Here is a 63,658-nt window from a genome sequence, read left to right as displayed (position 1 = left end):
ACCTGGGGTTACAGACTCTGACGTGGATTTAAATACACCGGACAAATCAAACTCACAGAAAACAGCTGGTCACAATCGGGGTTGCACACGTGGTCAAAAAGGAGGCGTGGCACACAAGAGGATCGTACAGGCAGGTCATGACAATTACAGTCGTATTACCAAATATATTAGACAAAATAAGAGAAAATAAGACATATTAGACATTACAAATATCATATTATTATTATTGTACATTTAATTACGAAGAGCAAAGATGCTTCCGATGCGTAGCGATATATAATTTTCACTGTCTCGATCAACTTTTTAATGAACATACAAAAAGCCATGAAGCCGCAAAGTGGCGAGGGACGACTGTATTTAAGCATTTAAATATAGCTGCCTTTTCTATTTAAACATAATTTAATTTATTCTTTTCCCACACATTTACCACTAAATATTAAACCTCCCTTTGGGAATCAGAAATGGGGCTTGTTCCCAGACTAATTTTTGAAGAGGACATTATGAAGAAAAGTGTTTGCAAGTACATTCAAAGAGATGCTGGGAGATCATATTAAAATGAGAGCCTTCTTTTTGCATTAGGAGCAGGTCGGGCCTTCAGGCTGGGCCTCATCCTTCACTTCTCATCATCACCTACTGGTGATTGTCAGGCAGTTTTGTCTTGACCTCTTCTGAGAGCTGAAAATAGACAGTGTGTGGTGTCTTGTGACTCCAAGTTCGAGCTTCCTCTTTCACCAGAGATAATGGTTCATGTCTTGTGTTTGGCTTGGAAATAAGACTGTAGAAACACTGAATTCTTGGTTTCATGTTAAAAAAAAACAAATGGGGAGGAAACGGCCTCCCAATTTATGATAGGTGGGGGGGGGGGGCAAGGAAATGGATGGAGTTGAACTCTGTAGTCAGGTAATTCTGTCTGATCTTCATTGCCAAACATGGAAGGGTCTTCTAGATAAGATGAGATAAGATAATAACAGCAATAGAGAATACAAATGAAACCTATAACTAGAATACAAGATAAGGTAAATAAAGAACAACAGTGCCTTGTAAACAGGTATTGCACTCATTACAAAAATTGTATTTATGCAGTGTAAAACATGTAAACAGTGTAAGAGGCATGTATGCAGTGCAAGCGGGTATTGCAAACCTTATAATATTATGATAATTGTATTTACAGTCCTTGGTGCAAAGTGATCAATTGCATTAGCAGCAGTTTGGGGGAGGTGAGGAGGTGGGTAAGATAGTTGATTTGTTTGCTGTCATCAGCAGCTATGGGTGTACATATACAGTGTGTGTATGTGTGCGTGTGAGCTTGTGTGGGGTAGAGTAACCTGGGTGTATTAAGTCCTGATCATGGTGCTGGTCCTGTTGTGGAAGCAGCTAGCATAAACTGTATCCATGTTTGGGATACAGTCTACTCAACACTCAACAAGACATTCTGAATGTGTCCTTCTCATGTGTTCCGAATGCAAACTAAGACAGTCATTCTGTGACTGTAAGGTGACATGGTGTTGAATGAGGGCTCTTTCACATCCTAATATGTTACAAAGAGTATGCCGACAATGACATACCAAGTACAACACAGGTGAATCCTTCATCAGGTTATCCAGATGTATAAAAACATATAATGATGACTTATAACAATGAGTTGTGCTTTTTATCATGTCTCTGTCATAGAAACCACCCATCCATTCATCTTGCTTATCTTGGATATGGTGGGTGGAGGGGGGGCGTATCCTAGGCAGCACTGGAGAATGGTTAAGAAATGCCAGTTCACCTAACTGCCCGTCTTTGGATACAAAACGTGAAAAACATGACAATTCCACACCTGCACAGAGTGCAAACGAATTCGAACCCCAGCGCTGGAAGTGTAACGCGAGAATCACTTACTGATCCACCCTCTTAAACCTACTCATGTTGAAATATATGAATGGCATAAAATTCAGCTGCCAATCTTCTGTTCGTGGCAGTGGTTACAGGAGACCTGAAGCCTGTCCCCAGCGGCACAGGACACAAGGCTGAGGTACCCCCAGGAAATGTTACCAGTCCGTCACAGGGCTCATACACGTACGCACTCACACTCAGGAAATTCAGCAATGCCTTTTAGCCTAACTGCATGTCTTTGGTCTGTGGGAAGAAACCCACAGGAAGCGTACAGAACATGCAAATACCACGCAAAATGACCAAAGGCAAGATACAATCTTCCAACCCTGGAGGTGTGAGACAATAGTACCACCCACTATGCCACTATTTATCTGTTTGTTTATTTGTCAGTTCTCTGCTAATTGTTGTGTACTGTATAAATAAAAGGAAAACACCAGCACAACCCTCAGGAGAGTAGGGCGATCTACAGTATTCTGGGACATGTTTTGCTTCTTTGACCACCACTTTAGATCAACACATGACACCTCCTTGAAAACCCAAGGATGTTTCCTCCCCGTATAAAAAGAAAGAATGTGGATTTCACTCCCCTAGATATCATGCCACAAATGTCCCCAAGATATAATAAAAACCTGTTATTTTTATGTTGTGGGGACCATTTTCTTCAGTCCCCTCAAGGACAAATTCAGTTTTATAAAAATCTATGACTGGAATCAAAAAGCTAAAAATGCCAAAATCCCAAGTACAAGTGACATATTTTCACAATCCTAATTCATATTTCAATGCATAAATCCATCAAAAACATTACCTGATAAACCATGTAGAAATTCTTTCTTAATAATATATTTATGAGTCCATCACAATCCTTATGCTATTAATCTGTGGATGCTCTTCTTCCAAAGTCCTAAGAGTTTCTCCTTCAGCGGTATTACAGCTATTAAGTCATGTGATCTTATTCACATGACACCACAACAAATATGCAGCAGTGTTAGTGTTGACCTACTTTATAGTAAACAGGAAATATATATGTAAAAGCATAGATGTTCCAGATTACCCTAATTCACGCTACTGTTTCTAAATATGGGATACATAATGGATATTTTTTTATTCGAAATATGTACATACATGTTGTTATACTGATGACTTTTTTAATGTCTAGGACGAGAAGAGTTGGGGAGGCTATTGAATGTAGATTAATTAGATGCGCCTAATATCAATTTTGCAGCATAAACGTGATGTCGAAGCGAATTCGGCGCTGGCCCTTTAAGGCCAGCTGAGTGCAAACTTGTGGCTGCAGAAGTTTCACAATTTCAGCGAGGGACACCGCCCTTGTACCTTCGGACGAGGTACCTGACAGCAAACTCCGAAAACGAGGTAAAGTATATAGTAGGACACTACTGAGATATGCAGCACGTGCTGGGCTTTTGGTGACTTTAGAAAGTAAGTACAGTACCTACATCCGCATACAATTCACGTACGTTACGAAAGGTATTTGTCGTTGAGATTTCTTGGTATTAGATGGTGGGAGTGTTAAGATATACTTCTGAATGATACTTTTGAGATCCGGAAATCTTTCAATGGTGGTGGGGTTTATTGTGAAGGTGCGCTTAGGACGTTATCAAACGTTTAAAGTATTATTAATATAATGATAAGTAGGGTTGCCAGCTCTCACGTTCACGCAAGAAATCTTATGGCAAATGTATATTATTCAATCATAAACCCACAATTATCTACATCAAAAGCGCTGGGGCAGTTTGCAAGCCCTGTAAACTAATTATATGTAATAAAACTGTAACATATATGTAAATGCGTGTGCAGACTTGCCTCTAATTGAAATCTCGAGCCAGCTGACCAAAGTTAGAACCCTGGATAAGTGTGTCTTCGTGGCGGAGCCCCCGAGCTGATCTGGCAACCCGAGTCGTTTGGCCCTGGATACACCTCAGCGTCATGTGACGGCCCGAGAAGTTTTAGGAAGTGAACCGCCGTCCTTGTGGTCCAACAGCAGCAGCTTTCTCTTTTCCGCAGGCAGCAGCCCAGCCAGCGTCCATGGCGGCCTTCATCTCGGTGCCCCTGAAGAAGTCGTCCGAGGTTGATCTAGTGAAGCCCTTGTCCAAGTACATCGCACACACGTACGCGCCGGGCGAGGAGCGGACGCAGCACCTCCGAGCCGTGGAGGAGTTGGACGGGCTCCGGAGCAGCGCAGTCTGCCGGCAGCTGGACAAGCGGGAGGGCTCGCTGGAAGTGCTCCACAGGTGAGTCCTGCGGTGGGGGCCGGCGGCCGGTGCCCCCTCTCCCACGACGGGGCTGTGATTTTGAGGTGTCTGTAAAGTCCCGTGTGATCCTAACAAGCTTTGGGATGCTATTGATCCCAACCGCAAAAAAAGACGGGAAAAGGGAAGGAACAGCCAATACCGAAATAAGCAAATCAGATAATTATCTTGGTGTTCTTTAGATTATAATCATACAAACTCAAAGCAATTTCTTCTGTTGCAAGCTGCTAAAAACTTCCTGCTTTACTTTAACCGCTTATGGTTTATAAGTATATACACTTGTCAGCCAAATTGTGGAAACGCTTCCAGTCTTTAGAGATCTCAGAACTTTCTTCAGCTGTTGCTCCGGTAACTATTTAATCGTCCATTATAATGTGCAATGCCAAAAATGCTAGGTGTTTCCACAATTTTGGCCACTATTGTATGTGCATTTATATGAAGGACCGAGAAAAAAAAATGAGGTGAAAGACTCTTTATTATGATTTTGAAATAGTTTCGTTGTGTGAGGTAAGTATGCTCAGCTGGGCCAAAAGGTGTTAAAATGGGATTCAAGCCACTCTGATAGCAAAGGAGCTTGTCCACCCAGGGAATCCCAAACATAAATAGTATATGAAAGGTGGAAATAATGCAGAGCTGAAATACCGGAAATTTGACAGCCAAGAATTAATGGGATGGGCATGGATGAGCACAGTAGTGTATTTAGCTTAGCTACACGTAGTCGCTGCCTGGAATCCTGCTTTGTTAACAGGTTTTTCACTTCTAAAAACATACAGAACATGCAGTTTGCTGACAGTAAACATAGGAGATATGAACTCCAGAGAGTCACTGCTTGCTGAGGCGTGGTGTGGGGCTCAGCACGTCATAAGGTCTCCAGTTCAAATCCCTGCGCCGGCAGAGTGATTTCACCGTTGGGCCCGTGAGCAAAATCCTTGATCCCTAATTGCTTAAAAAAAAAAAAAACCTATGTCACTTTGGATAAAAGTGGCCGCATGAAATAAATCAAATGTAATGCTTGTTCCCCCACCTGTAGCAAGGATGCTAAATCTACAATAAAGCATGGATCTGAGAAGAGTCCAAACTGGCGACCAGGATAATTCCGGCCAAGATTGTGCCGCTGCCAGACTGAGGGGTATCTGTGGGTTGGGGCACCCATAGCTGTGAGTTTGGGAAGAACAGGAAGACTTTCCACCTTAAGTTGCAGTCGAATCCATAGTGAAACAGGAAGCTATTTCCTTTATCATTACACTTTAACTCTAACACGTTCTCCAGGCAGGAACAAAGCAAAAGGAAAAAAAGAGGGTGTTTTCCAACTCGTAGTTGAAAGATATGATTTATTGTTTTACTGAATTGATGTCATCACTCTACTGTGACTCACTGTCTTATGTTTTGATGTTGACTTTTTTGTCTCTCTGCTGTCAGCACTCATTTGACTGTTTGTTTGTTTATGTATTTGTTTGTTGGGGGGGGGGGGGTGGAGGAAATGTAGTAGCAGCGAAAATCACATCATACTGTCAATGTAGCCTTTCTCCCGCTCTGATATTATACCCAGCCAGGTATAAAATTAGATTAAATGGTTACACACATTCTCTCACACACACCTCACTTTCAATAAACATGGGAGGTGTAGGAATTAAAAGGGAAGGAATCTGGTAGGACTCTACCAATAGTCAGATGGGAGGGAAGACTTTGCAAAATGGAGGGAGAGGGTGACAGACGGGCTGTTGTACTGCCCCTCAGCACGCCATCCACATTAATCAGCAGATTGGTGTTGCCCCAAAGGGCTGCATTGTGCAGTCTTGGCTGGCTGGGTCCCTGCCCAACCAAAAAAAAAAAGAAAAACTGACAATACAGAACTGCTTTATGGAGTTTTAGAAATGGACTTGTTATTGCCTGTCCCCTACTGCTATAGCATGTCAATGCTAAATCCTTTTTGCGGTGTGATCTGGGCCTGCAAAACTCTGCTCTTGTTTACCCGAAGCGTGTCACTAATGGAGTGGTGCACACCCCAGTGTGCCACTCACCCTGCACACTGCTGGCTTTGTCATTCTGCTCTTGGTGTGTCTTAAGTTGATTCAGCTGAGGGAAAAAAAAAATCTGGATCTCTTTCTTTTTTGTTCAGTAGTAAATCTTCTTGCTAGTTTTGAGTGGGCAGGTTTAAAGAGCCATTATTGTCGTCTCTGCTATGTTTTATTATGATTTTTGCTTTTCTGTGGCATGGATAGATGGGTTGTAGTCGCTTTATTTGCTGATTTGATGTGTGAAAGGAAACTGTATGTTTAATTTGAATAGGCTTATCACACAAGATAATGTTTTTTCTTTTGTACTCCTGCTGTTTCCATGAGCATGCTCTGTGGCTGGTATGGGGGGGGGGGGGGGAATGATTATTGTCACTGGAATTAATGACTTGATTTCAGGGAACCACTAAAAGTGTCTTGTCTTTTATTCTGACGATATTGTGGGTTTGGCCCAGGGCAGTTTGCCGTTTTCATCGAAGGGAGCTGCACCTTTCGAGTTTGCGTTTGCCTGTAATGCTCTGATGCTCAGCTTGTCTATTTTCTTGCACCCCGTCTACTTGCCGTTCACTTCAGGTTCTCGTGCAACATTTGGGAAACTGGTTTGTGCAAAGATAAAGTTTTGTGTACGGCGTGAAAGCTATAGGCGAGTGGAGCACGAAAGGCGCAGCTGAGAATTGCTGCTGGCTGGATACTGATCAGTTTTTAGAGTGTATTCTGTTCCTGGTTCAGAGCCTAGAGCCGCTTCGAATCAGAAGCCAACCCCGCCCCCTGCTCCTCAGCACATAGACAGGTCCTCTGCCGGGATTGGCTGTGCCATAGCAATGCAGCGATCCTTACCGCGACTGCCAAGATCCCGACAAGTTCCCACAGATTCAAATAGAAGGTTTATTGTAGCCAAAATGATATTAAAATAAACAAATAAAACAAATTAAAATGATATATTTTATTTTTCTTGATTTTGTGATTGGCTTGTGCTTCTTTGCATATCAGACCTGCATTACCCCTGGCTGATTCAAATCCATTAAAGAGGGTGTGGATGTTTTGGCAGAGACCGGAAGAGAAACCCTGCTACTCGACTCATGCTGATTTCGTTAAGAGCATTAAGCAAGTTTGCAGTATGTGTGTTAGAGGAGAGAGACCAGCAGCAATTGTCTGCTTGTTGTTGTTGTTGTTTTGTTTTTGTTTTTTTCAACAGTTGACTTGTTTAAGCAGAAACAGTTTGTTGGATGTCGCTCCGTTTGACTTCCTTGATTACCCCGAGCGTGCCAATAAAATCACAGCGGTTTATCCTATATACACCACGTCTCCCGCACCTCTTTACGATAAAGCTTTTTTCACTGCGCGGAAGTGTCCCGGTTTTGTCACTTTTCTTTATAGAATTATTAATGAGTACAGACACTAGTGTTACCAATAAGAATACATTTTAATATAAGGTGGTGAGGATAACCTTGCCACTCTAAATGCAACTCATAAAAAGCAGAAAGTGCAACAGCTCATGAATATTTTATATTAGGTGAACACATGTCTGAAAGGTGTAGTACTCATTTTTTCCCCCTTCCTCTTTGCTTACATGTTGTATTATCAGGTAAACTCTTACAGCATTGAAGGAGTCAATAGTTTTCACTGGAGGGGAAAGGATTACATGTATTTGCTCTTGAGCTGCATTTATACATTAAATATGTTCTGTATCAGGGCAAAACACCACAATTATCCCTTGGTTGGGGGATGATATGACTGCTACAAATGCAAAATTGTACAAATCGGCATGACCATGTAGGGGTTGGTATTGTAGCAGTTTTACTCATATTGTGTCCTGGTCTTGACTGTATGGATTGAATTAGACAATTGCAGTGATGGGCAGAGAACTTGCGCCATGACCTTATGCTCTAGAAATGTATGACTTTTTTTTTGATTGGCACACGATAAAACGTGTGTCAAGAAAAGGTGTTGAGGGAACAAAATGTTCCTGAGCTATGAACGTCCTTTTTAAGCCTGCAGATTTACCAAGTTTCACTTTATGCAATCTGCCATTAGCAAGCCAAGGATTTAGCACCTGCCTCTTGTAAACCCTTGAACCCTTAATCTTATACATTTGAAACAAATCTCTAAGTGCTACATGTGAGTGCTTTGGATGTAGGCTTCAGAGTTGTTCAAACTGAACATCTGTTTTCTATTCCCATAGGTACTACGATCAGCTGTGCGCCATTGAGCCAAAGTTTCCTTTCTCTGAAAACCAGGTATGGGATATTGCCGAATGTTCAAACCGAAAGTGTAATTTGTAGGCCTGATGTGATTGACGTTTTAGATATTTAGTATCTACATATGTGAGATAACAGCACATGCCAGCATAACCGATCATGTGATGGTGGGCAACTTCCTTTTAAAGCAGTAGCCTCACTTCCTGTTTTTCAGCTCTGCCTGACATTTGCTTGGAAAGATGCCTTTGATAAAGGGTCGTTATTTAGCAGCTCTGCTAAGCTGGGTAAGTGTACAGTGGCTTTGAGTATTACTGCACCATGCTGTGGGGTTCCACAGACCCCGGGCCCCTCTTTCTACACTTAACCACACGCCACATAAGAGGCTTAACCACATTATATTTTCCACATAGTGAAAAGGCCTTCAAGTGAAACCATAGCTTAATTCCACCCTGATACTCGGGTAGAAAGTTCTGCATTAGTTTCATCATCTGCCATTAGATGCCTGACTCGTGGGTCACGGTGCATGTGTTGCAGTGTTTCGTTTTTAGATGGAATCCAAACTTCTGAACCAGTGATACGTGCTCAGTCCTGAAAGTATGCTAAAGCAGTCTAGGCTCCTGTCTTATTATAACTCACACTGTTAATGGGCTATTTGAGAGAGAGCTACCTGCATATGACTACTAACCTGTACTGTCAAGCATCTGCTTAACTATTCACTACTGCATCAATAACTTTTGTAGAGCCTTGTCAAGTCTGGGTAATGACCATAGTCAAAGGAACAGTATTAAAGAATATGTTTCTAGTTAGTTTTTTTCTGCTTATTCATTAGTTTGTCTCATTTATGGCCATATTTCAGCATTACTGTTTTTTGCTTGTTTTTCATCCTACATGTTTAATGATTCAAGATTATGTGCTTACCCTTGGTCATGTGATCCATCAGAGGTTAACAGTAGTGATGGACAAATGAAGCTTCATGAACCATTTGCTGTATTTTTTTGACCCCACTAGATGGTGCTCTTGGCTTGCTTTGGGGCATGCTTTGAGCCCTTTTTTGAACAGACAGCACCATCTAGTGGAGTTAAAAAATGCATCAAATGGCTCTTAAGTATCATTTTGCCCATCACTAGGTAACAGCTCAAGAGTGAATGACACCAACCAAGCTTGTTTAGTTTTCAGCAGTCAAGGTTTTGATTTGTGACTTGAGAACCACGTCACATGCTAACTCGCCCTGTGCCCTCCCCAGCCTTGCCCAGCCTGGGCTATGAGAAGACTTGTGTGATGTTCAACATTGGGGCGCTGGCTAGTCAGATCGCCACCGAGCAGCGCCTGGACTCTGACGAAGGCCTGAAGACTGCCGCCAAGTTCTACCAGGTTACTTTTTAATGCCTTACCCTGTGTGGTCCAGTTGAGATTATTACACCTTAAATGCCAAGTGAAGAGCTTGTTTCAGGTGTAAATGAACTGTTAAAGTTAAGGTTAGGACATTTGTTGTAAAATGCCAAATGAAGCTTCATGAATCACTTGCTGTATTTTCTGACTAAACTAGATGGTGCTCTCTGTTTTAAAAAAAAAAAAAAAAAAAAAGGGCTCAAAGCAAGCCGAGAGCACCATCTAGTGGAGTCAAAAAATACAGCAAATGGTTCATGAAGCCTCATTTGGTCATCACTAGTAAATTTTTGTGGTTAAAGTTATTTTGCAGCCTCATTACAGTACATTTATCATTTGTATATAGTGTGGATGACTGTAAAGTTTCAATTAGACACCCTTTTGATGGAGTTGCATCTCCTCCTAAGTGCCCTTTGCTGCTCAATCTCTCACTCACTCTATGGACGTATGAGTCCTTTGCTCAGACAGCACCATCAGCTATGCAGCTGAAGTTTAACTGAGTTCCCTGGAGACCCAGTTGATGTTAATGAAGTGCTTTAACATTCAGCGGAAATGATCCTCATGTGTTCAGACCGTGACGGAGATCCCGTATTGAAAATGTGCTTGGCGCGCTCTCATCTTGTTTGACCTCCTCCTCCTCCTCTCTCCCACAGCTGGCCGCCGGTGCTTTCGCCCACATCAAGGACACTGTTCTGTCCTCGCTGAACTGCGAGCCCACAGTGGACATTTCCCCGGACAGTGCCAGTGCGCTCAGCCAGATCATGTTGGCCCAGGCACAGGAGGTCTTCGTCCTCAAGGCCACCTTAGGTATTGCTGGCATCCTTTATTTAGCTGTCATTATTTCCCCACCATGCTGCTTCTGTGTGTCTGCTCAATTGCATAGTCTGCTCCTGAAGAAGACTCTAAACAGATTTGAACTGCACCACAATAATTATAAGACCACAAAAGTTGCACATGGAATCCCCATGTGTTTTGCTGTACCTTTACTCAGATTTGAAGCTCATGTGGTACGAATAGAAAATAATTCAGTTAGGTGTAATATTGTTTGGAAAAAGTAATATGTATTGCTCCCTTAAAATGTCTGCTAAACAGCTAAACTGTTGTTTTTTTATTTTTTTGGTTGTGGTGGGTGGGTGGGGGGCAATACTTCAAAAACCAGGGTGGGTGGAAGTGTCAGCTTTTGTCATCAGATTTGATTATCCCACATGACTTTGGTTACTTTATTGGTCTTTCATGGATTAATCCATGCAGAGGTTGACAGGACGGACTGACCCCAGGCCACCAGAGGACTGAGACCCTCACATCTATAGAGCCTCGGTGTGATAATAAATTCAGCGTTAACGATAGCGCACAAAAGGCATGCTGGCTGTAAATGAATGGGGTGTTTGGGGATGTCTCCTGGGTCACCCGTGCCCCTTGGGGCTGTAAGTCTGTCCTCTGCTCTCATTCACCCTTTTTGTTCTCCTAATTGGCTCATTTACATATTATGGCCGCTAGAGAGTGCCAGCGCTGTTTCTAACAGACGTGTCTGCGTCTTTGATTTACAGCAGAAAAAAAGAGTTATATAATATACTGAGGAACTGGCGTTCAGGCTTCTATGGCGACCGGTTCATAATAATGTATGGGCCTTGTGATGTTTCTCCAGCTTGTTTGTCTGTTCTGCATAAACCTTTTGTTCTTCAAAGAATGCTCTGCAGATATAGCTGGTTTTAATAAGATACGGCAGCAATGGATGGATTAAGCATATGCTATGGTCTGAGAGTCATCCAAATTGGGCTGGGGGTGGGGGGGGGGACGCCATTTGTAGTGAATAACCAGCGTTTGTGGGGATCTCGGAGGAGTATGTGAGAGAATCTCTGGGGAATACCCAGGCTGTGATTAATCATGCCACCGGTGGATGGTCATGGCCAACTGCAGCATAGTAGGTTTAAGCCGTTCCAAAGGCTTGGCGCTGTTTTCCTAAGCGCACCCTTCTGGACCACCCTTGGTTATAACTACTTGGATGGATGCTGCAGATGCACTGTATATATTCCTGATTAATTAATAACGGATGACTTAACATGTATGTTTGGGCCACAGTTGGACAGTCATGCTGTTGGCTTTTCCTTGGATGTCAGTTTGGCCTCTCTTATCTGGAGAGGGATTCCCAGACTGTGCCAGCAGTGAAATTTTGTCAGACCTTTCGTTTGGTCACGTTTGTGGTGTTTGAGTTAAAGATTCAGTGTGAAATGCCTCATTTGACTGAGTGAGAATTTTTTGTTCCGGTTCCAGATAAGATGAAAGACGCCATCATTGCCAAGCTGGCCACTCAGGCTGCGGACTTCTATGCAGATGCCTCCAAGCATTCCCAGTACAAAGACGGTCTGATGAAGGTAAGTCTGCTTGCACTGGAGCCTTCGACCCTTCAGCTTCCCATGTGCTTACCCATAATCCCCCACTGCCAGCCTGCTACAGTAAAATCTTCAAATTTTATGGCTTTGCCAGCCTGTCAGTAGTGAATATAACGAGTTTCAGTTAAGGTGTAAAGTGCATGTACATGGTTTCATTGTCCCAGTTGGTCATTTTTACTGTACATGTTTGCACTTCTCCGCATTACAATAAAATGTAATCTTTGTAAGCTGTGTGTGTCACTACATGCTGTTTTCTTTTGTCCTGCCATTTCCTGTCATTCTCCTTTTGCTTTTGAAAGGTAATGGAATGCTTTGTGTTCGAGTTTTTCTTGATTTGAACTGCACCTGGTTTAACTGGAATGAAAGTTTCACTGTCTGCTTCTCCCTTTCCTCTTCCCCGCTCCTGTCCTTCCTGTTCGGCACATGTGATTGGCTGGCTCCACCCCCCCCCCCCCCCCCCCTCCTGTCCCCTCAGTATTTCTACTTCCAGGAAGTTCTACCGGTGCTAGCGGCCAAACAGTACGTAATGCAGGCCACGGCTCAGTACCGGCAGGCCTCGGTAGCCAAACAGCAAAAGAAGTTTGGGGAGGAGATTGCCAGGCTGCAAGTAAGTGGTCCCAGGAACCCCCCTCCTCCTCGCCCTCTGTCCCCTTTTATCACATGGCACACTTTTCATAAGGTAACTATCCCAGAGCCCACCATTGAGTAACCCATACTGCTGGCTGAGCCTTACCTTCAGTGTGAAGCTTGATCCTGCTTAGAAGAAGAGAGAGCCGGTGTCCTGGCTGGAATTGATGACAAGCAAACGTAAAACTCTTGCTCTGCTGATCTCCGTCTCTCTCTGCTCTTGTTTATTCGTAAGTCAGACTTGAAAAGCTCAGCTCGCATAGGTACCTTGTAGAAAATGGTAGTAACACTGACAGCACTGTCTGCATTGTCTGGGTAAGCTTCAGATCTTCAGCTGCAGTCAGCCAAAAGCTGTCCAGAGGGACATTACTGAATTTCATTTTTATACCACCATCTTATTTCAACAATCTACCCTTGCATCTTCAAACGCAAATGCTTTGTGTTTCTAATGCCGTTCTGCTAAAAGACTCTCAAATCAAATCGAAGTCGTCTTTAGAAGCTGCGGGAAAATATCATGCAATGTTTTTCTTCAGGAGTCCATGATCTTTTCTTTTTACGAGAGGGTAGGTTGAAAATTGTTGAACATATAGGTGATCGGATGTCAGTTGTTGCTCTACTGCTTTTGATCACGTAACAGGTGTAATTAAAGCCTATTGGACAATTAAATGAACAAAGAGTCGCTTATGCAGAAAGCTTTTTCTCTGTCAGTTAAAATGCATTCATAATTTTAATTTTTAATACATAAATTTGCCTAAATGCCTATTATCTTAATTAGGATGGCCTCGTATGATTGGGTGACTGCATGTTTGTGAATTGCCCTTTTTGTGGAGGCATCCTGTCCAGGGGGCACTCTCTTGCACCTTGGTTGGACTCCTGGCTTCCTGTAGCCCTGCTAGTTGATGTCTGCATTGATATCGGAGTTCCTGCTCTGGTTTCCTTTGTGTCCATTTGTAAGAATCATATATTTTGTGACGTGTGTCATTTCTAAAATAACCAACACTTTTTTTTTTCATCCCCTTCAGCATGCAACAGAGCTGCTGAAAACAGTCGCGTCTCGCTATGACGAGTATGTCAACGTGCGGGAGCTGTCAGACAAGACTGCCCGTGCCCTCACTCCAGCCAAGAAGGACAACGACTTCATCTATCACGAACGAGTGCCTGAGGTTCGGGACCTGGAACGTATCGGAAAGGCCGCCATGGTGAAGCCCTCCGCCGTCCAGGTGCCTCTTAGTCAGAAGTTCAGTGGTAAGTGCTGCTGCTTCTCCTCAGTTTGGCTCTGGTTCCAAAGTCAGAAAGACTCTGATGGAACCTATGGTCCCTTTAATTACAAGTTTAATGAGATCTCCGTCCCTTTGAAGCTAGTTACAATTAAATACTATATTCTACATAATGCAGATAAATTTTTCTTATAGTTTGCTGAGTCGTCGTTTCAACATCTCCACACTTTGTAGTTGAGACAATGGGCCTCGTTCAAGAGTAAAATTCCAACTTGCAGTGATCAAATTCTAGACCCAAGTCCAGGTTCTTGTCTGCCGGTCAGTGGTGGAGGTGGTCATGTTGTGTGTGTATCTCCGCAGACCTGTTTGAGAAGATGGTGCCAATGGAGGTGCAGCAGGCCCTGGCGGCTTCTAACCAGAGGAGGGCTGCTCTGGTCAACCAGGTGGTGGGCACCATGCGGGAGTCTACGGGCCTGCTCAACGGGTCAGCACCGGGCCGCGCCGGGTCCTGCCGTGTGTTAGCCATCTGTGGAGCAGTGCCACTCATTCATTAGTCAGTTGTGTCTTCTGTAGGATTTTATACGTTTGTGAACAGGAAGCTTAGATGGCAAAGGAAACCAAAAAATAGGAAAATCCCTAATTTCCGTTATGGGGAAACTTGAAAATTTCTAATTTCTAGAAAGGAAATGGGCAAGGAACCATTTAAAAGAAAATGGTATAGGTACGTTTTCTTTAGTTACCAGTTAATGGCTGGTCTGAGGTAGATATTAGTACATTTATTTACTTTCTTATTTGGGAGTTTTTTGGTTGAGGTCATCTGGTATTGCCACAATGAGTTGCTTATCCAAGTTGTCTACCTTGCTATGTATCTGCCCCCCGCCCCCCCCCCCCCTTCTACACTCTCTTCCCATGGTTCATAGCATCGGGCCTGGCAGCCATCTTTATAGATGGGGGTGCTGTAAAGCCCTCAGCTGGGGGAGCCACATTTGCATTCTGGAGCTGGAGGTTGTCTGGAAATCCAGAAATGTATAAATAAACAAACAAATCACAGCAGAGAGTTTCAGGCTAATTAAGTCTAGCTGATGTGTAATTAAATCAAGCACAATGCAGGGCTCCCAAGGTCCTCTTGTGATCTCTCCCCCCTGGGGGGAGGTGCTTTTGTATATTTGTTAAGGAGATGCTTTATCAAAAGGGACAAGCGCACCTTTAGTGCGTTATGGGAGCTGTGTTTTGGAATTAATTTGGGATTAGGGTCTGAACTGACACAGGGGTACAACAGCCATTATTCACCTGGGGTATGAACCAACAGCCATTATGCACCTGGGGTATGAACCAACAGCCATTATTCACCTGGGGTATGAACCAACAGCCATTATGCACCTGGGGTATGAACCAACAGCCATTATGCACCTGGGGTATGAACCAACAGCCATTATTCACCTGGGGTATGAACCAACAGCCATTATTCACCTGGGGTATGAACCAACAGCCATTATTCACCTGGGATATGAACCAACAGCCATTATTCACCTGGGGTATGAACCAACAGCCATTATTCACCTGGGATATGCCATTATGCCATTATGCAAGTGAGACAAAAGGGGTGTTGAGGGTTATTTCCCAGTGGGCTGCTGGTGTGGAAGTGCCCAGGAAAATACCTGTGCTGGATTTCTTCTGTTACTATCCAGACTTGTTAAAAAAGGTTCAGCGCCACGTCACTGGTGGTCAGCACTGGGGCTTAAATCACTTTATCTTGCACACAGAATCCTGGCCTCCCTCAACCTCCCCGCTGCCCTGGAGGACTTGTCAGGGAATTCCGTGCCCCAGTCCATCCTGGAGAAGTCCGGTGCCGTCATCCAGCGGGGGGGGATACAGAGCATCGAGAAGCTCATCAAGGACGTGCCCGAGCTGGTGCAGAGGAACCGAGAAATTTTGGACGAGGTTTGTAGCATCTTTGCTCCTTTCCAGCTGCTGTGCCATAAGCGGCACGGTGTTACAAAACCCGCATCACGCCAACGTGTGAAATGTGCGCGACATAGAAACAAATTAGCTACGCCACTGTGCATCCCAGCCATTATTGGCTTTTACTGTCAGCACAACTATTATAATCGGCTGTTTGACTGACACTTTAATCCAAAGTAACCTACAATTCTGATGGCCCACCTTAGGCATATCGATTTCAGAGAGGTGGATGAGAGTGACCCGGAGCTGGGGCAGCGATGGTAAAAGTTGATGATTTGATGGGGGGGGGGGAGGGGTGGCGTTTCTGTGACATTGTGTATCATTTGCTGCTGTCCTTTTGCAGGAGAGGGGGGTCGTCTGCAGTTTCTGTCCATTTTGAGGACTGGATATTTAACTGAATCAATATGGTTTACGTGTGTTTCATCAGTGGGATTACTTCAAGGTGCCTTGGGACTTGAACTGGCTACCTTCTGGTTATGATGTCCGTGTCTCTAACCACTTCACTACCAGCTGTTTAGTAGGGCAGCACAGTCTTAGCTATTGTGTTGAGCTCTAGCCTCAATGTAGCCTTAGCTGTTAGCCAATGTGTTGGCCTTGTTATAGCCTTTATCACTGGAGTAGCCATTGCTGATAGCCGTTGTTAACGGTTAGATATTTTGTTAGCCACATAATGTAGCATGTATTTAATCCAATTTGTACCTACGTCTTGTGAAACTTTACCCATGTCCACAATAATCAGCTACTCCCAGGCGGGTGCAGTAACAATAAACCACACGTAAAGCCAGGTGGTTGAGGCCAAAGCATTTGATTTTTGTCATTGCCAGTAAAGCGGATTTGTTGCCTTGCAGTCACTGAAAATGCTGGATAACGAAGAAACGACGGACAATGAGCTCAGAGCCAAGTTTGGCCAGAGATGGCAACGGTTGCCCTCAAGTGACCTTTACAAGTCTCTTAGAACAGGTATTGAGATGCTCTCCCTCAACAGTGACTCCTCAGATTAGCTTATTTCATTTCGCCGTTTGCTAATGGCTCCCCCCTCCTTGCTGCAGAGGGGGCAAATTTCCGTGGTGCCCTGGACAAGGCGGTGGATGCGGACCGGGTCGTACGAGATCGATATAATGCCCACTGCGAGGCTATCGCCCTGCTCTGCAAGCCAGAGGCAGAGCTCACTGCTTCCATACCCTCTGCCAACCCGGTTCATAGCCTGCAGGGAAGTGAGGTGAGTGCCTGGCATAGGTATGCTCGAAGTTGCCCATCTTCCCATCGTCTTAGCATCCAGTTGGTTCCCTTGACTGGTTACCATGGCAACACATGAAATTACTTATTTCAAGGGCAGTCATATATAAAAGTGTCTAATTAACGGACCTAATCCTGAGAAAGGTGGTGTTGAGGCGCCTTCTTTAACTGCAGTGAGGTGTTATATTAGTTATGGCTTAAGTTTACTCTGGGGGTTAGAGGTCAGAGGTCGCAAATCAGCAGCCTTGTTACTACAGCATCGTCTTGGCACCTCCAGGTTGTTGGAGTCCTTCGGACACAGCTGGCCCAGTTAGATCAGGTGAAGACGGAACGTCAGCAGCTGGAGAATGATATCAAGTCTGTGCACTTCGACATGACCAGCAAGTTCCTCGGCGCCCTGGCCCGAGATGGCACCATCGACGAGGAGCCCCTGTCCGTCACCGAGCTGGACAATGCTTATGGCAGCTACACCCATAAAATGCAGCAGGGCCTGAAGACCCAGGAGGAGGTGCTGGCCAAAGTGCAGGTGGGTGGAAGAGGCTATGTGTACCACGGAACATTCTAGATTATGCCTACTACTGACCTACTGTTCCTTCAAGCTGCAGTTTATTCTGATTGCAGTACAACGTGAAATCTGTTATGCCAGTGCTTCCCATAACGGTCCACATTTTTGCTTCCCCCCCAGCTCCTGATAGGGTCCCTGGGGACAGGGTTGGAAAACACTGCGCTATTCAGCATAGAGTTAATCCTACTTTTACTTGAATTGTTGACTTACCACTAGACAAGCCTTATCTGAGGGAGCTGTTAAGAACAGGTTTGTCTACTTCTGATGTTACTGTGTTGCCTTTGCAGGTGTCCCACCAGGAGTTCTCTGCCTTGAAGCAGTCCAACCAGCAGGCCCAGCAGAGGGAAGAGGTCCTGAAGAAGCTGGCCTCAGCCCATGACACCTACATGGAGATCTCCAACAATCTTCAGGAGGGTACCAAGGTGGGCTCTCTGAGTTGCAATTTAATCAACATGGCAGGAATTAAATCACTACGGTGACTATTCAGCTTGTTACTGATGTGAGCTTGCAGGTTTGAAAGTCTCTCCAGATTGAACCATTTTGTGAACTTATTGAGAAACTGATATTGGGTGAGAGAGTGCTTTTGTGACTGTCATGGTGTTCTTAACCTGTATTACCCAACATCTTCCAGCTGAAGTCGGGTCCTCGTGATGCACCATTGAGCTATTTGATGGTTTTCACTTCAGAAGTCTCTTGACAAACCATTTCTGTGATCCCACAGTTCTACAACGGTTTAACCGAGATGCTGGTGAAGTTCCAGAACAAGTGCAGCGACATTGTGTTTGCACGCAAAACAGAGCGCGACGAGCACCTTAAGTAAGAGGACTCCGGGTGTTTCGTGGGGTGAGGGGGGCCTGAATCTCATCGCTGTTGTGCCGCATTAGCTGTCTTTCGTGAGGAGCCTCAGAGAACACCTTCTGTTCTCATGACCTTGGTTGGGTTAAGTCATTAGCTGGGCCTTACTTTTTCGGTATAGCAGGGCTATTCAAATGAAAGTCCTCAAAGGCCGAGCCCTGCTGATTTTCCAGCCTTCCTTTACCTGTGAGCCGGGTATGAAGCCCCTGCGGCCAATCAGTGTCAAGAATTATTAAACTAACTACCTGGGAGGACTGAAAATAAGGCCTGGATTTGGAATCGAGGGCCAGATTTGAAGAGGCCTGGTGTATAGCATCATCTTCTGTCAGCTGTACCCCTGCAGGGTAGCAGATGATCAAGTAGTGCTATTTTAAAAGGTGACTGATGAGACCTGGAGTCTGTGTACTAGTCTTCACCCCTGCTTAGTTTTCACTGGGGAGGAGACCTATGGATTAAAACAATTTTCAGACCCCGCCCCCCCTCAGCCAGGCAATCCACATTTATATTCTATTTTCTGTTCCATCATCTACAAAACTGATTTCCATATGAGCTTAATTTATAGGCTTTGATTACCTGCCCCAAGCATCCAGTTGGTAGACTAGAACAAAAATGTCGAGTTGAGGGTGGGGGGGGTGGTTGGGATTGGTTTAAGAACTTCTGGCGAAGTAACTTAAGCTGTTTTCACACATGAACTGCGGACATTGTCTACTTCAATCACACACTGGGGTCAGTCGTAAATTACCCAGGAGCTATTAGGGTAAAGTCCATTTAATGTCCTGCACGACTGATTTGGACATTTCCATTCTCGCGTACAACCCCTCCCGGATGTGTCTGTAAAAGTTCAGGGTGGCACTGCATGTCTGAAAGGTGCTGGATAGATCTCCTTCTGCACAGATAAGTAATTATTCTGCAGTCTGAGTATCGTACCTTTATTTATTTAAGGAGAACATGTGGACAGGGACCTCCACGGTCTTCATTTCAGCTCCAGCGCTGATGGCTTTGTTACGAGGATTGTTTGGTATGCGGGAGCTTACTGGCGCTCTGGCCAGTGAATCTGAGCTGCTGTTAATTCCCATATGAAGGAACAGATGCTGATTTCTCATTGGAGGAGCAGTTGTCACTCAGCGCTTTAGCTGAAAGGAAGTGTCTTTGTCCCATTACTCAGGGACCTCCAGCAGAGCATCGCCCACGAGTCCAGTGCTCCTGCCCTCTCTAGCATTTCAACACCTCAGTCCACCTCCAGCACAGCAGCATCCACCATGTCCGCTACCCCCACCCCAGCTCCCCGGACCATGTTCGTAAGTCCCTGCGCACTGAGCTGCCCAATTTCTGGAGGAAATTTAACTTGTCCTTAGATGACTTTCCCAAAGTAAACCAACGAATTATTTTCTGTGCTGATCCTTAATGGAAAATTTAATATGCGATGAGTGGTGCTACCTGTCATTTGGTCTGATATGAACTTCCTGGTCTCACAGGCCAAAGCACAACCTCCAGCACGTCCTCCACCTCCAAGTTTCTCCAAAGCACCCATCACTGTGACAACCACCTCTGCAGAGTCCACCTCCGTCCCTGCCGTCCCCACATTCCCTGCCGTCCCCACATTCCCTGCCGTCCCCACATTCCCTGCCGTCCCCACATTCCCTGCCGTCCCCACATTCCCTGCCGTCCCTGCTGTCCCTACCCCCACCGGTACCTCCAGTGCCACCCTACCAGCAGCGAGCACCACGCCAGCCCTGGCCCAGGCTCAGGGGCCTCCTTACCCCACATACCAGGGTTTCCCTGGGTAAGCTCTCCTGCCTGCTCTCCTGGGTCGCTCCCTTTTTACTGCATTCTGAGGTTTGTGCCACTCCTAATCCACCATGAGTCGGTTTTCTGAAGGCCGATATCTGTGTGTCTCTGCAGGTTCTACCCAATGCCCATGTCCTACAATCCCTACAGCTTTGGGCAGTTCACCATGCCCTACATGCCCTTCCAGGCGGTGGGTCAGCAGGGCTTCCCCGGCTCTGCTACCCCCTCACAGCAGCAGCAGCAACTGCAAGGCAACACCCAGCCGCAACAACCTCACTACCCTTAGGGGGCGCCATAATCTCAGCTTCAAGCGTTCTTAGATCACTCTTCACTTCTGGTCCTGGGAGGAGCTTAGTCCTGCAGATTCCCCAGCCCTGACTGAGACTGGAGAGCTGGAGCTTAAATGGTTTGTGATGAAAACGTGGATAGAATCAAGCAGTTCATTGCTGGCAGGAGTTAAAGATCTTCTCAGTTTATGCTTCCCAGGACCAGAACTGAATGTCCCTCCTCTAAGTGCCCCCCCCCCCCCCCACTCCTCTCCTGACGATTTTGAATGTTCTAGTTGACACTGCACGCCCCAAATAAAGGACTACATCTAGTACATATGGATTATCTACATGCCTGATGACAGGCTGTGCCTCAGCGGCCGCCCGATCCCTCTCGCTCTCTCTATATGTAACGATGGTTATAAACACTCATGCCTGCTGTTAAAAATACTGAAGATGTTCTGTGCATATAAACTTTAGGGCATCAGACCCTACACACAGCAATACTGCTGTCCTGCACTGAGCTACAGTACTATATAGACTGGATATATATTTACAGTAAATGTTTTGGGGATACAGCTGTGGAAATATAAGAAGTAAATTATATATATACATGTATGTAAAACAGGGAAACTGTTTAAATATATTATGTTTATTCCTCCATTTTCTGTTACACTCAATGACAACGCTTCGTGGAATGTTGCAAGAATGTTGTATCATTACTTTTACTTGTACTCAAGCAATCATAATGTGAGCTTTTTGCTTCTGGGTCAGTGTTAGTAGCTTAAGCCGGGTGTTCGTTATTAATTGAGGAGGAGAGTGTGAAATAGGTTCACATTTTGACCTGCATAATTAGGCTTAACTCGGGTCCTGGCGATTCACGGTGGGGAATTCGGCGTTCCTGAGGTGTGGCTTTGCCACGCGTGTCTCGATAGCACGGAATCGCGAATGTGACTTCAGAGTTCCGTGAGCTCCCAGCACTTCTCAACCGTGTTACAGCCACTCTTATAACATGCTAATTAAGCACATAGCCTGTGGTGGTGGCTGAGTAAGATATCATGTTTGCTGAAAGGTGCTGCGAGCATGTTGGTCCCTGAAGGAAGCGTGTCTTTCTGCACTGCTGCGTTCCTGTCTGAGGAATGGGCCTGTTCTGTATTCTGAAAGCAAGCAGCGGAACAGCACGACGGGCAAAAGCGGATCAGGTGTGCGCAGTCTTACAGCCTTAGATCCGGAAACAACTGGGGGGTGTTCCTCGCGTATGCCCACAGAGCCCGCAATGCCCACGCTTGTGCATGAAACCTGAAAGTGCGAAAACTAGAGGCTAAACAAGCTCCCCTCGCTGACAATGAGGCAGGTAGCGGTTTCGGGTCTTTGGCTCTCTGTCAGTGTAGATTTGCCCTGGTTTGATTCGCTCTGTCTGGTCTGTTAAGGAAGATGATCTATTGAATCCTCCGAGAATTATTAAAATGATTGCACAAAGGAACCAAAGGTTTCCGATGTGTATTATCTGCGGCGTTAAGATATCAGTGCCAAGATCTGCCCTGATAATTACAGACTATGGAAGAAAAAGACTTTTCTAGGAACAATCATTTCTACTATTTCAGAAACTAAAGCAGTGTTATAATTTCACGACGCACCAACTCACACCGGGAAAATATTTACTCAGGTTTTGAGGGTTTCACTGTTCTGTGTTTGGGTGATCTTTTTATTAAGTTTATATAATTTTATTCTGTCTGTTCCCATATTAAATGTCATTAAAGGTCGCCACCTCTCCATGTGCAGACAGGCAGAGAGTTTAAGGGTAAATATTTTCCGGCTGAAAGTGAAGCCAAAAATGTCAAGGATCTGTCACTTTTACAGAGTGATTCTGCACAGAGCTGTCTTGCGTTGTTAATCCCGCTGCCATTCGTATAAATAAATATGCTCTCCATGAGGAGGCGCGACTGTACTTTGGCAGTTTATTCGAAGTGAGGATGAACTGAGCGAAAGGAATAAAAGGAGCCGCAGTGATGATGGACGTCGAGGTCATTGTAGCCACACTGCGAAGTGGCACTACAGTCATATTGTTTCTTGCTCTGGCTGCAAAATCTTTGAAGAAATGCTTTCGGGTCCTCGTCGTGTGGGGAAAAAAAGACAATGGCTAAGCGTATCACGCCGCTGTGAGATCTTGTTTCGTCTCGGCCAAATGCAAAGCGAATGGTGGGGTTGGCGAACCACGTCACAGAGCCGGGGAAGCAGGCCGGAAGCACTTCGGACTTACTCGTGATAATGAGGAACCCGTGGGGAATTTTAACGGCAGTGAGAGTCGGGTTATTACAATATATTTGATTATGCTGATGTGCTGAGATACGATTACCAACCTAGATAACGGCAGTCTCCCAATGGGCACCCTGCCTCCTTCAGAATGTGGCAATGGGCAAGGTACTTCCTTGATTTAGCTGTGGCAGGGATGCATCTTTCAGATCAGGGGGCTAAAGGTGTCCTCCCTCACAGCTCCTGTATTAGGAAGTCAAAATTAATACATAAATTACATATGCTTTGTTTTTGAGTGTCTCTGTTAGCAAATAAGGCTTTATTTTCAGTCTCCATGGTAGCAACTATTATTATCTCCTGTTTTATTCATCCCCCCTGTTCTCCCCAACATCGTTAAGCAGTTCAGAATCTATGACCTGACTATGTATTGAGGAAAGGCTTGTACCCAGTTCTGTCACGATCTGTTCATTATGTTGTTAGTTTAGGCTGTGGTCAGTGCTGCTCATTGGCAGATGATGGGTTAACCCCGTCAGTTCGGGGTCCTCCTTTGGTTTGCTGTCTTCATGAATCAGTGCGTTTCTCACACTCTGCAGGGAATACGCATCTGGGTAAACCACAAAGACCTCCTACTTGCGCCTGGTCTTATTTGATCATCGTATTCTTTTCTCCCTCCCAAAAGATACGTCACCCCGAGGCAACATTTTTACCAAATTATACTGCTGGATATTAATTCTCTCCATTCAGTTGTCAGGTATTTTTCGGGAGTTCAATAGAAGACCTTATCTTGGAATTTCAACCCGCAGGCATCAGGAAAGGTCTTGCATTAACATAGATTGGGCAGCATAGTAGTTCTCACCTCCAGAGTTAGGGGCTTGAGTTTTGAGTCCCACCTCTGTTCTGTGTTTGGTGTTTCCATCTAAGGCACTTTGCATCTGTAAATTGCCTGTAGTCCGTAAATGTGTGCATGTGCCGCAATGGGCTGAAGGTCACAGCTTCAAGTCCGGCCTCAGCATGTCTGTGGGTCTGTGGGCCCTTGAGCGAGGCCTTTGATGTCCAGCTCCCTGAGCGCTGCAACAGGTGGCTGCCCTTCACAGCCAAGCTTGTTCTCATGGCAAGCAAAATGGGGGGGGGGAGTAAAAAGAGGATTTCCCTACAAGGATCGACAATAATTAATATTATTATTCTTAATGCATGAATTGATTGACATAGATCGCCAGATTCTTTTCTTTTCAATATTTGACACTGTTATTTATATATATATATATATATATATATAAAAAAAAATCATGTACATGTTATTATTGTCATTAGCATTGTTATCATTACTATAAACCCTTAGGCTAAGAGAGGATTGCATGTCAGAGGTAATTTTGATCCTATCAGTCAGGCCTAATGTGCACTGTCACCGAAGCCTGACTCCTGCTAATATTTCCGAAATTCTATTGGCAAAGATTGGGTTATGTTTTAGACATGGTAATTAGGCCATCTGTTTGTCTGCGAACACGAAAATAACAAATGAAATCCGCCAAAGCAAGAAGCAGCGATCCCACTGACGGAGGAGCAGGGACTGACGCCAGCGAGTCGGGAACACGGCAGTAAGGTGGCAGCTGAAAAAGCAGGGAGAGGCCCGGTGCAATGTATGGTGGTGGGGGCTAAAGGGCTGACACCCTCCAGCCCCCCAGCCCCCCAGCACCAACATAGAAAAAGTCGTCTGCACCACGCAGACCGGCAAGGGCGTGAGTGCTCGCGACCTCCCCGCACGCACCTCTCCAGGCTGTCCACTTAGCGCGCCGGACGAGCTCCTTCTCCGCCACTGAGTGAAGACATCAATCTGACTTCCTGCACTCAGCCTCGGCGTTAGAGAACTCGATTACCTCCCAGATGGCATCCTGGGAGATGCGGCAGCCCGGGCGGTCGCCGTGAGCGATGACAACAGTGCCGGTGATGATGGATTGGCACCAAACTGCTAATGTGATCAAAACAAATACTCCCTACTGCTTCCATTCATTTACCAGCCGTGTATTTGGTGAAAATAAAAAAAGGCAGGTTAATTAAATAGCCTTTAATTCAGCTGAAGCGTCCCGCACGTTTTTAAACCATTAATAGCTTCCCCTTCCTTCTAAATTGTAGTTACTGATTGTAGGCTCTCATATTTTGATAAGTCCCCGTGACCCTAAAGTAGATAAATGGTTAGTGATGGACAGTCGTATAAATGACTATTTTGATTATTACTGTAGCTGCATTAGAATCCCGTTGGAGAGCAGGTAGTCAAGGATTTTAATTCGCAAAATTAAAATGCCCTTAACCAAAGTGACATTTCATTGGTTGAAATATCCAAGACATATGTGCATTTTAGCTCTGCTAGGCAAATAAATAATACAACAATTATATTTGTAGTAACAAATTAGATTTGCCAAATATCACACTTTGCATTATAATTGATATAATTTATTGTGACTTTATGGCTGTAGTAGTTTTATATATGTATATGGATCTACTCTAAACTGGCATCCAAAAAAGAGACTTTGTGCATAATGGTATTTGTTCTGCTTATTCAATAGAGGTGGTTTATGCCTTCTAGTCAAAGACAGCAGAAATTAATGGTCATTTTTAACAGCGGCTGTAATGAGAATCCATTGGTCCGTGCCGTACCTCTCCCTAAGCCCCTGTATGTCATTAACGGAGGTCTCACCACCGCCTGAGGGCCAGGACAAGCCTAGAATTCGGGCAGGGAAGTGAGACAAGACTGCACCTGCAGCTGCCACCCATTTTCAGCAGGGGGCAGACTTGCAGCACTGCAGGGATGGCTGTGCACTCCGCGCCACTGCAGCCAGTAGGCACTGGAGTCAGTGTGCGAAGACTTCGTAAGTGCAGGTAACTCTATTATAAAGTTATTTTACCCTTCTGCTTGCAGGCTGTTTTTGATCTACGGGGTTTGGGTTCAAGTATAACTAGAAGCAGCTGAATTCAATCTAGCAAAGGGAGGCGAGTGTGCTCGGGGATTGGTGTATCTGTCAAAGCATTCCTCTTTGTCAGTAAGATGATATGGAGCTAAGTCCGTGCAACTGTCTTCAGCTTTAATATCACTCCCGCGGCATTCTGCTCTGCTACTGTTCCGTTAGCAGCATCATGCTGTTTTGTACGCGTGGGCCACTCATCCTGAATTCTGGGTCCATTCAGGGGACATCGATGCTTAGGGGACGTTCCGCCTGACGGGGGACTACGCTTAGGCTGGGGAAACGTACCCTGCATTGGTGCTTCCCAGTGCCTTCCTGTGGTGGGTGGGTAGGTGTGGGGGAAGGGGCACTGGTATTCATTCTGAAAAAGTAAAGGCACCGTTTTTGTGGGGGGAAAAAAGGAGAGAGGGACATAAGGATGTGTGGCGGGATCCAAATAAATCAAAACGGAAGCTTGTAGGCTGGTTCTCCAGTGAGGGCAAACTGAGGGCAAAACCAAACCAAATATTTCAGGTTTTATTTGCTATCAGGAGTCGGGACAGGAGAATTGCAACAATTCTTGTAGACACAGCCCACAAAACGTTGCTCATAAATTAGTGGAGAATGTAGGGGTATTGCCATCCATCCATCCATCCAGGATCAGGAAGGTCTGGAGCTTGAACCCAGGGTGAGTCTCTCACCTGGACAGTTACATGGACTCTTCAGGCTACATAGGCCCTGTGGACAAACCCCAGCCCTCTGTAGATGTGCCTCCCCAGGTTTTAGACTCACTTTCAGAGGTGGGTATTGTAGATCCAGAAAGTAAAAATCCAGAGTAAGATTTTGTTTCAACCAAAGAGTTGAGTATAAAGAGTCATAATCACAGAGTACTCAACTGGTTGGTTGAAACTAAATCTTGGTCTGAATTTTTACTTTCTGTTCCTGAACTCTCCACCTGTGCTCACATTTCAGTTAGTGGCAAGTTTACAGCAGAAGCCGTAGGTGAAGTGACGGGATACCCATACAAAGCAGACAAAGCCGTCCATTCGGAGGCCCTTGCGGTTTAGGGTGAACCTGACGACGCAGCATGTTCTGCCAAAAGGGCCTGGGGCCGTGAATGGGAGCCACTCTCCAATGTTCGCCTCTCATGATTGCATTAGCATGAAAGGGGCCAGAGTGAGCAGCCATATCTCCAAATTAACCAGAAGAGCAACTTGAGCCCAACAGGTTGCTGAAAACAAGTGCGATATCTTCAACTGGAAGGTTCTCTGCCATATGTACCAGAGACACAGAGACAGTGTAAGAGACCTGCAACTGGAACAGAGACAGTGTAACAGACCTGCAACTGGCAATGCAGTGTAACAGACCTGCAACTGGAACAGAGGCAAAGTAAAAGGTCTCAGACACACAGACAATTCAAGAGTTCTGTTCCCTGTACTTGAGACACAGAGACCATTTCAGAGAATTATTTCTTCTACCTGAGACACAGAGACGATGTTAAAGCATCGTTTCCTCTACTTGAGACACAAAGACAATACGAGAGTTCTGTTTCCTGTACCTGAGACACAAAGACGATGCAAGAGTTCTGTTCCCTGCACCTGAGACACAGACCATTTCAGAGCATTACTTCTTGTACCTGAGACACAGACCACGTCAAAGCACTGTTTCCTGTACCTGAGACACAAAGACAATGTAAGAGTTCAGTTTCCTGTTATTGAGACACAAAGATGATATAAGAGCTCTGCTCCCTGTTATTGCTTTAACAGCTTTGGTTTTTGTAATTAAGACACCTTCAGTTCAGTGCAAGCATTTTTCTATTATGGAGAAATATAAAATTTAGTTGCTTGGAATTTAGTTCCATGTAAATGGAAGAAACAGGAACAATAAAATTATGTGGTTGCTTTCAAAAGAGATTAATGCCGATTTGCTGATTTTGTCAAATTCATTTTTGAACAGAATGTCTCCTAACATGAACAAGCGTATATAATACAAAACAATAAAGATATAATAACATTCTATTTCATGGCATTCTAAATTCTAAATTTGGTCTTCTATTTCTCCCTGTGACCTGCTGCCTCTTCCCAGTGGTAATAAATTAGCCTGTAAGAGACTAAATTTATCCACGGCACACAATTAATGTTCCCTGCAGAGAGGCCGGTATCTGTGGTCAAACAGATTTCGCTCTCGTGACGTCCCGCTCAGTCCAGGCTGCTCCAAAGCCCCCCCCCCCCAAATAAGGAAGTCACGCTGGCCCTGTTCATAGCTGGGCTGGAGGAGATGAAACACAGTTTACAGTTTGGTGTAATACATCTCCTACAAAACGTCTAGCTGCTTTGTGAGCAGGTTCTGATAAAAGTTTGAACCAGGCCAACATAAAGAAAAAAATCTATTAATATAAATCTGTGTTGTGTTTTAATAGCAGCCATTTTTTGCAGAGGTGGATTGAAATCAATGCTTTTGTACTCCGTGAGAGTCTGGGCTTTTACTAAAGCACCCATTATGACAATCAAGAGTTGAATCTATTAATTTACTCTGCTTTTATTAGAAGACCTTCATAAACAGGCCATTTTACCTTAAGACAGACTGGGTGATATACGTAAGTTTAAGAATGATCACATCCAGACCTGGAATTACAGCTGACAGTGCCAGACTAAAACTGGAGGAATTTAAAGACAATCTGTCCTCACAAACGTAATATTCAGTGGTGACAATGCAATAGATTTCCTTCCAGTATTATGATGCTTTATGTTGTTCTGTCTTTCTGCATCTGAGAAGCATTTTAATACAAGTATGTTTTATACCACTGTACTATGAGAGCAATGAGGCTGTTTCACAAGTGATGCATATTATTAATCATAAATATTTTTAAAATGGCATGCCATTTCAGTTCATTAGCATGTGGGCATTTATATTTTGTTGCTCATTTACTGTTTTATTTAACATTTATTAAATTATGTAAATGTTTAATTTATAGAATTCACTAAGTGAGTTTGTTGAAATTATGCAAGTAATTAACATGACATCCTCTATACAGGAAAACAGCAAAAACCAAATCTGAGGGGGGAAAAAAACTGTGATTATCATTCATATTGTTCAATTAAATGTCATTTATGAGAAATATTGAATAAATTATTGCACAACTGTCAGCCGATTAGATCCTCTCGAGTTTTCTTTCATAGCTAACGGTGTTGAATATGCAGCTGAAAATGTTTTAAAACCAATGGTTTTAAATGCCTACCGAACAAAACGGCTCTGGATCATAGGTTTTCAACTTTTATTTCTCTCCTTTTCTTTTGTGGTAAATACGGGCCAGCCCCTTTGACCAAATCAATCAGCTTTAAATGCATCAGGGCTGATATTTTACAACTCAGGAGTCCAAGACATTGAACATAGTATTACAATTGGGTTACCGTAGTGAAAATGATTTAATCAAGCTGGCTTTGTGCAAAGTAACAGGTAACAGCTGGCGAAAACTGCCGATTTCTTTTTCGAGACTCCCAGAAGATCGCAAGTTCAGATCGATAGATGTGAACGGCTTTTGCTGTGAGACAAGACAATGCAGGATTGCCTTCCTCTCACCTTCTACCACACCTTGTCCAGTACCTGGTCCTTATGAACCTGACACCTGTTCCAGGTAGCACGAGGTACAAGACGTGTTGTTTGACTGTAGGAGGAAACGGACGCGAACACGGAGAGAACATGCGAATTCCTGCACGCTGCACACTGAATCTCTTGCCAATTTTTATAACAAGTCTAGAGAAGCTTCGGAAAATGGGTTTTCTTAAACAAGTAACATGATGTAATGACAATCAGGATCTTTGTTTGGAAAGAATACCTCTGTGATACATGTATGTGTGCTTCCTTCCTTCAAGATAAATTACCGGTTTTGCTTTTCAAGAATGACAGTAATTTTTAAGCTAGGAAGGCGGTGCAGATATCACAGCTGCAGTAATCTTTGGCTCCGCCATTTATTTTAGACTTTACTGTACCGCATGCACCGTACCTTAAGTCTTCTGTCCCTCTCACGTAGTAAGGTAGATAATGGCAGAATGCTGTTACACTACAGATATATATATATATATTTTTTTGGAAGGGGCAGTGGTAAAAACAAGTGACTCATTGATGGACTTCGGCCTTGATGTTGACCACAGTCTATACCTTGCTTTTAGAAACCTGTCGTGAAAGGCGCTATATAAAAATACATTGATTTGAATGGCAGAGCAGCCTATATGGAGGTTTAACGGCATCTGGTGGCGAATAGGCTCCTGACTTGGGATCAGCCAGATGTGCCCTTTCTATCCCAACCCTCACTGCTATTCAATCCATATAAAACAACGTGAACAAATCAGAAGACGGCAGGTCAGGCAGATAAGGGTGTGAAAGCACATGATTGTACCCCTGTATCCCGGAGTCGTGATAAATATGCAGAGGATAAAATACCTTTCAGCTGGTTATCTGGGGTTACTGAAATAAAGTGTGAATGGGCACAATCTGGCTATAAGTAATAACATACTAATAATTTATTCACCAAACCCTCACATGGACACACCCACCAAGTATGCTAACAAGGCACTTCTAAACGAGAGGAAGCCCATAACGGACCCGTCTGCCCGCGTTCAGGCCACCGATGCTCGCCACCGCTGTGTTTGCAATTTGCTTGCGCATTACCTGTGGAGTTCGCACAACAAGTTTAATTATCGCCTCAGCCGCACGCCAGGTGCCCTACAAGAGTCTGAGGAAGATGGGTTATTAGCCCGCGGTATGGCTTGGACCAGAGTCAGACATCTGTGTCTGAAAATAGTCAGGGAGAGACATTCAGAAAGAGGAAACGGGAGGGGAGAATCTTATGCCAGTACACAGAAAATGAGACATGGGAAATACTATTTTATTATTTGTTAAATATTAAGCTTTTATTTTACATTGAAATACCATGTTGCCAAACAAGTAAAATGGTAAGGGAAATATTGTTAATTGCTAAAGAAATATTAATGACACAAGTAAAAGGAAAATAGGCCAGCTAATTAGATATTCAGACACTTCTCACTCAATGACCGAGTTCCGTTCCTGGGACTACGCTGTTAAGCAGCTTGGTCGATAAGCGAAGTGTCGCCCCTTACCGATATTTCAGCCATTCTGTACTGGTAGTGGGATTGTTTTAGCTACCTTTAGATATAGTTTTAATGTCACCTTTGCACCATTTATAGTATTTACAAAATAGTTGAAATCGGCTGTTACTTACGTTTGCATACTGTAAATGTGATGCGATCAGAGATGCTTGAGACTGAGACGCCGCAGTGCCAGTTCCACAATCAACATTCTCAGGCAGCGACTGGTGGGGGAGCTGCTCGTAAGGCCGGGGAAACAGGTAGATCATTAAGTGAGGAGTGTTTGTGTTTGGTTGGAGTATTTAAAATGTTTAAAATGACATCTACTGGGGTGATGTGGCTTAGCAGTTAAGTAGTTATGTTAATTTGCTCTTTTAAAGGATATTCCTCAGCTGCGCAAGAGAAAGCCAAAGGTGACTCCAGTATAACCTTGGAGGTCGGAACTTGGAGCTGAGAATGACGTCACACACGAGTTTAACGTGTTCCAGTGCAGCAAGGCGGAAAGCCATTTAACATTTAACAATACTAGGGGCCCATTTCAAAAAGCAGGATTTCTTTCTTAGCCGGACAACTTGTCGGATTTAATGTACCTCAGTTTAAATGGGCTTTATCTTTGTGATATTACATTTAGTCCGGACTACCTTGAATCGGACAAATAATCCGATTAACCAAGCAGTTAACTGTTAGCCATTGTTAGCAATATCAGTTGATAGCAACACATCACGTGTTTTGCGAATAAAACTCCATAGTAAGCCATCCACAGTGTGTACGACTGATTTAATGACCCACAAACGAGATGTAAGTGCTAATAAACAGCATAAAACTACAACTTTCACTTCTGTTGATAAAGGCTGCAGCCATCTTGGATTCTGAGCTTGGGGTTGTGTCGATTCCTCGAAGTTCGTGAGTCGAAATTCCAACTTGAGGGGGATGTTCCAGTTGAAATTTCTGACTAGGGACTTGGAATTTCCAAGTCACGAGTCCAAATGGAACGCAGCGTTACTCTGATTTGTCAGTGGACGTGTTATTTTGATGCCATGTTTGATGTATAATGTCATCATTCACACTAAAAATGTTGTACATATTTTGTGACAGTGGACACATTTTACCCAGTCACACGCATCCAGTGTGCACGGTTAATGTTAAAGAATCAACTGTTTCCCCTCCCTGTCACACGTGATCAGTGTGAGGAAGCACCTGTTTCATACCAGCCTAATAAACAACATAAAAGCCCAAAATATCATCTTATTTAAACTATTACATGTAAGCCACCCACGCTGTCACATGCTGTTTAAGTAAGCACTTGGCGTGTTTTATGTGCGGCTTATGCTGGAACTGTGAACGTCAGCCATAGCCGAGCATATATCATATATCTGAGCTATCAGCCATGATTTCCTGCGAATCAATAGAAAGAATAAATAGCTGAATTGTACAGGTGTATGATGTATAGCCTGACAACTTAATTGCATCTTCGTTCTCCCAGAGTTCTCTGGTTTCCATGGCAACCTCTCCTGAGGCAAAATAGAGTATGAGAATGAACAGGAAACCACACATTGTTTTCAAGGAGGGGTGATTTCTTCTTTATCTTTTTCTTTTTTTAAGCGCAATAACTCTGGGTCTCAACTGAGTCATTCACGTCACTCAAAGTGTATTGGATCGCGCTCCCTCACTGCCCCCCCCCCAAAGTCAGACAGACGATCACAGAACAGGTCGGCGAGAAAACGGGATGCCTAAAGAGCAGGTCCGCATCGCTCCCTTCATCCACCCCTTCGCTTTTACTGCCCATCGCCACAGCTCATGGTCCGGAGACCATTGCAGTAGACAGATTGATGCCCTCCTTTTGCTGAAAACAAGGAGTGGGGGATGAAATGACCAAACTGGTTTGGGGGAGGGGGGGAGTAATTGAGATAGATGGTCGGTTAGAAGGTAGATGAAGATGGAGGGCTGGGTGGGGGAATTGGGAGCATTGAAGATACAGTGGATTGTTGGAAAGAATGGAAAGAAAACTAAGGAGGAGACGTGGAAGGAGGCAGGTTGAGGCTACGTGGGGGGGGGGGGGGGGGGAGACTGAGGAAGGAGACGTCAGCGGAACAATCCATCAGCAGAAGAGAGTGACCATCAGGCGACCATCAGAATGAAAATGTAACTGAGGAATCAAAGGAGCATGTAGAAGAGTGACCAAGGTAACATCCAACTTGGAAGGCTTTCGAGGGCAGGCCCAGGAAAGACGTGGGGAGGGAATGCGGAAGCTAAAGTTAGCCTTAGCTACCCGCTCGTTAATACCCAAGCGTTAGCTAAAAATGGCGGCAGATATGGAAGCCAATCCATGGCCTTTGGAGCTGTCATCGGGCCAAAGGACCTTCCGAGGGCGACAGCACCTACAGCAGCGATGACAGATTCTTAACACGCAGAGTGAACGCGGCGCCCCGGCACATCTGGCGTCGGCCGCCACTGCTGTGTGTAATAACACGATTCTCCGACTTGTCAGATACAATCTGGCTGCCAAGTTTGCGGACGGCCACCGTGGCTTTAACAAGGCCTGCTGCTCCTCCCGGAGCCTCTCAGGGTTATTAAATTAAAGTCAGATAGAAGACTTCATAACTGAATCGTACTTGATCGACCTGTGACAAACCTTAATGATTTTCTACTTTAATTACATACTGCGGATTTGTCCAGATATTCTGCGATCTCAGACAGTTAGGATCACAAACGGTAATCCAATTTAAGAATAATGAGTTCCAGAGAAGGCAAAATGGAAACAGGCTGCTTAGAAAAGTTTGATTTGTTTTAGGAAGGGGGGGGGGCTCACTGTATTATGCTGGTTTTATCACCTACTGGTACGAGACAGAGGAATAAGAAACTGCATGGTAGGCAAAGTAAAAGACTGGTTTTCAGAATATAAACTGGGATCAGCTTGGAACCGTTAGATCAAAAAAAAAAAAAAAAAAAAAACGCTGCCGATCTATTTCTAATGGCATGAATGTTGACCGTGTCCTCGGTTTGGCAAACGGAGATGGAATAACATGACAGGTCTTGGCAAACGTTTCAGCTCCGAGAGACACATCACTAGTCACCACTGTTATACTGACTCATTAATTAGCCTATTCCGTAGATACCCAGTGCTTGTGTTATACTGGTGTGTTCAGTTGGGTTTCTATACCTGCCCTGAGCTGGACTGGCATGTCGGAGACAAGGATCCCCTCATTCCTAGCGTTTGCTATTTCCATTCTCTCCTCCATTCCGAACAGAACTTCTGCATTTGCTTACTTGGGTTTATTTTTGCTCATTTTACTTCCTACTCCCTGTCCTGACGAAAGTGGCACTGTAAACGGAGGCCCGGTCCATTCCAGAAATCCAGAGGTTCTGTACATCATTATAGTTCAGTATCGTGTCGAGTTCAGGTTGGACTGTCGACTCAGGAATGGGATCCAAATATCATACTAGTGTCACCATCCCATTTAAAAAATACGCTGTTGTCACCAGCCCTTTACACTATGAACACTGTGCATTCTGAGGTTGCACTAATAATATTTATTAGAGGGCAGTTTGTAAAGAAGGAGAACTGAATAATAAATGTTGCGTAACGGAATCTGTTTCATGACTGTTTAATTCCCCATCAGCACAGAACACTGCTAATTATAACACTTCATAGCTGAGCATTTGAAGTGCAACTGGCTGGCTGGTGGAGCTGGAAATGTCCTCTCACTTGCCATTGCGGGTTTCAGAAAAGGGTCTTTTAGTGCATAATTAAACAAACTTCACTGGGGAAAAGGATATGAATGGATGCGTGCGTGCGTGTATGGGTTATGCATAAGAGGGGGTCTTCAAAACGTTCATGGAAAATGCGTATTACAAAAAAAAATAAACTCTTACTAACGTGTTATAAGATGACTGAACAGGAGCCGACTTGAGCCATGAAAGACAGAAGAGACTTCAGTGTGAAGAGAATCTCCATCACAGCAACACACATTCTGCTACAAGTGAAGCAAGAACAAACATCAAATTCATGGTGAAGCTTGGGTGGAAGACCCAGGACTGCCTCTGTGTGTGTGTGTGTGTGTGTGTGTGTGTGTGTGTGTGTGTGTGTGTGCATATATATATATATATATATAGCAAGCAAATTTCACTAATTTCTCAGTTTCTGGGTATGTGCCTGTATAAAATATCTATTTTTTTGCAAACTCCAGCCTAGCTCTTCCCTGTTTCTCATTAATGAAGGGCTTCTTCCTTGCTTTGCGGGTCTTCACTCCTGCTTCTAGGGGCCTGATTCAAACTGTCCTAGCAGTGCACTTCACGACACTTGATGTTTGCCATTCATTCTGAAGGTCATCCTCCGATTTATGAGGCACTGTCGGATAAGTTGACGGTCATCCCTGGTGTTAGAAAGTTGCTTCCACCCTTTACCTGACTGGTTTCTGGTCGTTCCCAGTGTCTCCTGCTTCCCCTTGTTCTTGTGCACTGCTGTCTTAGAAGCTTTGAGTCTGGAAGCAGCCTGCTGCTCAGTGTGGCCTCTGCCAGCAGAACCAGGATTAAACCAGGATTTTTAAAATGCAGATTTTTTAAAAGTATAGAGTCATCTAAATTTTTTCCAGTGCTGTGTGCCATCTCTCCCATGAGCCTTGAAATAGAACAATAATGATTGTGAAACATAAAACCTTCAGTTAAGTCCATCTGTCATAGACGACAGAGAGGCCACAGCTGTGGACGGTTCCGCTGTCTAGTGCCATTAGAGGACGTAAGAGTAGAGAACCTGAACAACCCTAAGAGAAGAGGTCTGGTGTTATATCCCTTACTGGTTATCTGCTTCCTCTGTCTCTTTAACATTGATTTTCCCAACTCCGAAGAACATATGGAGGCAAATTAGCACAATGGAGCTGCCATTAAACATATATTATGTTACGGCATCCACTATTTCTCCCTGTGCAGGCGTCTTCCAAATTGCGGTTGACAGAGTACTCAGTTGACAGGACCCCAGTCGACCTCTTCTTTGGAGGCAAGTTAGCAAGATCACCCTTGATGAGAACACAAGAACAATCTTTGGGTCCTTGGTATTGATAAACACCCTGCGTCATCGGCTTCAGGGAAGACACTTTGCCTTTTATATAGACTTATATATGAGATAATTTATTTCAGATCTTTTCTCCTCTTATTCTTTTCTTATATAACAAGACGGAAGATGGGAGCATGGGGGTTGTCATGGTTACCCATGCATCCAAACAAGTAGGTGTTCCCTAGTTGACACATTTATCCAGAGAAGCTTATGCAGAGCCAGACCACACATTCCCATATCCTATTTTTAATCTGACCGAGCTTTTGGTCAGCAGATAACCTCTATGCCGCAATGAGTGAAACTGGCAGAAAAGCATAACCTGCTTTTTCAGAACATGGGTTTGAAACAAACAAGTGTTTTCATTAAAAGTGGCGAATTTTCGTTCGCATCCACGAGTCAGGTCTTTCAGAAATATAGCAGATAGGGTTAATTTGAGGAGAGTTACCTTAGCAAGCTCCACCCGCGTGTGGCATAACGTCTGCAAAACACTATCGTTGTGTACAGATGCCTCTTTTCCAATATGCTTTTTTAAATTAGGAATTGGCTATGCTTGTTTAAAGGCTTTCACAAATGTTTGTAATTATTTAGCAAATTAAATCTAATTAGTCAATTTGAATTCGGAGTTGTAATGAAGACAGTAATGGAATTACTTAAACTGTTAGCTAATGTGCTATTTGAACGCATTCACTGCAGATATTCAGCACACATCCAGCTGTAGGTTTCAGAAAAGGCGTGAAACGCACCAAAAGATGCGGGCTGATTTCCGTAAGGGGGGCTACTAAACGGCCCTTCAGGACCCCCACACAGCTCAGACCTCCCTGCTTTCTGTAAGACTTGCTCCATTCAGGATGGCAAACAGAAAAAGACGTGAGGCAGGAATGGGAAGGTGGGGGATTTTATCTGTCCGAGGGTTTAACAGAACTACGGGAAGAGGAAGAATGAGTGCTGTGTTCTGTGTGGGGGCTGAGAGACCCACAGATGTCTGTTTTATATTATTAGAGATTAGTTACAGGTGAATGAAGGGGCTTTACTAGGTCAAGCCCGTAAGCTTCCTCCCTCACACTGGGCTGTTCATATGAGTCTCTTCTATGCAGCCCTATCAGTGATGACTGCGTAACACTGTTCCCCAAGTCCCTCACTGTGTCTATCCCACAGTCCTCTGAGAATCTCTCTATATTTCTCTCTCCTATAGATATATCAGTATATCTATATATAAAACTAATTGGCTTTTTAATAACTCTACAGCAGACCCTATAGCCTTCTTGTATTGCTAGATGCAGAGAACTCTCTAAAATTCAGTTAGATTCAAAACATTAAAATAGAGGAGAACCTGGTATATTATTAGTTTATCCTGCTGTTACTGTAGGTCAAAGCCATCTGTAGCTGTAATGACATTAAACGTATATGTGCACAGAAACTCTAATGGGTGTAGGGGGTTCGACATGAGTGGTCTGAGAACAAATATGGGGCATCAGCACTAGTGAGCTGTAGTCTTTAGGAGTACTGGAACATCCATATGCATGACATTATCCTAACTTTGGAGTACTAGGGACAGGTTACATAAATGTTAGAGAACCTCTCCCAGCTGAAGCAGACTGTCTGGGGCTGATGCCATCAGGGCCTGCTGTCTTGAGGTCATCTTGATTCTCTTCTAACCTGAGATGCACAGACCCCAGATGGAGGTAGAAGCTGGGCAGGGTGAAGGTGAACTTTTCGTGTGGAAGGTTTGGCCAAGACTGGTATGACCCAGTTCAGTCATCTTCCTATTGAAGAGGTATTTCATTGACAACAATGAATTATTTTCCATGGAATAATTACATTCATTCAGAAGATGATGTAGTCAGTGATACAGTGAGAGATCACACCAACATTCTCACCATAGAGCCTGCAAAACACTCACAATCTGCTTCCTCCAAAGCCTCTGAACAAGGAGCTTGAATTTGGTGACCAGGTGAACAAGACTGTGGTCTGACTGGCCAAGGGAAAGAAGGGCAACACTGCTCATTCACACAGACCAAATCTGAGACTCAGAATGCTACCATGGGAACAGGAATGAGGATCTTCACTCTCTGGATGTCTCCCTCGGCCCCCTATCGGGCATTACGTTAGCTTCTGACACATTAGCTGCTCTATAACATCTTCTATAAGGAGACGGGGTATCTGCAGCTGACACACAACAGGAAGCGGAGTTACTGCACATTAAAAATATAAATAAGTTCCAGCTGATTTGATAACTGTGTGTTAACTGCAGGCTGTGTAAGCCTATGTACGACAAACAGATGATGAAAGAATAGGGCATAAAATAAACTGAACATTGACTGATAGGAAAGTGCGAGCAACCCTTTCAGTCCTTAAGTAACCCTTCTGACATGAGCATCTGCTACTCCTTCAACTCCTCCAGTGCTCCGTTTTATAAAGTACCTTTAATCGGTTGCACCTGAGTGTGATTATCCTAAGAAGCTCATGCTTAAGTATGCAATCCTGTAGCCCCACCGCAGGCTTTGCTGTAAACCTCATGAGGCATGTCTCACAAATATGTTACTAAGGCAACGTCAAACCCAATATAATGCATAGAATGTGCCGGAGAAGTAAAGCACAGGGGACATGATAGACTCCCCCGTGGATCGTGGGAGTTTTATTTACACAAAAATGTTCTGAGGGCAGAAGGAAAAGTGATTAGTTCAGAGAGATAGCCAATCAGATTGTAGAGGACTACTAGGGGAGACTGGATCAATCAGATGTCTTGGTCCCGCCTCCTCTAGAATCTAATTGGTTATCTCTCTGAAGCAACCATTTTTCCCTCTACATTTATGTGTAAATTAAACTCCCAAGAGCTCCTTTGTCCTACAGGATGTATCAGACAGGCTGTCCTTCACATCACACAGGAAGGGTTAGACTCTACTGTATGTAGTAAAGGAAGCAGCAGGTGCTGTAAATCTCACAGAGAGTGTAAGACATTGGTGTACAGGAAGTGTTAGACTCTCCTACAGGTATTACAGGAAGTTTTAGACTCTCCTACAGGTATTACAGGAAGTGTTAGACTCTCCTACAGGTATTACAGGAAGTGTTAAACTCTCCTGTAGCTGTCACAGGATGGGGCAGGTGTTATTACATATCACTTTTTCTAACATTGGTAAAGAACTTACATTAATATTGACATTGTCCCTCCCAAGGCAAAATAAATGTTTACTCCATTTTTATATAGTTGGAGATAAGTAGGTGATTTAACGTAATTAGCTACTGAAGAAAATGTGGTGGAATTGGGTCTGGGGGGGGGGGGGGGGTTGTTGGAGGACAATAAAGCACCATGGGAAGTTCTAGCTTTACATGGATAAGCTGGGATCTTGTCGCCCTAGGAATTATATTTCCTGATAGAAGTTCTGTCATTGGATGCCTGTCAATATTATCTGTCTACTAACCATTCAGAATGTCAGTAATGACTTACACGGCGGCCATTGTGTGCTGTAAAATTTTTCAGGCCGAACACAGGGAAGATGCCGCAGCAGTAGGCTTTGAGTGACAGGAGAGAGTGCTTTCATTTGTCCCTGCGTTTTCAAAAGGGATAAAAGAGCTCAGGAGGACAGGGATTACGAATAAATGAGTTTCCTGAGAGCAAATGGATTTTTTTTTCCTGTACAAGCCAGCAATAAGGGGGCTTTAAACGGCAATAAACATGCTCAGTCAGGCTAAATGAGCAGCGCCGTCAGGGTCCATAGCCTCCCCCAAAGATCGCCCTTTCCCTGGGAAATTTTTCATGGTTCTGGTTGGATTTCTTGAAGCGTGTTTCCACACACATCGGGAGGTTGGAGAGCTGGTTTGTGGTCCTCACTCCTGTTCATAAATCTGATTTACTCTCCAGAGAGACTGAAGCTTTACTGGGGAATTGCTAGTGAGAAAGCTTTTGTTTTGTGTCACCATCATATGTTTAGACCTCCAACCTGTAGAGGGCGAACTGCTTATCTGTCTCATCCCCTTTCCTTTGTGCTCAAATGGTTACCTAACCTGCCAGATTAATAAATGCACATGTCTAAGGCAACACTCTGTTCATGCGGAGGCTAAACTGCATTAAGAAGGACGACAGAAGGAGGACCATATATATCTATTACTTTTATTTTCCGTTAAAGTTACATGACTCCCCCTTTTAGGGTCTTTAAGCTAAGCAGATGTGTGGTTTGTTCCAAAAGAAAACCGCGCTGCAAATTCCACCGCCATGATTACGGTAACCAGGAGTCAGAGCACAGCAGAGCAGGAGGTGGGCGGATGAGGCTCCACAGTCTGTTGCTTTTCTCGTCTTAATTAAACAAGTCATCATAACCGTCTCACTGCAGAGGACCCTTGTGCTGGTCTGCGCAGCTTTTCATGGGCACGGAGCTGCTATGCCGAAGTCCAGAGACGAGGCTCGCCGAGTTTACTTTTCATATGGATCCAAAGGCTCAAGCACTGTGCTAACATGTAGAATTGGCCGTGACACGCAGCGTCAGTCAAAATAAAAGCCCCTTTCGACCTGTTTCTCCCTCGGCTGAGTTACACCGGCGCGCCGATGCACCGTTCTCCCTACCGCTGGTTAAAAGGAGGCTTAAGATAGCGGCAGCTTTGAGGGAAGGAGCGGAAAAGAAACGGGAGAAGCTTATGGTTGCTCTGGCAACGACCCCCCCTCCCCCCACACCCGCCTCCCATGGCACGTTCTTCAGAGGGCTGAAATAATGAGCAGAGACACAGAGGAGAATTAATGATCACACCATGGGCCCGCGCCGCCAGGCTTCCCGTCCCGGCTGCACCTCGCTCGCTCACGAAGGCTGTTTAGCCTCTTCCTTATTAGTTCGCTCTCCCGATGCCGGTCTCAGATTTAATAAGCTTATAAAGCAATTTTCTTTACAGAACCTTTACAGCCGTATACACGCTATAGAGTCACTCTGCCCCAAGCTGTGAGTTTTCATTTGGGCGGTTCATTTGGGGCCTCCGCAGGGCTGAGACAGATACGTCGCCTGCACGGGCCCCATCCAGCATCCTCACGACGGAGCCGGCAAATGAAACGTTTTCTCTCCCTCTCCCGCTGACTCTTGCTCCTTCTGTTGCCAACGTCTCCCAATATGGAGCCTTTCCCCGGGTAACTTCCCAAAAAAGTTTTCGCACAAGTAAAAAAAAAAACACATTTTGAGAGTGCGAAACGCGCTTTGTCCGATTGTATTGCGTGTAAGAGGGATCGTGAGCATGGCGAGAATAAAAAGTGATGTTTAAATGACTTATTAAAAGCAAGGAACAAGCTTCAGAGATTAATGAGAAGTATAGAGCCAGACAGATGGAAAAAAACTCCTCTTACAAAGTCCTAATTATGTCTGCTAAATGAGGTGAGAATTGAAACCTTCTGTTTTGTGCTAATCTGCAGGGTATCTTCTTGACTTTGATGATGATGTGCTGTGAATTTGTTTATTTTTAACATCTGATTTATGGAGGATATTAGCAACTCTGTCCACAGGCTACGACGAAGGGTGGAGATTTCACAAAGAAAGACTCGCTTACGCACGCAGGGGGCTCCGTTCGCATCTTCAGTGCAACGCAAACACATTCCAGCTCGAAAGAGTTCACAGCTGTGTGCCAAACTTCGCCTCCTGCATCAAAAACTATTTTTGCTTGCAACCTACACAAACATTCCACATACAATGACTGACTGCTAAGAAAAATGCTTCATGTTTTCAGGTTTTTTCCTTAAGTCACTAAGTTCCCAGAACAGCGAGCATCTAACCTTTCTACAGACATTTATTAATGTAACATTATTATTGTTTATTAAAATAGACAAACTATTATGTTATGAAAATAAGAATCTTAACATATCAGCATTGCCCTGAAACCTTCTTCTTAAATACTCATTCTAAGGATAAATGTATTCATCATGAATCTTATATAGAGCCTTTGACTTAAATATGTATGTACCTATAATCCAGATTTTTTTTATGGAACATACGCTTTCTTTTGAGTGTAAAGAAACACAAAGGCTGATGCTGACTTAACAAAATGTCCATGGGAATTTCCAGTTTGTGGTAAATCCAACTATTCTAGAGGAAATCTATTTCCCTGCTGTGTGAAGGTATATTTATTATTGACTGTTTTAAATGTCTCCATGTAGCTCTACATTTGATGCTTACACATGAATCTAAGTAAAATGCGCTTGCAGGAATTATACTTGTTCAAGCAACTAGACGCAGAATCGAGACATCTGATTGGTTGGTCCTGCCTCTGCTACAATCTGATTGGTTATCCCTCAGAACCAATCATTTTTCATTCTTCCCTCAGAACATTTTTGTGTAAGCAAAACTCCCATGAGCATAAAATGCCTTCATGTAGATATCAAGACAGATATGTATTAGGGATCAAAGTTTACCTTCATGCATATCCTCATTCGATGCTTTATGTATGTCTAAATTTGATGCCTACATACATGTCACAGTCAAATACCTTTACAGAAGTCAATGTAAATAGCATTTTAACATAGGCTTTAGAGTAGGTGATTTTTAAAGAAGAATGACCCTTTCCTTCTGCAGATCACTATGTACAAGATACTAGATATGCCCAGGCACCAGCTTCATGCTGACTTTCAGCAATTTCTTTACGAAAAGTCTGAAAAGGCTTAGCTGAGTGGTAATGTAATTTTTCCCCATTATGTAACAATGGTGATCAAATTCCTGCAACTAACACCAAGAGAGTGATGGAGTTCTAAGCCTGGAAGACGGCGGTAATAGTACAAAGAGAGAGATGGATCACTGTGCCCTGGAGACAACAGTTAATCCAGAGAATGTATAGGAAGCACCATGGATACATCAGATATAGCCCAGGGAAAGTGATGAAGCTCTGGAGATAGAAGCTAATCCACAGAGAATGATGGAGCTCAATGCCCTGGAGACAGAAACTAACCTACAGATAATGATGAAGCTTCCTATACTGGAAACATAAGCTAACACACACAGAGAATGATGGAGCTCAGTGTCCTAGGATCAGAAGCTAAACCACAAAGAATGATGGAGCTCAATGTCCTGGGGACAGAAGCTAACCCACAGAGAATGATGGAGCTTGGTGTCCTGGGGACAGAAGCTAACCCACAGAGAATGATGGAGCTTGGTGTCCTGGGGACAGAAGCTAACCCACAGAGAATGATGGAGCTTGGTGTCCTGGGGACAGAAGCTAACCCACAGAGAATGATGGAGCTTGGTGTCCTGGGGACAGAAGCTAACCCACAGAGAATGATGGAGCTTGGTGTCCTGGGGACAGAAGCTAACCCACAGAGAATGATGGAGCTTGGTGTCCTGGGGACAGAAGCTAACCCACAGAGAATGATGGAGCTTGGTGTCCTGGGGACAGAAGCTAACCCACAGAGAATGATGGAACTCAGTGTCTTGGAGACAGAAGCTAACCCTCTCTGGGAGAAAGAGGCCTTCTCAGAGACTATGTGAACTAAATGTTCTTCAGATAACAGCTATAGTCCAGAGGGAGAAACAGAGGTCTATGCTCTGGAAACATAAGGTACCTCAGAGAGGAAATTCTAGGACTCCCTGCACTGAAGACAGTTGCTACACACCCCGGAAGAAAAACCTAAAACTGGAAGAGAATGATGGAGCTCGCCACAGTGAATACGGTAGTTAGCCTAAAGCCTAAAGCCAGTGTTAAACAACCGTGATCATTTCATTACTTTCCCATCAATCCATAACTTAAGAACTACTATGAAAAATTGCGGTTGGTAACCTTCAGGTTCCCCGCATTTCCCTACTGAGAAACACCTAAGGAAGGACAAAAGAACACAGACCTTAGGCTGTGTTAAAAATCGATTCATGAAATCAATCTCCTTTCCCATTCTTTTGTGGGGTTTTAGTGCAATGAAACGACAGAAGTAAAGTCCCTGAGGTAATTGCCCGTACATGGTGTCATTGAAATACACAGCAGATTAATAAGAGTGGACACAGCACTCTCTACATCAGTCAAGTGCCCAAAAGCCTCATAAAACTTTATTTTTCAGTTTTCTGGTACAAACCAAAATCTGCACTAACTGGTCCAGGAACTAATCCATAGTGGAATCCTTAAAAAGAGTCCTAATGGTGCAATTTTCACTTTTTAACCTATGATTTTTGTGTATTGTCCTTCCAAAGCCGAAGCAGGGTAACAGATCCAGTTCCTGTGTGTGATTCTCAGGGTATGAACCCATACTGAGGCTGTGAATATTGGTGCTAGGAGAAGCTTGTGATTACCATGTGCTGACCATAGCTAAATTAGTAAGCTCACTTCCTCTTAAGTACACTTTGTGTTCCATTAGATTAAATTGGGCAGAGACAGACAGTGAACAGAGGTCCCAATATACATCAATATGGGTCTGAAGACAAAGCGGAGAGTGCTGGCCCTTAATCCCCCCACCATCTACAGTCAAATTATAAAGGGAACAGAACCAGAACACTGATGTTTTTGTCCTTAACCACCATGCAGCTGCCCTTCATCTTAATGGAATGTATGAGCTTCCTGATCAAAATGCGTCTACTCTCCAGGCTGACTTTGCACGGCTGACCGCTGAGTGGAGCTGCAGCTGGCAAGCTCGCGGCCGCCGTCATCACTGCCCCCGCTCAAGATATGCTGGGTCCAGTCCATTAACGTGCCTGTTCCGATGACAGCTTAGACACCTTTAATTGTCCTTCAGCTTTTCAACAGGGCTCCAATACCATGGGGGTGCTAGTTACATATTTTAGTGCCACCCCCCCCCCCCCCCCCCCCAAATTATTGCCACTGCCAATGCGTGAGCACATTCACCACATCTTGTTATAGAATTTAATCCCGAGGTGAATTATTCAAGGAAGACAGAGAGGCTGAGTAATAATGGAAGTATCGCTTTAAATATTTAGCATCTGTTCCATCAAAGTCTGAGGAGAATAACCCATGCCCAGACGGAATGGGATGTTTGCATCACAGCCTTAGTCATTTCTAATTGGATGGGACAGTCTAATGGTAATATCTGATTGGTCTCCTGTTCACCCAACCCAATAGGTCCTGCTATTCCACGCATCAGATATTACCTCACAACATAACAACATTTTACCTCAATCAGTTATGAAACTGCAATATGTTTTATAGCTTTGATATGGAAACTGAGCTGCCTTACTCTCAGTACAAGACTGCAGGATTTCTTTGTCAGCCTTTGCTTGTCTGTGCAGTGTGTTCGTGAAAGTGCTACTCTAGATTTCTAGATCTTTCATTTGTCTTCTCATGTTGATGTTGTCATTGCTATATACTGCACTGTGCTTTATAACAAAATTATGAATTTTATTAATATATTTCTTCCGGCGTCATATATGTAATGGGACAAACTGCTAGTGTCAACAATAATAATAAAGAAATGCATGAAAAGCAAAGCCATTGGAGTTTCTCCTGTGTTAATCTTGGAGCTGTCAGTCAACTCCAAGTATGTAATATCTTCTCATAACAGCAAAGTTCATCCCATAAGATGAAAGTAATCAAACCAACGGATAGCATGCAGAAGAAATGTCTGTAACAGCAAATAAAGACGAGGAGCTGGGTTAAATTAAAAACAGCACAAAAAATATTAATACAGAAACACTTATAGGTTATGGGAATACTTTGATTAAGTGGAGACGGATAATACAAATGAAGCAGCTAATATTAGTGTTTTTACCATAAGATGGCAAAGAGGGGGGGGGCTCAGTGTGTGGCACAGATGCCTCACATCCCCCCTCCGCTCTGTGTGTGCAGTCTGCATGTTTTATCGTATATTATCTGTGTTTTCATGTACATATTAAATTGTGCGGACCAAGTGTCCCCACAACGAGACAAAAAATGGTAATTTTGACTTTGCGGGGACATTGTTTTGGTCCCCACAAGGGGAAACGCAATTTTATAAAAATCCGTATGCAGGGTGTGCCCCTGAGCCGGGTATCCTACCCAGCCTACAATAGGTTCCAGCCCCACGATCTGGGGGGGGGGGGGGATATGAGACCCGCAGATGCATAAATGAACTATATTTGGGTCGGCAAACTAACTTCACTGCTGGTATTCAGTGATCACAGCCGGTTCTGTTTCCCTGGATTCACAACGCGAAACAAAAATGGTTCAGCTACTGCTTATAAGCTTACTTTGCAAATTGTATGCATATATTTTAGGTCATTAACATGCATTATACAAGACTAAAATTTTCCATGGGCTGTATGTATTAGCTATAATGTAAATTACCCTATATATTATAATGTGTGTAAATTACCATAGAACGTTAACACATGTAAATTACTGGAGAACCTTAACACATGTAAATTACCCTAAAGGCTACATTACATGTGAAATATTCTGCGGGGTATAACACATGAAAATTTCACTATAGGCCATGACACTAACATTTGTTCCTGCTCTGCTCCGCCCTCCCCACTCAGAGTCGATGCGGGAGTGAAGAGCATATCTTCCAGGCCCTAATGAGTGCTGTCATCCAGCAAAGTATCAGTGTGGAGTAGTGGAGTGAAATGTAGTGTAGCATAATAATGTATTGTAATATAGTGAAATTTAGCATAGCATTGTAATGTACCCCAGTACAGTGAACTGCAGCATAGCATTGTAATGTGCCATACTACAGTGAAATGTAGCATAGCATTGCAAAGTTTCATAGTATAATGAAATGTCGCGTAGCATGGAATTCTGTAATACTGTAAAATGCAAAATACTGCAGCAGTATAGTGACATAGTATAGAAGAGATAGCTAACAGTGAAGGACCACATTTTTTTCATTGACTGTATTACTGATTTTCTTCTGATTGTATAAATCTCTGTGCTATGTGATGTGTAATATATGCATCGAAAGATGTAAGTGATGAGTGTCAGAAAGTGTTCTAGTGTGTCATCTGCAGCATTATCTGTTAGCCTGGGTTCAGTCTAATAACAGATGTCGCACAATAATTTAGTTACACTATGCAGAATACACACTGCTTCCTGATATGAAGGCAAACATACACACACACATATACATTGTAAAGATATAATTTCATCCGTTTTCCATAGGCAATTATTCACCATAAGACTGCAGTGAGCCTGCAACCTATCCCACAGACCAGACATATTTCAAATAGATGCACGTTACATAATATTAGATAATGCATTTTTAAGACTGACGATGGTAAAGGTGTCCTTTTTCAAATGAATGTGTGACATAAGCTAAATAAAGCTTACATAATATTTTCAGTTTACTGTCACATCCTGGATCCATTTGAAAAATGAAAGAATGTAAGAACACTTACTCTGGAAACTTGCAGCTGGAGTATAACCTTTTAAGTCTCAGTCACATCACTCCCAACCTTAAGGTTGAAACGAAACACGTTAAAGCCGACTAAAAGATTTGTGTCCCTTCGTTGCGGGATGTTTTGCCACAGCACTCTACAGTTTGTCATCTTAAAGTTTTCCCGATCAATAGTGGACTCTGCACCACACTCACTAGTAAATGGGCGTGCATTCTATATGGAACACGCAAATTTTGCTGGGAGTCTAATTGGCATCTTTTATAAGTGAGGCTTCGACCCTCATTCATTGTCCAGCGTCCTGCAGTTTGCCACGGTGTCGTGCGTCTCTACAGGGGTTGGCAGCCACAGTGTGACCCCGTCCTCCTCCCCAGCAGACAGAGGAATGGATTCAGGCTCCGCCAGTTCATTTTTTTTTCTAATGACATTAAAAACGATGACGATAAAACGTACCACTTTCCACTCAGAGGGTTATAGCCTAGCCGACCTAAAACTGAAGAAATGGTATATGTGGCACCCAACCGAATCGATCTGTCTCCCACCACCCCTAAAATGCTTCACGGTATAACCACTAGGTGGCAGTGTGTCCCACAGTCATGGTGTGAGAGCTGTGACTTATGATCAGTGCAAATGAAGCATATTCAAAATGCACAAAGTATAATGCTTTCCACAGCGACAGATACTAACGCTATCAAGTATATTAGCAGCTTACATTTTCATCATTATTCATCCTTTGCGAGCTGGAAAGGGGAAGAGATGCCTGGAGGGAATGTACACACAGACACACACAGACAGACACACACATACACGCACACACACATTTAGCACCACAGAGAAGTGCCTAGGCAGAGCCATTATTGTAGTGGACACAGACAGTGGACCTGGGGAAGACATTTTTTTTCTTTTTTAAGCCCCACTGGGGTGGGGGGGGAGTGGCTTCTAAGCTAAAATTACATTTGAGTAAGAGAGAAGGCCGTTAAGATTGTGCGAAAACCATTTGAGCCTTTAGAGTTAACACTCTGTGTTAAAAATAAATAAATAAATAAATCCCAGAGAGTAATAAGCCATGTCTGGTATTCTGGGTGCACATATTCACTGAGTTTTCCCTAAACACTTATCAAAGTATAGGGTCACAGTGAATCTAGAGCCTTTCCTAATAAGGAAACACACAGAGAGACAAAACACTATTTATAGGCTACAATTCATTTAACTGCATCCTTTTGAACAACAGGGGGAAATGTGAGTAGCAGGAGGAATTCCCTACTAACACAAGAATTCCAAATGAATTGTTATGGGAAAGGCAATGAAACACCCAACATGTTGGGGATGGGAATCAAACACATACTGTAACATACTGGGGATGGGAACCAAACACCCAAAATATTGAGGATAGGAATCAAACACACAACATACGAGGGATGGGAATCAAACACACAATATAGTGAGGATGGGAATCAAATACACAACATGCTGGGATGGGAATCGAACACACAACATAATGGTGATGGGAACCAAACACTCAACATATTGAGGATGGGAATCAAATACAGAACATGCTAGGGATGGGAATCAAACACACAATATATTGGGGATGGGAACCAAACACCCAACAAATTGAGAATGGGAATCAAACGCAACATGCTGGGGATGGGAATCAAACACAACATGCTGGGGATGGGAATCAAACACACAACATGCTTGGGATGGGAATCAAACACACAACATACTGGGGATGGGAATCAAACACAGAACATCCTGTGTGTGAGAGGCTTTAGTGCAACATATCAAGGCACATTCACTTAAGAGCCAAATATAATTCATTCTTCCTACTATAGACCTGTTTAATCTCTGGCAAACTGTCATTTGGGGAGCAGAGATACACCAGCATAAATCTGCAAAAGCCAGGCAGTTTATGTAGCAGTTTTTTTTTTTTGTTTAATTTAATTGTTTTTCTCTTGGCCTAAATACAAAAATATAGGAAGCAAATGCAATTCTAACAAGCATAAAGTTTATACAAAAAGTCATAATAGCAGTCTCTGATTAGAAAAACTTTCCAATGCAGCATAAATAAAATACCAAACAATCAAACTATATTAAATAACTTAAATCTTTACTCAAGGAAAATCCATGTATCCATTTTCCATATCTGCTTATCTAGTGGAAGGTCATGTATAGCTGGGAGCCTTTAGCTGGACCTTAACAATCAATGTCTGAACAGTTTCCCCCTTGATTTTCGGCAAGAAGGATACAATCTATGTGCACATATGCAGAGCCCACAGACAAGCACAATGACTCAGATTTAGCCGCAGTTCAGCAGCTAATCTGAGACTCGTTCTGCTGATGTTCGGGAATCTGTAGAGCATGAGCGGCCACTGGTCGGGCACAGACCTGCCACATTTTCACAGAAATATGTTCGGGGTGCGATTGTGCTGACAGACAGGGAGAAGGAGAGCGAGAGGAAGCAACAGAGAGGGAGAGAAAAAGGGAGGGAGTGAAGGAGGGAGAGAGGGGACGCAAAAGCGAGACAGACTGTTTCTGACAGGAGGGATGTTTAGCCCCGTGGCACAGTGGGGTACTCAGACTGCGCAGCGGGGCCCCCGCTCTGCATGGCTCCGTCACACTCTCACACACACTCATCAGCAGATCCCGGAACAGATTTACGGACGCTCCCGAGCATGCACCATGGAATGTCCTGGTTAAGGGCTTATTGACACGAATGCCATCTTTCTTTTTGGGTATGTTCTGACTTACGGGACTGTGATTCCACGTCTTGCTGATCCTGGATGCTTACGTCACGCTAGTACCTGTATATGAGTGAATGGGGGAGGGGAGAAGAAATACTACTTAATACTACTACAGCTATGTAACAACATGCCCTCTTAGGCCCCGCCCACACAGAGAAACATACTCACAGCCATACTGTTTTGAATATGGCCATTTTCAGCAGACGGATCCAATGCAGTATTTCAGGTTCACTCTACATCCCTGTACAGGATAAGCAGGTATGCAGGATAGATGGATAGCTCAGGTTTGCATAGATACTTAACCAAAGTATGTGATATCTGTATTTTCAATAATGCCTGTATAGGGGCCAGCAAGCTATTTAAAGGAATATTGAACACAAAGATTGATTTATTTACTAATTTGTGTCTTGTGAAAATGTGATTGGGATGCCATGCACTACATAAACCAGAAGCTGTATTAAACAAGAAATTATGCAAAGGGGAGCTCGGCTGTGGTTGGAAGGTCTGTTGACCTGCTCTTTCAAACTATTGTGCACCATCCGAAACACATAACTGCAACCAATGTCATTAATAAAATCCCACAATCCATCCTAAAAGCCCTTTGAGTCACGTGAATTACTCACTCCCATGCCAGGAGAAGGTTAAGCCCGATTCGAGAGCATAACAGCCAGAGTTTGTAGCATTGAAAGCTGATTTCTGCGACGGAGAGTTTGCACAAGTCGCCAGATGAAAAAAAAAAACCCTGCGAATGACTTTGAAAGCCGCACGCCACGAGGCCACCTGATGAGACGCTTGGAAAAGATCTTTCTCGCTGTGTATTCAGCGTGTCATTGCCAACATCTGACTTTCCAAAAGCATCACAAGAAATAAAAAATAAACAGAATTTCCGTAACCCAAATGAAATTAGTTCCATTTACGCTGTTACAGAGTTTAGAGATCAACAACTTCATTAAGATAATAATTTCATTAGGGCTCAGTAGGATATGCAGCTGCCTGCAGGGATGGGCTACTCCTCTCCAGCGCTGCGTGACTTTCTGTCTTCTCCCAGGGCTCTTGTGGGCTTTACCCCCTCTGTCCAAGGACAGGCAGTTCAGGTGAGCTGAAGGCTCTTAAACAGCCTGTATATTGCCACTTTATCAGAGTGTGTCCCCTTCAATAGGCCACTGATCATATCAGTGCTCACTGCATAAGCAAACACTGCGCAAATGCATTCAAACCATAACTGGACCACATCTTCTGACTATGAAACATATTCATGCTGTTTTGAAGCGTGGAAACCAAAAGTGGAAAACAATTTAAAAAAACATCATGCTGTCATCTGAGTAAGACTTAACTAACTGCCTAAACATCTGCTCTATAACTACTGATGTCCTCACTTAAAAACTCTCCTTTTGAAATTTGTGCAACTCACCAATAACACCCAAGCATGCCTCTAGTTACAGTTCCGTAAATAAACTGTACCATTAAGATAATAATTACACTACAAAAGTCATATCTAATGTAGTGCTTTAGTCACGGCCTTGTAAGCAACTTTGTAATTACAGCTTTACAGGAGAACCTGGCACCTCTAAACACTCGCAGTGGATGCAAGCATTTAATAACTGGCAAAACACCCGCTCTGCAAACGGATCGTGAGCATATGTTTTCGCAACTGGTGCGACTCCCCGAGGGATGCGGGTGTCAAGCCCATTTGGGCGGAAGGGAGCCGAAGAGACAGACCCGATTGGACACAGCGCTCGGGTCTCCTGGAGGCTCCTCAGTGACGCGCGGAGCACATTACATCCACGCTCAATCACTTGTCAAAGCTGGATGGGTCGTCATTAGATGATGAGATATGTTTTTTTTTTTACCCAGTGTGTATCTTAAGGAATGCTTCTCCCCTAAGTCATTCCCCCTGTTGAGCTTGTCGGTTCAGAATTTGAGCCACAAACCCTGCTCTTTAACCAGCCGTACTTTCTGTTTCCCCTGGCTAACAGTGACACGTGTGTAAAGCATTCGTTTAACCAGCATTCTACCTCAAGGCGTGCAGGTACCTCCCTGCTGTGCACTAGCTTTAATGTAGCTTTCATTTAGCAGGCGTGCTACCGCAAGGTGTGTGGACACCTCCGCGCTGTGCAGTAGCTTTAGTTTAGCGTTTAGCCAGCATGCTACCAGAAGGTGTGCAGGTACCTCCCTGCTGTGCGACAGCTTTAATGTAGCTTTCATTTAGCCAGCATGTTATCGCCAGGTCTACAGTCACCTCCGCGCTGTGCAGTAACTTTAATGTAGCTTCCATCTAGCTAGCCTGCTATCACAAGGTGTGGAGGCACCTCTGTGCTGTAACTATCATTTAGCCAGCATGCTATCCCAAAGTGTGCGGGCACCTCTGTAGTGTACAGTGGCTTTTATTTAGCCAGCATGCTATCCCAAAGTGTGCGGGCACCTCTGTAGTGTACAGTGGCTTTTATTTAGCCAGCATGCTATCCCAAAGTGTGCGGGCACCTCTGTAGTGTACAGTGGCTTTTATTTAGCCAGCATGCTATCCCAAAGTGTGCGGGCACCTCTGTAGTGTACAGTGGCTTTTATTTAGCCAGCATGCTATCCCAAAGTGTGCGGGCACCTCTGTAGTGTACAGTGGCTTTTATTTAGCCAGCATGCTATCCCAAAGTGTGCGGGCACCTCTGTAGTGTACAGTGGCTTTTATTTAGCCAGCATGCTATCCCAAAGTGTGCGGGCACCTCTGTAGTGTACAGTGGCTTTTATTTAGCCAGCATGCTATCCCAAAGTGTGCGGGCACCTCTGTAGTGTACAGTGGCTTTTATTTAGCCAGCATGCTATCCCAAAGTGTGCGGGCACCTCTGTAGTGTACAGTAGCTTTTATTTAGCCAGCATGCTATCCCAAAGTGTGCGGGCACCTCTGTAGTGTACGGTAGCTTTAATTTAGCCAGCATGCTATCCCAAAGTGTGCGGGCACCTCTGTAGTGTACGGTGGCTTTTATTTAGCCAGCATGCTATCCCATAGTGTGCGGGCACCTCTGTAGTGTACAGTGGCTTTTATTTAGCCAGCATGCTATCCCAAAGTGTGCGGGCACCTCTGTAGTGTACAGTGGCTTTTATTTAGCCAGCATGCTATCCCAAAGTGTGCGGGCACCTCTGTAGTGTACGGTAGCTTTAATTTAGCCAGCATGCTATCCCAAAGTGTGCGGGCACCTCTGTAGTGTACGGTGGCTTTTATTTAGCCAGCATGCTATCCCAAAGTGTGCGGGCACCTCTGTAGTGTACGGTGGCTTTTATTTAGCCAGCATGCTATCCCAAAGTGTGCGGGCACCTCTGTAGTGTACAGTGGCTTTTATTTAGCCAGCATGCTATCCCAAAGTGTGCGGGCACCTCTGTAGTGTACAGTGGCTTTTATTTAGCCAGCATGCTATCCCAAAGTGTGCGGGCACCTCTGTAGTGTACAGTGGCTTTTATTTAGCCAGCATGCTATCCCAAAGTGTGCGGGCACCTCTGTAGTGTACAGTGGCTTTTATTTAGCCAGCATGCTATCCCAAAGTGTGCGGGCACCTCTGTAGTGTACAGTGGCTTTTATTTAGCCAGCATGCTATCCCAAAGTGTGCGGGCACCTCTGTAGTGTACAGTGGCTTTTATTTAGCCAGCATGCTATCCCAAAGTGTGCGGGCACCTCTGTAGTGTACAGTGGCTTTTATTTAGCCATTTAGCAGTAGCTTTCATCTAGTCAGCATGCTAACACATGATGTACTGATATTTCTGTGCTAGGTGGTACTATTAATGTAGCTTTCGGTTAGACAGAATGCTACCCCAATAGTGTGCAGGCACCTTGAACTGTGCTATCTGGTTGCAGTAACAAAGCTTTAATTGAACATGTTTGAACTGCAAGCTGCATGAGTAACTTTGGACTAACCTTGGGAAGCAGCCAAATACCCATCTGTCGCTTATCCATAGTCCCTTGTTCAGTTACCTTGTGGTGACACAAAACTTATTCTGAGAATGGCAGGATAAGCACACACACTGCCACACACAGCAAGGGACAGACAGAGTATAAATTGTTATGAGATTCATATCTGCATTAACAGAAATTCTGTACAACAATGAATAATAAATTGGCAAATGTTTAATATGACAACAATGGCTTTAAAATATCACCTTAACCATATTGTGAAAAATATATATTTATTGAAGAATGTTAATGTTACAAACTGAGAGCCATAGAACTATTTCAAAAAGGTATGGATCCGTCTCCTGCACCGTCTGGGATCCGCCATCATCATTAAAGCCCAATTAAATCTTTATGAATCAGCTACTGTTAATGATAATTAGAAAGACAACTGCGAAATGAGGAGCATAAAAATGCATATGCAAGGCTGCCTTTTGCAGTGTGGGAGGCTCCATACTGCTACAGTGCTCACAGAGATTTCCAAAGTCATTGCGCTTCACTAAGAAGGATGAGGATGGATAGAGAGCAGGAAAGATGGCAGCATGTGGTTATATCTTAGTACAGGGTGACTGATACGTCTCACCACTGCGTCGTCTATTTTCATGGCTTTATGCAGTCAGATATAAAACCAAAGTATCTAGTACAAGTGACTAATAGCCAGCCCCTTGTTTGCCCTGAGTCCTAGTGATTGGTTAACTGGTTATGATTCTCACCTGTCCTGAATTTGTTAGCTGTGTATTTAAGTGCCTGTTTTGCTTCTGTTCTTTGACGGTTCGTTGTAGTTGAATGTGGTTATAGTTAGTTCCTGTGTTCGTTGCGCTATTCTGCTGCTCAGCCCTGTTCCCGGAGTTGCTCAGTTCCCAGGTGTATTTGCTGTGTGATTTCTTTGTTATGTTCTTATTTCTCCCGATTTGTTTTGACCCCTTGCGAGCCCTTTCATCTTCAGCCTTCCCTGCTGTGTTCAGCTTTGCTTAATAAACCGCTTCTGTACCAGAGACGCAGGTGGATCGTCACCCTTTTTTGTACCTTGGTGGTACACTGCGCCTCGTGCCCGTTGCTTCCGGGATAGGCTCCAGACCCCCCGCGACCCAGTAGGATAAGCGGGTTGGATGATGGATGGATGGTACACTGCCTTGTGCTCATAGTCTTTGGGGTAGGATCCGGACCCCCCCATGACCCTGAATAGGATACGTGATTACAGAAAAAGGATGGATGGATGGATGGATAGATAGATGGAATGACTTGGATTTAGACTCAGGCTCACAAGACTTGGACTCGACCACTCATGACTCGTGACTTGACTCGGACTTGCGATAGGGTAACTTGACTACAGCCCTATGGTTAAGTCAGAGGAATATTTAATCCGAGCAAAAGCTTTACATGCCAGGCTAGGGACCGACGATTTGTGGGACGCTGTTGTACCGGACAGCTAGTGCTGCCTTCCTGACTCGTCACTGGTTTTAGTTTCGAATGAACTGCTTCTGGTGTATCATTCCAGGATGAACAAGTTCTTCTAAAAGGAACAGTGCTTAGCTCATATCTACAGAAGCTAACAGGAACCTCAGATGCACCTTATTAGTAGCAAGTGTGCTAGAGCAGTAAACTCTGCTTCTGAATAATTGTGCAGATGCCCTGGGCACAAGAATTAATTTTTACTCCTCAGGGTCTCTTTATTTATTGTCTCTGTTTATTCATTCCCTAAACAGTCAAAAACCTCACTAGGAGGATTCGTGTTCGTTGCCAAGTGTATCACATATGGATGAACTTCTTAACTTATTTTTGTGAAGTCCTGCAAAACTCTAATGGATGTTGAATTATCTCTATGACTGAGTAAGTTCTGGAATAATTTTGTTTTGAATTGAGTTTGGGGGAACTGTCTGTAGGTTCTGAAGGGTGTCAGAGTGAATTCTGGATTATGCAGGCAATGAATCGTACATATGCTTATCTTTATGTTATGTTTAACGTTACAAAGTTTAGAATTAGTTATCAATATTTGTGTCTGAAAGCTTGCAGACTCCTTTAACTAAAACAAGGAAAATTGAGCAAACAGGGCACAAGGAGCAAAAGACAAGGAACCAACTGAGATACAAAAACACCACAAACAGGAAAGCACTGATAACCAATAACAGTAGGGAAAAACAAAAACAAAGAAATGGCATGAGGCTTGTTCTTGAGCCATGACTAGTAGGGCCTCAATCGAAGCCACGCACTCAGCCCACTGAGCTATGCAGGGGTCTGGGAAGCAGGGAAGGTACATAAGGGATGAAGGGCAGGTGGTATGGAGGAAGACAGGATGGACAGCAACACCTGCTGGTCAAACGGGGAGGAGACACGAAGGGCAGGGATGGACGGGCGCCCTGACGCAAATGTGATAACTAAGTATTAGTACTGGAAATTGACAGAGAGCTCCTGATACAATATTACAGTGATACTTGTTTGCTGATTCTATATGTATCACGGTTTTTAAAATGTTTGGTTCGGTGATTTTCCGTTTGAAATGCACAATGAAAAGAATCGCTCCATTTCATGTGAGTCATGCCTTTGTTGGCCATGTCCTTCAAAGGTCAAACAGAAAGTGTTGCCAAATGGGACGGTCTGGCCTACGGATAATTTCCCAGTTGCATTTCCAGCTGTTCCCGCACTTACCCTTGAGCCACAAAGCGTCAGTCCTGTCACCTAGCCAGGACACGTCCACCTTACCTCTGTGCTATGAATCTTGGGATAGACTGGGTTGTGAGGGATCCATCGTGTATACCCTCCATGGTGCAGAAAAAGAAGGACATGTTTCTAGGCCACATTTGAGGAACCTTCGACATGGGACAGCCTTGTTGTGCCGCTGTGACAAATTAGGCCTTGAAATGCAGCCTTCGAAGGATGCAGCCCCTGAATTGGGACACAGCTATCGCATTATCTTTGGTTCACAACTCTTCCTAATTGTGTTTGAAGTTTTAATAATAAACAATTTCGTTACAGTTTCCCTGTTGTACCGATATTACAATGAACCGTGAACCCAAGCAGATAGTCATGCTCATGTTTGTTTACGGTATAGAATCAAAATCATGCCCAGACTTTGGATTTAAACTGAGACAGTGCTGACCCAGGTTAGCACCTTGTCTGACTCGCGCATTTTAGTCCCCTAATGGCTTCGTCTTTGTTGGTGTCATTATACTTTTTATTTTAATTAATTGTTTGCACTTTGGTAAACTGGCTGTTTTTAAATTGCTTTATAAATAAACATTTACTTCCTTACTTTACTTACAAAATTGTGCGTGATTGGGCAAAGATATTACCAGCAACAAATGTGACCCACATAATTGCTGTACCGTATGTTTAAATATGATATTTTTGAATTTGAACTCTCATGGCAATCTAAAAATCCCCCCCTCAGAGAATCGTGATCTGTAACTGAATCAATCCCCCCCGTCCCTAATAAGCATCGGCAGATACATTTGGCAGGCTAGTAGATTTTCACCAGCTGCATAATGCATATTGTGCACCTTAGATGTATTTGTAAGATTACAAATCAGTGTCACAAACAACTTAGTCCAAGTTGTCAGACTGTTATTCCAAGTCCGTGTCCTGGACTTGAGTACTACATCCCTGGACTGAACTAGTTGAGTGGTTAAGTAAGCAGTGTAAACAGAAGTGGAGAAGTTGCACACCATACACCATTCTCTGGTCCTCCAGCGACATAATGGACAAAGATCAACTGGAAATACAGAGCTGGCTGTATTACAGTTGAAAGCTCTGAGTCTCACAGCAGTGAGCACTGGGGCATGTGTGCGAGGCCCACTGCGCTCAAGGACCCTTGAATTCACCAGTATGGGAACTGGTGCAGAGAAACATTCTGTCTGAAGGGATCCGGTAAAGAAGGGAAAGGCAAGTATCCTGACTTTAATGAAAGCCTGAAACGAGAAGCTCAGTTCAAAGGCGCTGCAAAATTAATGTTCAATGAAACTGCAGTCTAATAATGTTCAAAAGCAGCTTTTGGTACAAAGAGAAAGACAAGCAACTGTGTTAAAATGTAAATATTTCATATTTTGGCAAAAATGTACTAATACTTAAATTATTTTAAAGGTTCTGCAAATACACCTCATGAATAAAAATACATCCATCCACCTACTAACTGTGGCAGGGTGGTGAGGATGTAGCCTATCCCAGGCAATGCAGGGCTGAAGGTGGATGATGAGAATTAGTTATCAAGGACGCCTGTCCTTCACAGGGTGCACACGCATAGGCAATTAGGGGACGCCAATCAGCCTAAATGCACGTCTCTGAAAACGCCCACACGAGACAGGGAGAACATTCATACTCAACCCCTCAGTCCAGGAGGCATGACGTCACTCGCCAGGCAGAGATGCCGCCCATTAGTGAATATACATCATTTGCATGTTAACATGAAGAACGTGCTCCTCCAAAATACAAAAGGAAGCGACGGTAAGTAAGCAAATAAATAACAAAAGACCCTGTGATTTAATGTACAATTTACACAGAGGTGCAGTTTGACAAAATGGCTGATTTCACCACTATAAAATAAATACGTAGCTTAAAGGCCTTTGTAACTCAGATAATGCCGATTGGCATTTCGGGAAGCCAATATGCTTACCTTGCCTTTAAGATGTGTCATTAATAAAGTTTCAAAAGTGAAGGCAGCCTGTTCTTGATTCTAAAAACCTTCAGAATATCCAGAATTTTATCTGGTTTGGATAGATGTGACAAGTAACCCAGAGCAGGTGTTACTAGTGATGGAGGACTGTGTTGGACCAGTAGTGCAGCACTACATTGGATAGATATGACCAGTAACCTAGTACTGGTTTGGAATCATGGGAAACCGAACTTTGGATGAGAGAGGACTGATAAAGACAGATGGCGTGGATTTGCTTTGACTTACAGAAATGTTATTGTCTATCTGTGCTGATGCCATTATGACCCTAAATAACAGAGGATTCTCAAAGATAATCGGTCTGATGGTCTGACCTGACGATCAGAGTAGATAATGATCGGTGGAGATATCTCCTCCTGCTATTTCAAAGTAAATGATGTAAATTTCTGGCTGTTAGTCATATATCTACACCCCTACAAGCATACAAAAACTTAGAAGCATAAAACGCATTTAATTGCTAGGTTAATTTCTCATGCGAAAATATTCGCAAAATAAACCAGTTCCCTCTGAAGTAAATAATGTAACTATGCCTGCAAGGGAATTATAACGGTCACTATGTGACTTATTTACACACGGAAAATAATCATTCACAAAAGTCTCTTCCTCAAAAATGAGATTATACCAGCCAGCGTGTATCTTAACTGGCAGGTATTGGCTGTTACCTTAATCTTTTTATTCCCTGGGTGCCTTTGCCAAATCTGTCACTGCAGGTCTTTCCTTTCTCCTTGCAGCTGCGGGCTCACGCTGATTTATGAGGGCTAGAGGACAGGATCTGTCCCAGAAACATCAGCAAAGGGGGGTTCACCGCAATCGGATACCGATCGCGCCTGGGGAGGTAAGGCAGCCCCGAGACCCGCAATTGCACCCGCTCCCCACTGTGAATCGCGGCAATAGGAAGCGCGAGTCGCTTATTTATCACCTTCGCAGGATCAGCGGATCCGCGGCGCTCGGAGCAGCAGGTGGGAACGTCAGGTTAAGTCAACAGCATGGGAGATGAGAGCGGCCCCGTCGGAGGGGGTGCGGGCAGGGGAGCGGCCAATGAGCCGCCCTCGACAGCCTCTCAGGACAGAAGATCAATTCTGCCGACTTAAATGTTTTATTAGTCATATACAATTTGTTTGAGCCCCCTGTGGGTGATGGGTCCAATAATGCCGAACCGAACCTCCCACAGATATCGTCTCAAGTGCCGATTTCACCATGTATGAAGATAAACAGATTTAAAAATCAATTCATTTCTGTCAGACCGCATCTGATGAATAATGGAGATATGTATAGTAATATTTAATATAAGTATCCTAGAAGTAAATATATTTTTATATTATTTATATTTAACGACCTTATAGGCCTACTATGGTACTTATATTAAAGGCTCGTATGCTAATATAACTAACGCTTTAAAATAGCTCTGGTATGCTTTAATTCATACTAGGCATTGCCTTACTGGAATCTGAACCTACAATCAATCAGCTGGTTTCTGTGAGCGCACTCATGCTAATAGCCTAAATATACCGTATATTCTTCATGCGAGCTTAGTATAATGTATGTTCCTTTAAAGAGAGGAAGGCAATTTCAGGGCCATAATGTTCCACATACTTCGGATTGCGCTGCGGGTTTTGGACGCTTACGTGGGGCAGAGACGGCTGGATAAATATGACCGAGCTTTAAACCGAACATTGAAATAGTATCCCGCTCTCCTGATGGGGCCATGCGGTTTGGAAGCACCGTTGCACAGGAGAGTCGCACTAATTGCGTTTTGATTTATACCACTGGCATTTCTCCATCACTGTTTGCACAGCTGGCTACGTTACCTGCGTCGGCTCACCTGGGACATGCGATTGCAGGGCTGCTTCCTGCTGTGCTGTGGGGACGTTGTATTTATTTCTTCTGAGCGCGTGACCTTGGAGCTTGCGCCACCCCCCAATTCTATGTCCTAACAGGAGTTTTATTATTTCCCAGATGGCTTTTGGTATAATTACATAAATTTCAGTGTTTTCCCAAACCCCAGAGTAACTCCTGAAGCACTTTCACCTGGGCCATTTTAATGCCAGTAATGTTGTTCACTCTTTCTTCTGAAGCTATTCAGCTCACAGGGCTCAATGGTGATTGAAGATGCTATGATACATTATATTAACTTGTAGAACTCTGTTTTCTTCTATGTCATAATACACTATAATGAGGCATATTTTGACTGGATCAGTAATCCAACTTTGTTTGGCTAATCAAGACCTCGTTGAGTCTTGGAGTCAAGGAGAGTTTTGGGAAACAAAGTGGTGTTCGTCTAACCATCCAACAAGATGTCAGAAACTTTTTGGAGAGCAGAAGAAAAGCTTGTTTATCTTTTATTGTGTTACAGGTAACTTTCATATGCTGTAATCAGTACTGTGCACAGACGTTTTGAGGGGCACGTGCGTAAAATGGTGGGGGGGCATGGGGCTTTGGGTGAATTTTGCCAGTGGGAGGGGCTCCCACAGTTTATTCTGCTAGAGTGTCAGGGGAACTTTCAGTCATTCGGGCAATACCCCCAACCCCCCCCCCCCCGCCAGATCCCCCCTGCACATGCCTGATTCAATTATCTTTTTTTTTTCTTAGCAAATATACACTTACTACCCAGGCACCTTAAACATTCCATGATTGTCGAAGGCTTTTGTACAGAATTGTATGTGAGACTCGACTGTCCTATATGCTCGCTGTGATGCTGAATCGCTCCCCTGCCAAACTACCTTCCTTTTCACTCTGCTGATAGACTGTTTGTGTCTGCTAGTTCATTGTAAACACTCAATCAAAATGCTAAGTGAGCAATTCTCCTGAAGAAGGACATGTCATAAGTTTAAAAAGACAGAATTCTTTGGGGAATTATTGACTGAAAAGATTGATTCATAATACTATATGAGATTCATTGTGTTCATAGCATTTTCAAACGCACTATGATATATGTTCTTTAGTACCATAATATGTTTGCTGTCTCCCTAGTCTTGCTGTAGCATAACTTCAAGAGCAAACCCCAAAAACATTCCCCCCATAATCTGTTTGTCATTATGGATGGAAGCAGCCCCCTATACAGGAGCTTCGTGATCGTACTGCCTCGTGTCTGATCCTGATATCTCCTATACACCTGCTCCAGTAAGGGTGTGCAAGCCCATGTAAATGTTTAAACTCTCATTCTAATAATATTTTAGCCATTATATCTTAACTCAGTGTTTCCCAAGCCGGTCCTTGGGGACCCACAGCAGGTCCAAGTTTTTGCTGCCTTCCAGCTCCCAGCCAGACAGTCAACATTTAGGGAGCAAAAACATGGACTGTCTGTGTGTCCCCAAGGACCGGATTAGGAAAGACTGCCTTACCACATAAAGGCCACAGAATAAAATGTTCTCTACGGCCCAATGTAACTTTGTACCAAGGCACTCGACACTATCCCTGCTTTTAATGAGTATTCTGTTAAACAGACCAATGGTGTAGCAATGAGGGCCTAAACATTGATTGAAATGTCATCAGGATGAGGTCTTTCAGGACAGGAACTATCCATTTTGACAGCGAGGGGCAGGTCTGTTCTGTGATTGTTTGTTTTTGTTCAGTACGTGCTCTTCTGGGCTTGAAAAAAATAATTACCCCAGACATCCAGACAGCCTCGCTGTGCTGCTCTAGTGCAAGTTCTGTGGCTCCCACCAGATTCATATTAAATACATAAATAAATTAATAAGTCTCCTTTCTCTCCGAATACTCCAATTGGCCACTGAGAAGGTGAGGTACCAGCATCCACTGCTTTTAACCCTGCGGGACCTTGCTGAAAGATGCAAAGGGATGCGATTAGTGCTTATTTCTCAGGTAGCCTGTTGCCACGCCACAGGAATTTCAAAGCCGGCCCCCCACGCACGGCGGGGACAGATGTACGCCGAGTGGTCCCTTCTTTCTTCCGGTGGAGCTGCGTGAAGCCCACTGTGCCTGGTGAAGCACACCTTTAGGTCAGTCGTCATTTATTCATGAGTGGCAGACGGCCCATCTGGGAGCCGGGGATCAGCTCTCTGGGGGCAGGGGTGGGACACATCGGCCATGCTAATCGGGCTCACAAGCAGAGCCACTATGTCAGGGGGTGCTTTGTCATCCCCAGCCCAGAGTACCTCGAATGAAAATAAAAATCAGTAGGAATCTAACTACCCCTCTGAGGATTGTGATCTAAGTACAGTCTGGTGGGGGGGGGGGGTTCTCAGCGCTATGTCTACTGGGACTTGTGTCCTCTTGGTGAACAGGTCTATGGAAAAAACCAGACAAATTGCAATCCAGCAAAGTCCCCCATAGAAAGTACCAGGAGATGCCAGAGTCTGGAATAGGGTCGCCTGCACCTCCCTGGTGTCACGCCTGGGGGGTGATGTGTAACAGTGAGCTCTTGCTGGCCAAGCCGGATAAGCTCATCCTGAAATGGCTAAGTGCAGCCATTTTCCAGGTTCACCAAGGCGAAAGAGGCAGGTGTTGTGCCGTTTGGGTGACTAGCTTAGGGGTGGAGCCTGAGCTAGTGCAGGAATTAGCTAGATAACCTTAGCCTTACCTCCACGCATGGTGTGGGCTCCGGAAGCAAACATCTTGATAGTCCCTGTACAGATGTAGTAAGAGTTGTCTCCGCATACTTGGCACAAAATCAGTAATTTAGAGTGGGAGGTGACCTGTGGGAAGGGTACATCTTGTCTCCACCCCGATTTGGGATTTTCATGGACAGGATATCAAGGCGCACCTGTGGATGGAAGGGCATCCGGTATAGGGGATTAGAGGTGACATCCCTGCTATCTGGCCAGAACCTCAAGCAGGCACTTGAGAAGTTCGAAACTGAGTGTGGAGCAGCTGGGATGAGAATCTGCACCACTACATCTGAGGGCATGGTGCTCTGGCAGAAGACAAAAGATTGCTCCTTTCAGGTAAGGGTGCTGAGCCTTTGAAGGGGTTTAAATACTTTGTTATCTTGTTCACAAGTGATGGTAAGAAGGAACATCAGTTGACAGGCCGACTGGTTTGGTAGCTGCAGTTTTTTTACATACTGAGCAGATCTTTGCTGAAGACTGAAGCTAATCTG

At 44.0% G+C, this 63,658-nt stretch overlaps 1 protein-coding gene across 6 annotated transcripts; it reads left to right on the top strand.

Annotated features, from left to right (window-relative positions):
* Positions 1 to 3,124: 3,124 nt before the first annotated feature.
* Positions 3,125 to 21,313, top strand: LOC111844940 (programmed cell death 6-interacting protein-like). 6 transcript variants are annotated; one of them, XM_072716880.1, is made up of 20 exons: positions 3,125 to 3,249; positions 3,901 to 4,127; positions 8,343 to 8,397; positions 8,573 to 8,642; positions 9,602 to 9,729; positions 10,398 to 10,551; positions 12,016 to 12,116; positions 12,610 to 12,741; positions 13,784 to 14,006; positions 14,339 to 14,462; positions 15,742 to 15,919; positions 16,789 to 16,900; positions 16,990 to 17,159; positions 17,454 to 17,702; positions 18,029 to 18,163; positions 18,463 to 18,557; positions 19,762 to 19,894; positions 20,072 to 20,211; positions 20,266 to 20,379; positions 20,499 to 21,313. In XM_072716880.1, exons 2-20 carry the CDS (start codon positions 3,922 to 3,924, stop codon positions 20,668 to 20,670), a joined length of 2,691 nt encoding a protein of 896 aa, XP_072572981.1. In that variant the 5' UTR covers positions 3,125 to 3,249; positions 3,901 to 3,921; the 3' UTR covers positions 20,671 to 21,313. The 6 variants fall into 6 exon arrangements, with proteins under 6 accessions (XP_072572981.1, XP_072572980.1, XP_023669650.2 ...); XM_072716879.1 differs by having other exon boundaries at positions 20,072 to 20,229; XM_023813882.2 differs by having other exon boundaries at positions 3,144 to 3,249; positions 20,072 to 20,379.
* The last annotated feature ends 42,345 nt before the right edge of the window (positions 21,314 to 63,658 follow it).

This window comes from Paramormyrops kingsleyae, chromosome 9 (assembly GCF_048594095.1).
Source record: "Paramormyrops kingsleyae isolate MSU_618 chromosome 9, PKINGS_0.4, whole genome shotgun sequence".
Classification (NCBI taxonomy): Eukaryota; Metazoa; Chordata; class Actinopteri; order Osteoglossiformes; family Mormyridae; genus Paramormyrops; species Paramormyrops kingsleyae.
This window is presented reverse-complemented; position numbering and strand designations above follow the sequence as displayed.

Excerpts from the sequence above, each read along its gene's own strand:
- LOC111844940 (XM_023813882.2), top strand. The coding sequence starts at position 3,922 with ATGGCGGCCTTCATCTCGGTGCCCCTGAAGAAGTCGTCCGAGGTTGAT. Across the intron at positions 15,920-16,788 it reads ACCGAGAAATTTTGGACGAG|TCACTGAAAATGCTGGATAA; the intron begins GTTTGTAGCATC and ends GTTGCCTTGCAG. Across the intron at positions 20,380-20,498 it reads ACATACCAGGGTTTCCCTGG|GTTCTACCCAATGCCCATGT; the intron begins GTAAGCTCTCCT and ends GTGTCTCTGCAG.